This window comes from Natator depressus, chromosome 4 (assembly GCF_965152275.1).
Source record: "Natator depressus isolate rNatDep1 chromosome 4, rNatDep2.hap1, whole genome shotgun sequence".
NCBI lineage: Eukaryota > Metazoa > Chordata > Testudines > Cheloniidae > Natator > Natator depressus.
Window position 1 is genome coordinate 98,956,177 of NC_134237.1, and position 72,089 is coordinate 99,028,265.

Consider the following 72,089-nt stretch of genomic DNA (forward strand, 5'->3'; position numbering starts at 1 on the left):
CCAGAATTAGATTTCACCAAGCCAGTAACAACTATACACTCCTGAATCATTATGCCAGTATTACCATAATGTCACAAACAGTCCCCTTTAGGTTCTCCAGCACATCTTGCCTCCCAGACAAACTGGACTTTGGGGTCAGGAGTGATTGTTGGTTTTAATAACCTTTTATCACAAAGGCCCAGTCATTTACCCCAGGTCAATGGATACTCAGGATCTCACACCGAAGACAACACTATAGCCAATTTCTCTAGTAAACTAAATATTTATTAGCTAAGAAAAAGAAATGAGTTATTGAGAGGTTAAAGCAAGTAAGATACATTACAGGTGAGTCCAAGTTTTTAGTCCAAATGATAGCAGAGATGTGGTTTCCATACTTGCTAGATCTACATAAGTCTCTCAGGGTTATCCAAAATAGTGTTGGGCACCTCTGTCCAATCGCTCAGAATTTCCCTGTCAGAATCCATCAGTCCAGATATATAGGATCATTCCTTTAAGTCAGTGTGTATATATAGGTCCTGCTCACAGAAAACAAGTGGACAGGTGTCTTAAATCATGTGGGTCCTTTCTTTGATGAAGAATCAGCAATGCAGACAGTCTGGGAATTCCTTTTGTTGAATTCAACAGCCCATGCTTTGAAGTTTAGCATGCTTCTCATTTAGAGTTCTAAGGCTTCAATCCCAGTTAATGGGCAATCCAATTACAGAGACATACATAAAGTATTTAGTTATAGCCATCCAGACCATCTTTCATTAGTTTTTATGAATAAGGCTGTGAGTATTTCACACAGGTCACTGATTCCGTGACTTCTGCAGCTGGGGCGGCCCCAGGGACCAGCTGAATTGGCTGCTTCTCAGGTGGCCCCAGGCATCTGGTCCTGGGCACTGCCCTGGAGCAGTGGTCCAGTAGTACCAGCAGTGCCCTGGGCCACCTCTCTCTGCCCGCCCCGCATCGCCCCTCCCGGAGGGCCCCCACAGACCAGCAGTATCTGCTGGTACATCCTCCCTTCCCCAGCACCTAAGATTTAGTTACAGGTATTTTTTAGTAAAAGTCATGGACAGCTCCCTGGCCATGATTTTTGTTTATTGCCCATGGGCTCTCTGACTTTTACTAAAAATACCCATGACTAAATCATAGCCTTATTTATGAACAATGTGATAGCCAGAAACAGTCCTTCATTAGTTTTCATGCAGTTTTACACATTAAGTAAATTCTCATTTAAATGCTAATACCTTCTTTGATCTAGGGCTAAGTACAAAGATAGCATTCACATGAAAAACAATACTATAACATTCCTTTGAACTATTCTAACACAGAAATGAATTAGTACACTTAACGCTACTTTGAGATTCACATCCACATGAATTGTTCTAACTCTGACCTGAGCTGGTCTGTCAGCATCACAGGTGCTATCTCTTGTGTCAACAAATGGTGAGCAGATTTAACCAATTAGCAGACTCCTGAAGATGATGTCTGGAATCACTATGGCTGCATTACTGCAGCCAAGACTTGAATGGGGACCTCCTGGTGCACTGACAACAACTTTGTCAAGTGAACCAGAACTGTAATAGTTGCTAGGATCAGTTTCTCTTGGCTGTAAATTAAAACTTTATAATTTTTAACATTTTCCTCTCTGTCTGCGGGCTGCATGTTGAAGTTAATCCTATCCTTGTTGCTTGTCAGCTGGTGGCTGGATATGGCAGCTATCTTCATGAATTAATAGTCTCCTGGCAAGTGACTGGATTAAACTTGTATGGCACCTGCACATTCCCAAAGATGAGATTCAAGCTGCTTCCAGGGACTCTGTAGGCAGTGTGTAGCTGGGTATTTTTAAAAAGGTGGTAAGTTTTTTTTTTTAAGATTTTTTTTTCCCCACATTTTTCACAAATGGAGAGAATTTTTCAAAAATCTCTAAGAGGTAACCCAAATACATGATCGAAAATGGAATCTTTTCAAGACCAATTGAGTAGATGTGCTAAGTTTTATCAGGTGAAAGTCACTCTCTTTGCATTCCTTACAGTACTTTTAACTAGAGGCTTACCACAATTGTTTACTATGGTCACGTGCCATGATCTAAAACAGGATGTGTGTTTGAACAGACATGCTGAGTGGATGACATTGAACTTGGGTCAAAAATTCAGCATGCGCTTCTTTAGGACACCTGTTTTGAATGCTATCCAAAATTACCATTTTGATGAGAGTTATCTATTTTTGCCAAAATATAACAATGCCATCCTGTGAGGAGGAAAAGGAGCTGTTTAAGGGTAGTAGACAGAGCCAATTCTCCCAGTTAATGTATAGTGGTATATATTTTTGTGGATCAGATTTTTTTTTTTAATTTAAGGCATTAAGTACATTCACATGCGATCATATTCTACATCACATGTAACCAAAATGCATTTTTCAACAGTTTTGACTTATTCATGGATCTCTATCTTTAGTGACTGATTGTAATATAATCAATAAAATGGGAACCATTTGTTATTAAACACCTTCATTATCAAGCACCTGTCTTATATAAGAGGAGCTGCTGCCCTAATTAATTCAGGTATACAGCTACTTTCCCTTAGTGTCTGGGCAGAAACTTGCAATAACAACCTCTCATTAAGTGACAGCACTATTGTTCTTCCTTCTTCAGAGTAAAATAAAATGCTTATGCTTTTGTGGGAAACAATGTCCTAATTTCAAATGAAAACATTCTTACATGTTATGTTCTTTCTGATAAGTACAAAAAAAGTCATTCCAAAATTCTGTTAATTGTCTGAATGAGTCATCACAATAATCCCTTGAGATAGATTCCTCTTCATCCCTAAAGGCATTTGGCAGACAGGTTTATAAGCATGATGGACAAGTCTGCCACAGCAACTGCACCTAGCAATTTCCACTCTGTGGCCCAAAAAGGGGATCCACTCTCCAGTCCAGGCTCTTCCGCCATCACTTCTCTTGGTGGAGACCTACATCTCTCTCTATCCCTCCTGACTGGGATATTTCCAGGCTGGAATCACTATGGCTGCATTACTGCAGAGTCAGAGTCAAACCAATGGTCAGAGCTGGAATTGGAAACCAGGGGTAGGGACCAAGAGCAAGGAAGGAGAGCAAGGCTCAGGGGTTGTGCAAGAAGGCAGGGTCCAAATGTAGCAGCCAGATAGGAATTTATCCAATTCATGGACAACTTCCTGTGCCACCTTCTGACTTAAGTAGCACAGCTGGGCCAATTGGTGGGGCTGGATGGTCCTCAAATCAGGACACCCATGAGCAGTACCACTGGTAGGGTCAGGGTTCTGTTAGCTACTCAACTCACTAGTTACTAGCAAGCCTCAGAAGGGCTGCCAGGACGTGAGAGTTGCCTAGGACCCATGGATCAGGTAAAAGACCCATGGATAGTCTCTGAGGGCACTCCCTACCCAGGGGACTTTAAGGGAGTCACTGGACTGGGTTTTTAGGCTGTCTCTTATCACAGAATCATTGTATTAGAAGGGAACGCAAGGGTCATCTCGTCTAACTCCCTGAAGGATTTGTTGTGTCTAAACCAGCCAAAAAAGATAGCTATCCAGCCTCCTTTTTCCTTCAACATTCTCTGTGTAAAGTTGAAGTACTTATTCCCACAGCATCTAGTTGTCAGCTGTGTAATTTGGGCCCCTGTCACCACCTGGTTGTCCACCTGAAAGCAGGATACCCATTCTGGTGATTCCTGCACCCCTTGGAGAACGGGAGCTCTGCTGGTCCCATCTTTCCCCATGTATTCCACCCCGAAGGCAGTCATCTGTAGTGGTTGGAGCAGGAGTTAGAGTCAGGAATCGGCCAAGGATCAGAGCTGGTATCAGTCAGAGTCAAGGCAAGGGTTGGTGCCAGACTTGGAGACCAGGGGCAGGAACCAGGTGCAAAGCTGGGGAGTGGGGCTCAGGAGTCAGGCAAAAAGGCAGGGTCCAACATAGCAGCCAACCACAAACTCACCCAGGTGCACAGATGACTTCCTGTGCTGCCTTCTGGGTTAAATAGCACAGCTGAACCAGTTAGGGGGTACTCCTCCAATCAAGACACCTGTTAGCTGTGCCTGTGGAGGAAGCGGCAGTTCCATCAGCCACTCAGCCTACCTGTTACTAGCAAGACAGGATACAAAGGTTGCCTGTGGACCTGGGTTCAAGACCTGTGAATCCTCACTGTGGTCTGTAACATTTTGGTCAGTTTCCGCAGTTGGATTTAGTGTGTGGGTGCTGAGTGATGTTGGTGGTCTTAAACTCTATGGCTATGTGAGCACTGCACATCAGAGGCGGCAGTGTGTAGTGAATGTGTAGTTATGAACAGCAGGCTACAACACTAGGGAGGCGGTGGGGCACTACCTGGCTAGTAGCAGTGTAGAGGGGGAGGCTCAGTTGGGTGAGTAGAGAGTCATGTAAGTAGGGTATACACAGGTACACACCCACAGGTTTCTGGCATGACTTTACTCATCTATGCTGCTATTTATACCCATGCTTTGGGGCTCCCCATGCATGTACTCTGGATGCCGCTGAAATAAGTATGCAGTGTAGACATGCCGCCTTATTTCATTTCTCTGTACCTCATTTATTTATATTTTTATGAGGACAGTGCTTTCCTATATTAAAGGCCTCTTTTGAGGATCAAATCATTTGTTTTTGTGCATTTGGCTTGTGGATGATGATTGATTGCCATCTAAAAAGCCTATAAATAAATTTCAAAACCCCATATCCTTTATTAAATGGCTCACTGACACATTTTATGAGGCAAAGGGAAAGGTGTATGACAACAATGTGTATTTAAAATGTCCTCTATGTCAGAATAGTAAACAAAATTGTAGTGTTCTGTAACTGCCCCCCCCCCCCAAAAAAAAATTATACAAACCCATTTGTGGAAGTTCTAAATACAATCAGTAACTCTTTCTGTAAAAAGTCAGTGTTTGGGCATTTCTCTCAGTCTGTCTTGTATACTTAGTTGTTTAGTACTAAGTAACTAGCTTCTGCCCTAGCTCAGTCAAATTTCACTTTGGTATGGCCGTTCCCTCACAGTTACATTCCTCTGTCTTGACAAACTTGCAGCAACTCCGCTTTGTTTAGGGATAGGATTTTAATTTATTTCTGCTACTCAGAAAAACTCAGATTCTGCTCTCAGTTAAATGTATGCTACCCCACTGCAGGCAACGGGGTTACGTACATATATACAACAGAGCAGAATTTAGCCCTAGGTAGACTCTGTACCCCTCAATGCCCACCTATTTTCAGTTCAGTGAGTCTAAGCTCAGTGTGCACTCCTACTCAAGAGCTAATATTTGATTTGATTAGATGATGGTAAATCAATATCTGGAGGTCAGTATGAGGAATGTTTATTACTAGGGAAGCCCAATGTCATAGCAACCAGGGCCGGCTTCAGCGTTTTTCCTGCCCCAAGCAGCAAAAAAAACAAAACTAAAAACCTTGCCGCTGAACACGGGTTGCCACCCCAGAGCCCGACGTCCTGCCATCCCTTTACATTTGCCACCCCAGGCACCTGCTTGGTTTGCTGGTGCCTGGAGCAGGCCCTGATAGCAACCTACGGGTGACACTTCTTAAATACGAGTTTGAGTAGTTGGTTATTGCTCTTTCCTATAAAGATCCGAGCACTGTGGCGGTCACGTTTTCCTCCATATGGTCAATTTTGATTCGACTGTGGTTTGAATCTAATCATCCATGGCTATACATTGCTAAAGCACGGTTTTGAATGCTGCTGATGGAGAAAAGCTCACCTCATCCTTCTGGTGTAGGCTATGCTTTGACCTGAAATTTGTTTACTTGTTTATGTTCTTACATCACATGGACATGAAGTGTAGGTGAGAGAGGAAACTTTTGATACCTCCCTGCTCCAAAATCTGGAATTGAGCTGGGGAAAAAAATCACATCTTAGCCTCATGGAGGGCTACATTTTTGTGTGTGCGTTTTCCTGAAACAGAAAGGAAGAACCATGGGATGATGGGAATATGTACAGAATTTTGCATATATAGAGCCATGGAAGGAATGAGTCCTATGGTGTGTTTTGCTCTAGAGTAGAGTTATATTCATATTCCTGTCATAGAAACAATATGAATTTGAGTGTTCAAAGGGGAAGTTAAATGGAAAGTATCGTTCCAATATGGACCTTCAGCGGAAGCTAGCTGTTTGTTTGTTGTCCCATCTCATAGTCCGGCAGCACACTTCTGGGAAATACAACAGGAGTGAACTGCATGGGCTAAGGAAGATGTGGAGAGAAATCTTGGCCAATGCCACTGTGTGAGACTTTCTCCTATTTTGGCTAAACTGTTGAACAATCTAAAGGAGGCTCAGTCAGTACAAAGTGAGGTTTGGAAGATCTCTGTACAGAAAGGAGAGCCTTGCCCGGGCAAGTTAAGGAACAGCTTCAGTCTGATTGCAATAATGTTCTGCGTGCTAATCTTAAGGGAGTGTTTCTGTATCAGACAAATTTTCCATCCATTCAGAGTCCAATATATTATTGGACTGTTACACCCCATCACATGGCATATGGTAATTGCTATTCTGTTATACAGTGATAGCTGACGTTTTAGCATTTGAACTGCATTAGTCCTCCTAGTTTACTGAAAGTGATTGAACAGAAACACTAAGCATTGGCAATTGATGTGTGGCAATTTTGTCATTGCTGGATAAGGTTTGGCTTGTATCCTTTTGTTGCAGAACTGTAGGCAAAGTCAGTGAGTTAATAACAGTAAATCAGGAAGAAGAAGGACGTGAACTTTGCTTCACACTGATTCAATTAATTCTGTCCTATTGATCTTCATAAATGTAAGCAATGGCTCTTCTGTCTGAGCCCTCATGTTGGTATCCTTCCCTCTCTAAGTATCTGAATGTGGGTCTAATTTGTATTTTGTTCAGTTGTTTGATATTTATACACCTCTGAACTTAACTTGAATGAAACCCCTAACAACAGAAGGGGAGACGCTGAAAAGAAAAGAAGTATTGCTGGTCAGGAATTTTTTGACAAAGTGGTGGTGGTGGTGGTGGTGGTTGGGAAATACTGAATCATCAAAAATGAAACATCATGGGAAAGGGCCAGTTTTGACAAATTTATTGTTTCAAATATTGCCTGGAAAAAGTTTTGAAAATGTCAGAATGTCCCATTTTGACTTTCAAAATGCAAAATTCCATTTTTTGATGTGAAACTATTTTTCTGTTTAGAAATTTAAGCTAATTACAGTAATAAAATTTTACTGTCAAAACTGAAAGGAAACAGAAATAATTAAACAAAATATTTCAGCTGACCTGAACCTAAATTTTTATTTTTGTTTGGATGGTCACTTTGCAAAAACTTTCAAAATTTCAAGCTTTCCAGACAAGGAAAAACTTTCCAGGAACATTTTTGAGATTTGGAATGGGAAAACAATTTCCTGCCCAGCTCTAGAAATACATTCTTTGTTCTCCTATTTCTCAGTTTGTTTCATATAGATTTCTCTCAGCTTCCATTCAGATAGAGCTCATATGTATTTTTCATGTATATATCTAGTCTTTACTTTCATTTCTCATGCTCAAGACTTTTGGAGTGCCCCAATTATAGGATATGAACTTTATTAGTGATGCAATGCTGTTACAGCAGAAAGCTAGAGAGACTTAATGACAGCCACTTCACCTGTGTCTATTGCATGTACTTCTTTAGCCCTCAAGCAATTCTCACTTTTGTCATAATAGCTCCTAAATCTTCTGACCTGGGACACAGAAAGAACACAGCCACCTAGTGAACTTGCTAACAGGAAGTTCTCCGGGAAAAATTTTGTTTAGAATCCTCACTAGTATGTAGGGGAAAAAGGAAGTTCCTTATCTTATCATTCTGACGTATGGAGATGGATTATCTTGTAAAATTCTCAGTCCTGGGTATTCTGCTCCTTGGCATTAAATAGGTGAAACTCCCCGATCACTAACGGGTTAAAGCATGAAGCTTGGAGAATTCTGCCTGTCTTACCCTAGGGAACACAAGATTCAAGGAGTGATAATCCTGCCCAGCTGGTATCTTTAGAAAATCTTTCTTCCTTCTCTGTGTACCACAAACAGTGTGGAGTTGTTTGATTTTGCTGTTGAAAGTAAACCTTTTGCTCTCCAAGTAACAATTGGGTCCATATTTATACCTTTGAATAGCTAGTCTTGCAGAAAATCCAAACACATTATAGTCGGATATTTTTCTGAAATTTCCCACTCTCTCCTTAGGTTTGTCTACTAATGTATTAGACAGTGGATAAAGAATAATGTCGGAGCTGATCCTGAGTCCACTGTTTATTGGTAATGCTCATCTCAGCTATTAGGTATTAATACTGTGTGGGACTTTAGGATTTGTTCCAAGTACTAGAAGCTGTCAAAGTGTAAGGAGCTCAGAGATGACACTGCAAAAGCAACATTTATTGGTTCTAATTACTGAGACTTCTTTCTTTCCCTTGGAAATAAAATTAAAAGTAAACCCATCCAACATTACAGTAAGTTTTAAAACAACATAAAATGTTTGGCTTTATGCAATACACAGAATAAAAGTTGAGGCAAGCTTCACCATATCTGAAATTTTTGATAGGCTAGTGCACCTATTGCATTGTTGTCTAAAGTGGATTTTTTTTTTTACAGTAGAAGTTAAAATAACTATAGCTAGCACTGCGAGTGGCTTTTCATTCATAGATCTGAAAGGGATTAAAAAAGCAAGTTAAGCATTATTATCGAAATGTTAGAGAAGCCCTAAAAACTGGCATAGCATTATCTTGTTTGTAAATGGTTTGAAGACCTACTCTAAGTCCAAAAGTCAGAATTTTATCCATAAACGCAATTTAGGTTAGAAATGACACATTGTGAATTTATCATTGGTAAATTTCCCAATTGATTACAATGTGCAGATGGTTTATACAACGTAATTAAACTATACATTACAAGTTTGTAATGGGCCTGACTCGCCATTGCTTTGCACCTTCACTAGTCATACTTGTGAAGTGCACACAAACCAGAACCACAGCATTTTTTTACATCAACTTTCTATCCATCTATCCTCAGTTCTGATATGATGCCCATTGCTGTACTGTCTGAGCATCTGAGGATGTAGTTATTCTCACAACACCCCACTTAAATAATTACCACTTTTTTACAGCAGGAGAACTACGTGACTTGTCTAAGGTCAAGGACGAGAAAGGTGGCCAGGAATTAGGGCCCTAGCCTAGGATTTGGGAGACTCCATTTCAATTGTGTGCTCCACTTCAGACTTACTGTGCGACCTTGGGCAAGACAGTTAAACTCTGTGTCTCAGTTCTCCAGCCTTAAAATGGGGATAATAGTACTTCCATAGATAACAGGGGTGTTGTGAGTATAAATACACTGTGAGGAACTCAGATACTAAGGCAATGATGCACATGTAAGTACCTATGATAGATTACAGAGGGAACCTGTGGAGGAGCAGGAAATTGAAACCAACCTTATCACTTCTTTGCATAGATGTAAATGACTGCACAAGGTGCAGAGCACTGGAGAATCAAAGTTCTTACAGAGAAATTGCATGTTATCCTTTATTACTGTATTTTTCTGCAACTGAAGCTTAGTTGAATAAGCTTTATGCTAGACACAGAGGCCATCTTGTGGTAGAATGTAGGTGGTAGCACAGAATGCTTGTAATTTGGAAGTAAAGTTAAAGTTCTCTCACAATAGTTTCATGATTGTGATTACGATTTATATTTGTATTACTGTAGCACCTAGGAACCCTCATCATGGACCACTCCATTATGCTAGTTTCAGCTATGTATTTTTACGATATCTAGAGTTGCTGCAGAATAAGTAACTATAGAGAGAAAGTACTCAAAATAATTGCTTTTAATGGACGACTAATGTGTTAGCACAGTAAGTGACCAAAATACAAGATAGCTAGATTCAATTGCTATTGACAAAATGATTGGCACCACTTAAATGTAATCTGGTCTTAGTGGGCTTTTTTCTTTTTAAGAAAAAAAAAAGAGTGCATATTTTTGCACTTATGTCTCACTGAATGGACCAAAGTAATTCTTTTGCTGTTTCTAAATTGCTTAAAAAAAGTGGTGGTTGACAGATTCAACCTGAAGAATTAATAAATTGTTTCTCTTACTCCTATTGTAAAGCTGTAGTTTTCTTACATGTGATAGCTACTTCGGGATTGTCTAATAACATGAGCTCCAATAACTGGATATCCGGAACAAAGTTACACAAGTTTCCTAAGGTGAAAACATCTAGAAATCAGTCTTTCAGTTGTCCATCTCAAACCAGTGTTTTTGCCAAGTGAATGCTTTATTCTCCCACTTGAACCTGAGCTCTTCCGAAAGATCACTTCTGCCACTCTTACGAAGATAACGAGATAGGAGTCGCTGTTTATCAGCTGATCTTGGAAGATTCTTTTTCCAGAAGCAAAGAAGCTCATAGATCTGATGTGTTAGATTATCAGGGCACTTCAGTCTAACAAGCTGAAGAGTGCTCCGACGGATAGGCAGGTGCAGAGAGAGCAATGATGCATTATCTTCTGAGAGCTCCTCTGCAAGCCAGTACAGCAAGTTATCCCACAGGGCCTCTGTTAGTCAAAATGTAAATGCTTAAAAGGTGTTATTTAGACTTTTTAAAATAATCTTACAAATATATTTTAAAAGAGCTATAAAATCATTTATTCCTGATGCCTTCTCCTAGACAAATGTTTAATTTTTAAAAAGATCTCCAAAGCTGAACATACTGTAGACTATGGGTGAAATCCTGTTCCCATTGAGGTCAGTGGGAGTTTTGCCACTGACTTAAACAGAGTTAGAATTTACCCTGTCTATGCCTGTAATTTTGCACTCTGGCACAAACTTTGATTATTAACGTCCCTGACTCAGTAATGATCATTATACTTAAATTGTATAGAGGAATCAGCAATAAAATGCAGCAGCTCAAATATTTTCTACAACAGACCAGGGAAGAGAACACACCTTCAACCCTCAGCTCCCGAGGAAAGGGCTGAGGGAAGGCAGGAACTTCTTTGACAACCACTGCCTGAAGGTTCCTCCCAGAGGGCCACGTCACTGGATGATGCAGGCCACTGCAAAGGTGGAGCAACGAGCGGCAGCAGACCTCCGTGGCAAGAGGGCTGCCACACCATGTTGAGCCATGAGGAGGCACCAGTGATGAGCTGACCCCCTTCACAGGACTATATAAGCTATTTGTTTCCCTGGTAAAGTTTCTCAGTAACCATTTTTTTTTCATTTCCTTTAATATCATTTATTTACATTCTTGTGACCTGACTATGACAGGGTCAGTTTAATAAATGAAAATATTGGCACCAACTAGATTAGTGTAACTTAATAAAAATAACTTTAACCATCTAGTGCAAAAAGTAGCTCTTACCTGATGAATCAGTAGAAATTCTTTTTGTGCTTTGTGGCCGGTTGATTAATTTTTCATGCTACCAAAGAAAAAGTATTTAGGGAGGGAAAATGAACAAATCTGCTTGGGGAGGGGGATATGAGGGTGGAAAACAGTAAATCAACATTTCAAGCTGAGTGCTGCTTATGCCATTACCACATACTGGGCCAGATTCAAAGCTACTGTAAATCAGCATACTCCAAATGAAATAATTGAAGCTAGGTCTCTTGCAGCAGCTGACAATGGGCCCACTGTACTTGACAGTATGTCTACACTGCAATCATAAGGTGTGATTTGGAGCTTGTGTAGACATGCCCAATTTAGCTTTAATCTAGCTAGCTAATTCAGAGGTGAAGGTGTGGCAGCATGGGCTTCAGCACTGGCTAGCTACTCAAGTAATTTTCCAGGGTTCTTATGGGCCTCAGTGCCCTGGTACTCACGTTATCTAGATCAGCGATTCTCAAACTGTGGGTCGGGACCCCAGGGTAGGTCAGGATCCCATTTTAATGGGGTTTCCAGGGCTGGCTTTAGACTTTCTGGGGCCCAGGGCCAAAACCCAAGCCTCACTGCCTGGGGTCGAAGTGGAAGCTTGAGGGCTTCAGCCCTGGGTGGCAGGGCACAGGTTACAGGCCCTCTGCCTGGAGCTGAAGCCCTTGGGATTTAGCTTTGGACCCCCGCCACTGTTAGGGGGCTCAGGCTTTGCGTCCTCTTCCCCCCCCCCCTCCTGGGGCAGAGGGACTCAGAGGAGGGGGGGGAGCTTAAGCTTTGGCCTCCCTCTGGGAGTCATGTAGTAATTTTTGTTAGAACGGGGTCATGGTTCAATGAAGTTTGAGAACCCTGATCTAGATTAAAGGTATTATATATATATATATATATATAGCTTGGGGTATCCTTTATGAACAAGTTGCTGCATTTGTGCAGATGTGCACAGTAGCAGATGTTCTAAGATATGATTCACATTGCTATCTATGTGTCATATGACAAATCTATTGTGAAGGGGGGTGTGTGTGTGTATATATATATGTGTATATATAACATGAAGGAATGGAGTCTAATTTCAGATACTGAAAGAAACGTGCCTGTGCACCCATGTGCACTTGGTACAAGTTGAACTTCTCTAATCTGGCACTTTCTGGTCCAGCAACATCTGTGGTCCAGCATAGGTGCCGACTCTGTGGGTGCTCCAGAGCTGGAGCAGCCACGGGTTAAAAATAGTGGGTGCGGAACATCCACCGGCACCAAGCTCCTTGCGAGCCAGTGGCCCTGTGCTTACCAACTCCTCTGCCTCCCTCCCAGTGCTTCCATAAACAGCTGATTCACGGCGTTCCAGCTCTGGGAGGGAAGGAGAGGATCTGGGGCCAGCGGCCGGGCCCCCAGGGAGGGGGCCATTCTGGGCGCAAAGCCTGGGGGCTGCTGCAGTACTTCCTGCACGTATGGAGACCTGCTGGCACTCTGCATTGACCTCCCGTGGTTCAGCAAATTCTCTAGTTCCAAGGCTGCTGGACTAGAGGTTCAACCTATACATGCAAGTGTCACTGTTTACAAAGATGATGATACCTAGCACATACCTAGAAATTGTTGGCTTATTAATTTCATAGCACAAGCTTTAGGAAGGGCACACTCTAATAAACATGTTTTGTGGGTTTCACTGTAAATGAGGAAATGTGTGAAACTTCTCAGATGTATAGATTAATCAATAGTTCTACCATTGCAGCTACACTTACTCTTTTATTGTCTGCAATATGTAATTTTAACACATTAAAAAGATCATTATAAGCAATGGTCTGTATTCTCAATGATAAAGTGCAGTATTTTTTCCTACTGCCCTTGATTCACTGAGTTGGGGAACAGAGCCAAAGTATCGCCTGCTTTATTCCCCTTTCCCTGCTCCCTTCTACCTGCTTGGGATGGGGAAATTAGAGGTATGTAGCCCCTACTCTTACCTCCCTCTAACAGCAATATGGGGACTACTAACATGGCGCTGCGTGACTTGGCCTCCACCTGACCTTACGTTAACAACCTTTTGAAAAGAGAGACTTCAAATGTTTAAAAATTGGAAAGAAGGAACTGAAATCCATGGGTATTGAGTTATGTATTCTAAAAGCCACCACAACCATGAATTCCCTACTCACCTAAGGTTTAGCCTCAACTCTGAGGCTGATTGCTAGCAGTCCAGAAGGTAGGGATCCTAATGTGGATTTTTCGCATGGCAGTGCAAAACCCAATCAATCTTGTATGCATCTGAGGGCCTAATTTATCATTGTAATACACAAGTTTTACAGCAATGCAACTCCCTTGCAGTCAGTGGAGTTGTACCAATATAAAATGATCACAAAGTGCTAGAAAAATAAAGTATTAAATGAAATGGGATGAGAATCTCTTCCAGAGGGGGCACTGTTCTTCTTTCAAGATGACAGTGGTCTTTCTTTTTGTCTTGCTCAAATAGGCAGTTATATTTAAACATGGAGTTTAATTTGCTAATGGGGATTTAGAGCCTCAAACTTTCGAAAAAGGTTTCCACAGATAGTATTTGTAGATGAACTCAGTTGCCTATGGGTTGACTTTAATCTGAACCACTTTATACACCTCAGCTTTAAAAAAAAAAAAAAAAAAAAAGTGAAAATGATGCGTATTAATGTAATAATATGTATATCTAAAAATTTTAAATCTGCCTTAAAAGACTAAAATCTATGATGAAACATCAGCTTCACCCAGAGTGTAACTGCACTGACTTTTGGCTCCAAATATTCTAGTTGAGCGTGTAAGTACTAGAATAGTCATAAACGGTTTTCTAGCCTAGAAGGCCATTCAATTAGCAAAAGCAGCTGCTTTTCTGAAGCATAGGATTACATGCTGTTTGACTGTTATACAGTCATTAGGGATAAAACTGTAGCAGAATAGCAATTTGACAATGCTTGAAGATATTGCTACCATACTGTAGAGTACATGCAAATCACTCTGATAGCCGTTCCATTCATTCAGTAATATAAAATTACAAAAGGCTCAGTGAGTTGGACCCCTTACACACAACCAGACTGTACTAGCATCTAAAGCAGTAGAACCAGAACGGGGGGGGGGAGGGGGAAGGAGGGGAGGAGAAATCACCTCTTGGAATCACTTGATTGATTTCACCTCATATTTAGTCCACTTTTACACCCATGTAATTAGCAGACTGTACTAGCATCTAAAGCAGTAGAAGCAGAACAGGGGGGAGGAGGGGAAACACCTCTTGGAATCACTTGATTGTTTTCTCCTCATATTTACTCCACTTTTACACCCGTGCAATTAGTCCTGATTTATACCAGTAGACTTGAGTTCAGAAACAGGCCTATTGTTTTCTCTTTGAGTTAAAAGGAAAAAGTTGAGGTAGATGCGACGAGGTATATTTGGCCCTTTGAGGCTCCCCCCTGGAGGCCCCACAGTCCTACCACTCCCTGCCCCAGGAAAGGAGCAGTGAAGGTGGATCCTCCAGGCCTGCCTAGAAAGGCTGCACAGAATCAGCAAATCAGAGCCCAGCTGGCTCAGATAAAAGGAACTGCAAAGCCTGCCCAGGTCAGTTCCTGGGTTGGTGCGTGCTTGTCAGCTTGCTTGTTGCTGGTCACAAGAGCTCAAAAAGAGAACCAGTAGATGAATTCTGGTGATATTTGCATTCAGTGAGGAGGAAGAGGCTCTGAGAACTTCAGCACTGAGGTACGGGTGAAGACAAAGGGGCTACATGGGAAAAGGCCCAGAGAATAGTATCAGGTAACCGAAGGAAGCAGTATGTGGCTGCTGTGAGGAGGGTCCCTGGGCCCAGGTCACCCCACCGGCCACAGGGCAGTGGCCTAAGCCCTGAGAAGGGGACAAGTCTCCTTTAGAAGCCCAAGCAAAGAGCTGGAATTAAAGGGCCCAGAAACAGGGCTGAACATCCTGGTGAGGGCATTCAGGTTGTTGGACTTTCCCTACCCTGGAAGGGGTTCATCCATTTTAGACTCTGTGGCTTGTCTGGAGGGCAGAGCTACTGAAGACCTACCTAGTGAGGTCAACAACCTACAGAGGTGCCTGGGGCAGGAGAGCTTGCAGCATCACATCCAGCTGACAGGAGGTACCCACTAGAGGTGAGTGTCATGGTAGGCAACAAAATTCTTAAATGCAGTTAAAACAAGATAGCTCCATCACGGGGTAGTGCTGCTGAATACCAATGTGATATTCTGGCACATAAAAATATAAATGTGAGGAGAATGGTCGTGGTTTGGATGACACCATTATTTTTTTAGAAACTCATTTTTCAGGAGTTTTATGTTGAAAAATAAGAAAAAAATGCATACAACACTGGAAGGTCCAAAACGTAACTTAGTTTGCAAACTTCTGCTTAAGACTGGACTTATCAGCAACTTCTTTTGATAATATTTTAACTTATTAAGGCCTGGGATATGGCCAGTTCTCAGTGTCATTCTGACTAAAATTGAGAAAATAGCTAATGCTCAGAGCAGGCAGGGGTACATGGAGTATTTCATTTCCACCATTACTGGTTCTCCCCATAATGGAGGTGCCAAAGAGGTCTGCTGTCAGAAGAGAGAAATTAAGGCCAAGGTTAATTGTGGAGGAAGATACTATTCAATGTGAAGAAGGGGTTACAAGGTTTGGGTCCAACAATTTCTAGGAAGAATGATTTTGACATTTAGAATTCCAATGGTCAGTGTACGTATAAGGTGCCACAAGTACTCCTTTTCTTTTTTCTTTGTACGTATCAAAGTTATCAAAGAAATCTGCTGACGGTATGCTTCCTATAATAAGGAAGGCTGAAAAGGGGTCTCTGTAGGTTGCTGGCTGGCTGGGTTCCTGTTGAATTAACTATCTAATGCTACTGGAATTTCATTGTAATACATGTATTTTTAATGGTGTATTACGGTGCCTACAGCCTTGGATAAGCATCTCTTTATTATTTTGAATCTAAATAAAATAAGGCTGAGTAATATCTTTAAATAAAAAATACATTAGCTGGGTGTAAAAGAAAGAGCTCTCTCGGAAGTTATAATAATTGGTTTACAGTCCAACTTGGTGAAAATAATTTTGTCCTATGCAATTATTCTCAATGAGCATTAAGGTGAAATCCTGATCCCAGAGAAATCTCTGGGAAAACTACTGGCTTCAGTGAGGCCAGGATTTCACCACTAGCATCTAAAACACATAAGCTTTTGCATTTCGGGGTGTGTGTGTGTGTTTTTTTTTAATTGGGGGTGAGGGTTGGGGGACATAACTATTTTTCAAAAAGTTAGCTATGGTTAAAAGTCTCATAATTTAAAAATGACACGTAATATTAACCTCAGACTTTCAAAAAATATTCTTTTGGGCAGAGATTGCACAAGAAGCATTCTGGACAGTAAAGAGCTTGGTGGTTTTTTCCCAAAGTTTTACAGGGTGCAGATTGGGCTTATAGGGAAAACTAGCTCACCACATACTAACTCACTATCATATCACTGTAATTAAACACACTTAAGGGGGAGCTGAATACAGATAACTGAAAATATTGTCAGGTGGGTAAGTAGTGGGTCATTTTAAAAGAGATCCCGTTTGTTCATGTCACCAAACAACCAAACTGTCTGCTTAGGGGATATTGTTGACTGGTATAAAGTGTTGTGGGTCAAAATAATGGTGGCTTCTGTACTGAGATAATTGCTCAGTGTTTTCCTTTATTATTGCTATTGGTCTTTCACTTTCATGAGTATGAAGCTTAATCCACAAACAATATTTAAATTAAATCCAGAGTTTGTGAGAGCAAAGTGGTAATTATTTACAGTTCCAAATAGTGATTATAGAGAAAAATACATGAACTGAGAGGCCAGATTCTCATTTTATTTACACTACTGCAGTTCTGGGGTAACTACATTATAGTGGTGGATGTGAGATGTTTTAAGTGTTGTTAAATTTACATCCTGTAGATGCCAGTGTCATGTCTACATTTGCCTTATGTGAAACATGTTTTGAGAAGAAAAGGTCAAAAGCCTGTGGTTAAAGAATAAGCAGTTATGGTATAGAAGGAATGCTCATTATTGTAAACTGGATATTTTTTAGCTTAGATACACTGATCTAAGTGTAAGAAGAGTTATGGTCATTTTAACAAACTATATTTTGTTGTAGTAGATTGCAATGCATTTTATTTGTCTAACTGGAAGAAAATTGGCCCTTTATTATCCCATAAAGGCCAAAAGCCAGTGTTGTTAGGACTGATCCTGGATCTCAAAGAGGAAAATTTTAGCAGAATTTGGGGGATGGGTGCACGTGTGGATTTAAGAATATATAAGCCCCTTCATTTTCCGTTTAAACTGATTTTTACTGAAAAATTCTTGAGCTCTAAAGAAAGTATTCCATTTTTTGATTTTTTCACCCTACTTTAGTATCATTCAAATATATAAAAATATTTTTTTAGGAAAATGCAATACATTGTATAATGTATATATTACAATAATGCATTAGTCTGTGTATATGCAAAGCTGCTTGTTGAAGTAAGGCTATGTATTAGTCTAGAAGATACACACAGCAAACTGGTTTCAGAGTAGCAGCTGTGTTAGTCTGTATTCGCAAAAGGAAAAGGAGTACTTGTGGCACCTTAGAGACTAACAAATTTATTTGAGCATAAGCTTTCGTGAGCTACAGCTCACTTCATTGGATGCATTCAGTACTTGTGGCACCTTAGAGACTAACAAATTTATTTGAGCATAAGCTTTCATGAGCTACAGCTCATGAAAGCTTATGCTCAAATAAATTTGTTAGTCTCTAAGGTGCCACAAGTACACAACAAACAGGCATGCTCACAAGCTCTGAAGTATGTGTGCATCTGAATGTACTGGCAGTGGTGAGCTGGAGCCGGTTCGCAAGAACTGGTGGTTAAATTTAGAAGCCCTTTTAGAACTGGTTGTTCCACGAGGGACAACCGGTTCTAAAAGGGCTTCTAAATTTAACAGCCGGCCAAAAGTGGCAACTTAGGCGCCGACTCCATGGGTGCTCCAGGGCTGGAGAACCCAAGGGGAAAATTTGGTGGGTGCAGAGCACCCACCGGCAGCTCCCCACCCCGGCCCCAGCTCACCTCCACTCCATCTCTGCCTCCTCCCTGAATGCGCCACCTCGCTCTGCTTCTCAACCCCACCCCCCAGCCGGCTTCCTGCAAATCAGCTGTTCGCGTGGGAAGCCGGGGCGGGCTGAGAAGCAGGCGGCGGCTTTGCACTCAGGCCCAGGGAGAAGGAGGTGAGCTGGGGGGAGGGGGGTGCAAGGAGGGCCACCCACATCACAGCAGGTAATCCGGGGGGGCTGCGCGCAGGGGAACCACTTCCCGCCCCAGCTCACCTCTGCCACCCTTGGCCTGAGCAGGAAGCCGCCACCTGCTTCTCAGCCCTCCCAGGCTTCCTGCCGAACAGCTGATTTGCAGGAAGCTGGGAGGGGGCGTGGAGAAGCAGAGCAGGGCGGTGCGTTCAGGGGAGGAGGTGGAGCGGAGGTGAGGTGAGCTGGGGCCGGGTGCGGGGTGTGGAGCTGCTGGTGGGTGCTCTGCATCCACCAAATTTTCCCCATGGGTGCTCCAGCTCCGGAGCACCCACGGAGTCGGCGCCTAAGGCGCCACTCTTGATGTGATCAGTTGGGGGGAGTGGCCACTCCCCCTACTCCCCTCCCCCCCAGCTATGCTCCCCCGACCCTAGGAGCCAGAGGGACCTGCCAGATGCTTCCTGGGAGCTGCCCCAGGTAAGCACCTCCGGGACTTCCCACCTCACCCCCCGGCAGGTCCCTCTGGCTCTTAGGGGTGGGGTGGGCACCCACTATGGTGGCCCATGAGACTGTCCTGCCTGGTTCTGGGGGCAGTCAGGAGACAGGGGAGGGGGGTGGATGGGGCAGGGGCCCTGGGGGGGCCTCAAGGAACGCGGGGGGTTGGATGGGGAAGGAGTCCCGGGGGGCGGGGATGGGCAACGACCCCCTCGTGGGGTGAGGAGGGAATCGGTTGTTAAGATTTTGGCAGCTCATCGCTGCGTACTGGTGAATCTCACACCCACTATGTAAACATTTCAAGCTGTTAGCAGATAATGCTTTAAAGGTTTGACACACTAAAATTGGAAGAAAACAAAAATCTGTATTAGAATATGTTTCAGAACACAAGGAAGCATTTGAAAGTTTTAAAAACAAACAGGAGAAAAGGATTAAATTGAGTGTATGCACTGCAAATGGTGTGGCCCAATTATTAAATGCAAACATTTATAGGCTAATAGTTCTAAATCTACAACAGTAAACTGTTTGTTCAAATTAAGCTTTATTTTGAGATTCGAGACATATTTTCTTAAATTCAGAGGTGGCATTGTGTTTTGAGTTCTGTTTCAGTTCTGCAGCAAATCACACTGATGAATGGAATTCAAATAATTAATCTACTGAATACTTCCCTCTTCCCCCACATCTTTCCGTCCACCAAAATAAACCCTGATATTTACCCAGAAAAATTAAGTGTTTTGAACTGATTTCCCCCTGTTTTTGTTGTGGTTGTAATAAACACTGATACATTTTCAGGAAAAATTAAATAAAATAAAAATTGTCAATGAAGGGCCCTAAGAATACAGAAAAAAATGTAGAAAAGTTTTACTTTAACCCTCTGAAAGACTTATCCATGATAAGGGGGAAGGGATAGCTCAGTGGTTTGAGCATTCGCTTGCTAAACCCAGGGTTGTGAGCTCAATCCTTGAGGAGGCCATTTAGGGTTCTGTGGCACAAATTGGGGATTGGTCCTGCTTTGAGCAGGGGGTTGAACTAGGTGACCTCCTGAGGTCCCTTCCAACCCTGATATTCTATGATCTTAGGATGACTGACCACAACATGGTGTCAAGCTAATCCAAATATGACACAAACTTCAGGACTACCTTTTGGAAGATAGACTGGGACCTTTCATTACGTCCGAAAGTAAGAGATTCACAAAGACGAACTGTGGACAGCATTTGTATATTATATATGAGAGTCATATAACTTAAAAAATTTTTTTCCAAAGCTGCTCTGTCCTCTTCATAAAAAGCAAGATGTTAGAAGTCCTTAGCCGGACAACCATGAGGTGGTTTCTCTGAACAGAGTGTGATGGCATTTATCTAAGTCTTATACAATGTGAACTAGCCAAGGGAAACAAGAACCCCTCTGCCTTCAAAGAAAAGAATGAATTCCCTTCCTAAAGACAGCAAGCTGAGTGAACTCCAAATTAGATACAGCTGTGCCCAAGGGGTGAGGCTCTGATTCTGAAGTGGTGTTAAGTGATAGGATAAGTGACTTACTTTCCTGTCTGTCTTCTACAGATTGACTCTCCTTTTCACCATCTGAGAGGGAAGAGGTTTTTTTGTTTTTGGTACTGAGAAGCTTACTAATTTTAATTGCTTTGCAAAATTGAATTATTGTAAGATCAGGAACTATGGCTGGCGTAACTCTGCTCCCATTGAAGCTGGTGGGAACAGTATAGGGCTAATGCTGAATGCTTCTGAAAATCTCATCCTAAAGCAAAGGAAGTACAAAGTACGAATAGTTTAAAACAACATTCTGTATTGACTACTAGTGTGACTCTTGTTCCAAATCAACCAAAGAGGGAAGAAAGATGCATCTTGAAAGCAAAAATAAACTCCACGTATATAATAGTGCTAAGGGCTTTAATACTTAATGCATGTTAAAAGGACAGACCCTTTCAGAGGGGCTATGACAACCGGAATAGTAGTCTACAAATAGACTGGGCTGTATTGTTATCCCTATAACACCAATACCATGCACACACTCTGCGTTATCAATATGCCAGAGATGAACAGTACTGAGTAGAATGAGCATTGTGTTTACTGTGCCTGTGAGATACATGGTAGTATAACCGCTGTACAGGATTAACGTAAACCTCATAGAACTGGGTAGAGAAGAAACAATGCAGCTTCAGTGTATCTGATAAACAGAAGTGGGTTACATATTCTGAAGAAACAATGCTGTAGAAGTGTATTATATACTTACTGTAATATGGCAAGTGTGTAATATAGGCAGGAAGTTAATTTGTGCATAGGGGGAAGTAACTGATTAAATTTCTTGATGAAATGACATAATTTTATTCTCTGCACACTAATGTGATAAGGGTATTGTAACTGCTTCATTAAGTACATCAAACACTGTGTATTAACATCACATGGAATTTGAAATTGCCTGCAGTAAGTTATCAACATTGCTATTGTAATTGCATTTGTAAGCATATGAAATTGTATGGCGGGCCATGAATGCTCACACTATTGGGGTTGGGGTGCAGAAGGAAGTGAGGACTCTGGAGTGGGGCCAGAAATGAGGGGGCTGGGCGGGGATGGGAGGTGAGGGCTCTGGGTTGGGGCTGGGGGTGAGGGGTTTGGGGTGCAGGAGCATGCTCCGGGCTGGGACCAAGAGGTTTGGAGGGCAGGAGGGGAATCAGGGCTGGGGCAGGAGGTTGGGGGGCAGGAGGGTGGCTCAGGGGTGCAGGGTGCAGGCTCCAGGCAGCGCTTTCCTCAAGTAGCTCCTGGAAGCAGTGGCATGTCCCCACTCCGGCTCCTACGTGGAGGTGCAGCCAGGCGGCTCTTTTGTGTGCTGCCCCTTCCGCAGGCACCGCCCCTGCAGCTCCCATTAGCCATGGTTCCTGGCTAATGGGAGCTGCGGGGGCAGCACCTGGGGTGGGGGCAGTGGGCAGAGCAGAACCCCCTTGCTGCCCGTAGGTGTAGGAGCTGGAGGGGGGACATGCCACTGCTTCCAGGAGCTGTGCGGAGTGGCCCCCAACCCTACTCCTCAGCTGGAGCGCCAGAGCAGGGCAAGCCCCAGACCCTGCTCCCCAGTGGGAGCTCAAGAGCTGGATTAAAACAGCTGGTGGGCTGTAGTTTGTCCACCCCTGACTTATATGCATATACCTATCCTTGCTTGTCTAGTTTTTACTTGTTTTATTAAGATGCTTTTGTTCTTTAGAAGCCAAAATCAATGGGAAGGACCTACATATAATTAAAATTTGTGGATCGCACCACTGAGCTTAAAAATTAGGATGAACGTTTTATAACAACTTGGCCTACAGACCTTTTTGCCATGTTAGTAATTTTAGATCAGGTTATAAAGCACCTTAGCTAATCAAAATCTTCCTTTTTGCTACTAGAATATTAAACTGAGTAATCCATATTATCAGACTCATGGAACCCTTGTCCTCTGCTATGCCATTCTGTTTTTGACTCTGTCGCCCTCACTTCCAATGGCATGAGTCAAACTGTGCACTCTCGACCTGTGCCCACTGACTTCCCTGTAAGCTCTTCTGGGCAGGGGCTGAATCTTTTTTTTATGTATTTTGTTAAATGCCTACCAGAATTTTTGGTGCTATAAAATAATAACAAATCATCCTAGCTTTGCTATGCTATCCCAAATCACATATAAAGATCAAAGAATTATGACACAAATTGATAAAAATACAAAAATGATTGGCTTTCATTGTAAGCCAGATTTTGACTCAGTCAAAACAAAGTGGAAGGAAAGGCCTGGTGCTTACTCACATTCAGCATTGCACAAACTATTGCAAGAGTGTTTCTTTCTTTGGCTCATATCTCTTTGTAGCAGACTCTTGGATGGGTTGTTAGCAGGGACTGAATCCAGAATCAAACAATCAAAATATAAATCCTGTACTGTTTGAACTAAACCTATTAGCTGGAAATAGCAGCAGCCTCAAACTTCACATTGACAAGCCAGTAAAGGAGGACAAAAACACTTTGGATTATACTTCCCCCATGCTTGGGACTATGAATCCCAAATGTCTACAGTTCATAGCAGTGGAATTCCCCATATGGAACATAAACTCATAAACCACTCACATTAACCAGCCAAAAAGAAAGGACAAAGGCCTGGTTTACACTACAAAGTTAGATCAACGTAAGCTGCCTTGTGTTGACCTACTTGTGCATGTGTCTACACTTACATTTGTTTCCCACCAATGTAAGTACCCAGTTATGGCAACCTACTAACCCTGAGCAGCACTGATGATCGATGTACTGAGGTTGACGCAGCACAAGTGTACACACTGTTAACTATGTTGACCCTAACAGTCCTCCAGCAGCTGTCCCACAGTACCCAACACTGATCGCTCTGGTCTCTATTGTAAACTCCTCTGCCCAGGGATTACATAGACTGGAAGGCCCCCTCCCATTTAAAGCCCCGCACATTTTTTAAATGCCTTTTCCTAAGTGCCCAGCTTGGTGAGCACACCTAACAACTCTCCATTGTTTTATGTAATTTCCCAACCCTCCGTGTTGGCTACATGACCCAGCTTGGAGTAGACAGGAGATATTGGATCTTTTGTGCCTTTGGGGAGAAGAGACTGAGCAAGCACAGCTCTGGACCAGCCATAATAATACTGACATCTATAAGCAGATCTCCTGGGGGATGCAGAAGAAGGGATATGACAGGGACCAGTAGCAGTGCTGTGTGTAAGTGAAGGAACTGAGGCAGGCATACCAGAAGGCCAAGGAGGCCTTCTGTCAATGCTGTGCCAAGCTGCAGACCTGCCACTTTTATAAAGATGTATGTCAGACTTGGCGGAGACCCTACCACCACCCTGCATGCCACTCTGGATTGTTTCACTAAGCTTATTACCGAATAAAATTCTATTATTTGGAACATAATTAATCTTTATTAGTTCACAACATATGTTGCAGAGTGCCTACCAATTCTGAAAGCACCCACTTGTTGCTGTACAGTGTGACACACCTCATGGGATCAGTGACAAACACACTGTAATAACCATAAATCAAGCATCACACAATTCCTAACAGGCTCCCAAACAGCCAGGCCAGATACAGCACAGTACACCACAACACAATATTGTGGTTCACTGTTAAAGTAAGAGCTCCTTCAATGCTTCCCTAAGCTGCATAGTTCTGCGTTGAATTCTTCTAATATCCTTTGTGTCTGGCTGTTCAAACTTAGCAGATAGCCACTTTCCCCCTTTGCTTCACACATATTATGCAGGACACAGCAGGTATCTATAACCATTGGGATATTTTTCTCACTCGGATCAAATCTTGTGAGTAAACGATGCCAGCAGCCTTTCAATCTACCAAAAGCACATTCAACTCTCATTCTGCACCTCCTAAGTTTGTAGCTGAATCTTTTCTTGCTGCTTTCAAGGTGGCCTGTGTACAACTTCATGAGTCAGGGGAGCAAGAGGTAGACTGGGTCTCCCAAAATCACTATTGATTGACATTTCAACATTTGCTAATAATCATCTGGTAGTTGGAGGGGGGGTGGGGAAGTCCCTGCTTGTAGCTTTCTGTGTTCTTAAAGATACAAGTGTCATGCACTTTCTGTGACCACTTCACTCTGATGTTGGTGATGCATCCCTGGTGATCCACCAATGTTTGCATAACCATAGAAAAGTAGCCCTTTCTGTTGATGTACTCTGTAGCAAGGTGGTCTGGTGCCAAAATATAGGGATATGCGTGCCATCTGTCACTCCACCACAGTTTGTTGAAAATCCATCCAGTATCCGTCCAAGGTTTTTTGCCTTCCTCTGTAGCATGGGGTACGGGTCACTTGCTGGAGGATTCTCTGCTCCTTGGAGTCTTTAAACTACGATTTGAGGACTTCAATAGCATAGATATAGGTGTGAGGTTTTTTGCAGGAGTGGTGGGTGAAATTCTGTGGCCTGCGTTGTGCAGGAGGTCAGACTAGATGATCATAATGGTCCCTTCTGACCTAAATATCTATGAATCTCCTGCATGTTGCTGAGAGTCAGTCCTGCCTAGTAGAGTTGATTTAACGGCCCTGCATACTTTCATGACAAGAGCCCCACAGTGTTTTTTCCAACTCCAAACTGATTGCTATCAGTCAATGGGTAATCGGGCATTACAAGTTTCCACAGTGCTATCACCACCATTGATCCACTATTAGTGAAGCTCTCATTCTGGTGTCCCTACACTGGAGGGTTGGGATGAGCGTGGCACACAGATCCAGGCATGTGGCCTTTTTCAGCTGGAAGTTCTGCAGCCATTGCTCATCATCCCAAGCCTGCATTACAGTGCAATCACACCAGTCAGTGCTCGTTTCTCAGGCCCAGAAATGGCACTCCACCATATGCAGCTGCACTGTGAAGGCCATCAATGACCTTGAATTGGTTCTCCAAGAAATCATCATGTTCCCTGCTGATTCATTCTTGCAGCTCAGCAAATACCGGAGGATCATGGATCCTGTGCTTGCAATGTTTATGACAATAGTGCAGAGCTGTGCAGGCTCCATGCTTCTGTCAAAGATGGTGGATAGTGAGGAGGGCTATACAGGTTTTTGAAATTTTGAAAAAGTTTTGACAATTATGAGATGGAGACTGTTAAACACTGAGAAGTTGACACCTTGGTTCCAGGCACCCCTGCATGACTTGTTTCAACCCCACCATGCATTGCCAAAACTTCCTAAAAGACTATATGCTGGACACTGGCAAGTTGCACATTGGGATACCTATCCATGGTAAACTGCTCTGTGCATCGATATAAGCACTCGTTGTGTGGATGTGCAGTGCTGACGCAAGGAGACAAGTATGCCCATGCATGCGTGATATGCTAATTGCGGTGGCTTAATGACACTGTAACTTGCATCAACCACAGTTTGTAGTGTAGACATGGCCAAAGTCTAACCCTGTATTCATGAGGGTTTCATTACCACTAAAATGCATATGACATTCCCATTGCCCTTTTGCACGTAAACCAGGGGTAGGCAACCTATGGCACGTGTGCCAAAGGCGACACACGAGCTCATTTTCAGTGGCACTCACGCTGCTGGCCACTGGTCCGAGGGGCTCTGCATTTTAATTTAATTTTAAATGAAACTTCTTAAACATTTTTAAAAATTAAAAAAACCAGTAGTTGAGTTATATATTATAGACTTATAGAAAGAGACCTTCTAACAACATTAAAATGTATTACTAGCACGCAAAACCTTAAATTACTTGGCACACCACTTCTGAAAGGTCGCTGACCCCTGACGTAAACCAATGTCTTTTAAGAGACCGAAGTTGAATTAACTTAAGTACTTCCCGTATTTGTTCTTTTTCTTGCTAAGGTTAAAAAGAAGGACAGAAGGCAATTTAAAATGGCAATTCTTGCCAACTGTTTCTAAACAGATGTTGGTTCTGTACACAGAAAATATTTGCAAGAGAGAGAGAGATCTGATTATGATGCTATTTTTTCTACTCAGTCTTTTGTAGAGAAGCATTTCATTTTTTAGGGGGGAAATGACGTGCAAATCTTGCCATATTTGAGCATTTCTAAGAACTTACTTTTTTTTAATATTTTCATTCAGGGTAGAATCTGATCCCTTTCAGTCTCTCCTAAGTAAACTCATCACTACAAACTAGAGGAAGTTTCTTTGGAAACCCAAGGCTTGCACTGATCCCCTGAAGTTATGTATTACATATGTCTGTTATCTATTTCCTATCAAGAAACACATTTTGAGAGTAATAAGGCCTATCTTGCTCAAGGGAATTTTGAAATTGCTATATTCAATATAGAAACTGCATAGTAGAAAAAAGGTTAACTTATTCTAGATCCACAGAAGAACTACAACTCTGACATTTCATCAATGCTTACAAATAAGCAAGGAAGGACCAGACTTATTCCTGGTCTATTCCATTCTAATCTGTAGAATAAATGCGCATACTGCAGTTTCAGAGTTATTTAAAGCAGCCTGATTACGCACTTTGAATTCTCAAGATGCAGGTATAGAATTAGGACACTTTGAGCCATATGGTGGCTGGCCCTGTGCAGACTTTCCCATCACTTGTGCCCATTTGCAAAAGGCAAGCCCCAGTGAGGCTAGTGAATATGGTACCTGTTAAATGACTTGTGCTGCTAGCACCCTAAAAGGGAGATGGCTCCACTCCCCACACAAGCCAGCTCTGCTGGCCACGTAGGAAGGGGGAACGCATGCTGCACCTTTTCTGAGGATGGCAGACGTTCTGCTACTGCATGTGTTTATCTGGGAACTCGAGGAGAAATTGTTTGCTGCTTCAGCCAGAATTCCCCATGATGGCCTCTAAGAATGGCGTGTAAGGAAACCACTCTAAGCAGACTGTTTTTCTATACCTCGATTCAGGCCCCTCTATTGAAATTATTCAGATTGAGTGGGCTCATTTTTAAATATTGAACCCACAAAATTTTCTTCCAGGGATGTGTTTTGGGGGGGGGGGGTCTCTCCAATAATAGCAGTTTTCCAGTCACTACAGATCAACTACCAAATTACCAGTGTTCCTGTGCTTGCTTCTTCCATAACCATTGGTATCAGTTCAGCCTTAACTTCCTCACCACACTGGGATTGGAAGGTTGTATTGATAGCAAAGATGACCATACATTTAAATGGGAGGGGAGGAGCAGGGGCACATGTAATTACTGCAAATTGATAGAATGTCCCATCAGGACATTTAAGGGCTCATGTTCTTTGCAATAGAATACAGAAAGCAATAAAAGGCCTTGGCAGGTGATTAAGTACCAAAGCAAAGCTGAAGCACTTGATAGCTGCAAAAATGTGGTTTGTTTCAAGTACCATCCAATGTCATACATAACATGATTCTTATGCACCAAGATGAAAGAAGATGGAATAAACCACAGAACTGGGGTGGGAGGAGGGAAGGAAACAAAGTGAAGCCTGGGTCCAAATAAATAGATTTTCTTTAAGCATCCCCTTTGACTCTCCAGGGAAGTGCCACATATAACTGTTGTAGATCACTTCTGAAGGAAGGCTAACTTTCTGCTGAAAAATTAAAATAAATAAAAAAAAAAAGGCAAAGGAGTATATTGTCTTTTATAACAGAATTTTGTATTATATTTCACTTAAATAAAACCTATCCTTGTGCAAAAATGTACACAACTTAATTCAGTTTCAACCTTTAGATAGCAAAAAATAGCAGAGGGAGAGAGAAATAAAGAGTATGGTAATGGGGAAACAACATCAAGGAAGGCTGTTTCAGATCTGCAGAAAAGGGACTCATAGCAAGAGTGGTGAAACTACGTAAAGGGACAATGGTGGGAGACTTGTGCTATAAACGTGGGAGGAATACAATGGGAAATGGAGACATTGACAGTTGATGTAAATTGGCCTTGACTTTGATGGAGCTATGGCAGTTTACAACATGGTTCACAAGGTCTTGCAGCAAATCTGGAGAGGATTTTAAAAACAAACAGAAGAGTTCTGTAATAAATTGGGAGATGGAATAGAGATGTTTGAGGCTGAAGGTGACACAATTGGTATTGGAGGTCAATTGGCATTTCTTTATCTGGAGATCTGGGTCTTGAGGAGACAACACAGTGACATTACAATGGTCAAAGTGAGAGAAGATTGTTGAAAATCTTATGCATGTCTTAGAGATGGAGACAAGCCAATAATGCACATGACAAAGTTACAGAGACTCACCGGGCATGCAAGGGGATGGAGTATTCAGGTTCAAAGATGACCATATATCTATGGATACTTAAGGAAAATGGATAGTCTAAATTCTTCCCTGAGCTCCCCGTGAAATTGTGGCTCTGCACCTTCCCAAACACTGGTCTCTGCCTTAAAGGCATGGTCTAGCCCCCATATATTTAATAATAACTTCCGATACTGACCACTTGTAGCCATTCCATGGTATGTTTTGGAGAGCAGGGGGCGAATTGCAGTGTCCTGGATAAACTTTAACTGGGGAATTCTCCCCACAGTTTCAGCTGAATGAGATTCTTTATTTCCAGTCCTAAATTAATACCCGGTGGAGCTGTGCAAGGTGAAAAAGCTACTATGTTTCACCCCCGCCCCCAGTAGTGACATTTTATAGATGGGTTATTTCTGTGTCTGCCTGTAGATTGTAAAGCAAATTAGGATCCTTACTGATAAAGGATATATCAATCTCACAAAAATGTCTGGAAGAGAGAGACTTCAAATAGTAAGGAGTTGTGGAACTTACCTTTGGTAAGGTTAGTGCTAACTTACATAAAGGTGACTGGTCCTGATAGTCATCAGGCAGAAGGGGTTGATCCCAGTTCTTGGCTATTGTTTCTCTGCTCATTTTGTAAAATACTGCAGTTCCCTTGTAATGAGGTGAGCTGTAGTTACCAAATTCATCCACTTCTTTGAGTTGGAGCTCCAGTCTGGGCTTTCTTTGTGAATGAAAAGTAAGCCTGTAGGCTTTTCCAAAATTCTTCCCATCATCTGTATTCATTATAAAAAGATGTATTTCTTAGACTGAGTTTTAATGTCTGATTCTACGGTATATAAACACAAAATCTTTTGCGGAGCAAGATAAGTCAATAGGACTTATACAAATAAAATCATACAAAACAAATTGTATTCAGGCCTGGGACCTAAGTATGAAACACAGAGCAAGAGCTACACTTTCTTGGCCACTTAAATTAACGGTTACATTATCTTTGCAGTTAGCTGCCTCAAAGTGCCTCTAAGGAGAGATGTGTTGCTGCTTGAAAAGCAATGCACATGGAGATGATAAAATTAATGAAATACAAACCATGCAGAGACAAGAAATGAAAGTCCATGTTGACAATGAAATTAGTACGAGCAGAAGAAAATATTGCATCTAAAGCTCTAGGAAACAATGTGTACTATTTTGTTAAATGTTACACTTTTTGAGGTGAGCAGCTGGTCAAACTTCAGGACCCTTGAGGATGTTCCAGTTGGGACGGAAAATTGATGATGGAATCAGGTACCTTTGATGCAATCTTGTTTATTTACAAAGAATGGACAAAGTCCTGTTTCCCTGAACACAGGAGAAACCAAAAAACAGGAGACACTCTCCTTGCACACTGGTGCAAACTCCTTCAGCCTGCACTCCCTCCATCCCTCCCTTACCACTCCACCCCCCCCCCCAAATGTTTTCTCAGTATGCTTTTTCCAGGGTTGTCTTACCAGCTGCTTGTTCAGGCTATGTTTGACTCTCTCTGCTCCTTCCATGTCACTCTCCTGCTTCTGGCTCTCTCAGACCTATTCTTGCCCAAACAATATTCAGCAGAGTTCTCCACCTACATAGCTCAAATTTCTGAGTAGCCTTGGATGCCCCTCTTTGAGACTGCTCTTGTTTCTTACATTTAACCTGAATGAAGGGAGGCTGCTATATTCATCAGTTTAAGGGACTTTAACCCAACTGAGAACATGACTATTTGAGATGTGTATTGTCATGTAAGTAAACCTTGTATTATAATGACTACAGAAAGGGGGAAGAGTTGCATGTACATCCATAAGTTTTGCATTTCTCTGTTTTTTGAGTACTTAACTCTGCAACCGTGACATTTTCTTCACATATTTTGTATAACTATGCAATATACTTGCGAAGCTAATACTATTTTTTTTTCACACTGATTTTCTTTGGATGGGTTTCCCCTGGGAAGAATTTATGTAATGTGTACAATGTGACCTCTGAAGGTGGTAAGCTACACCCTCATAATTAATTTTAAAACCTGGCAAAGAAGAGCATAAATATTTTGGGTAGGCTTTTCAAAAGTGCTTAGTGTAGTGAATAGTTTTTACCATGGCAATAGTGAATGACAGTAGTTAGACCAACTGTGAGCACTTGTGAAATTTCTAAACAATAGGCTATCATCACATGAATTAATTCAGAGGGCCACCAGCAACAGCATTAATATGCCCTAGATGCCACTATCCATTAAAGTCAATTGAGTTACTCCAGATTTACACTGATGTAAATGAACAGAATCTGTCCTTTTTTATTTAAAATCCATTTAACCCCAATGAGATGTTCTTAAAATGACCATAAAAGAAGATTAGTGGAAAAGGGAGGGCTATGGGTAAAATATTGACCCTATTGAAGTAATTGACAAAATACCAATTAATGTCAAGTGGGCTAGGATTTCACCCTATGAACTTCTTTTCATGTAATCAGAGTGGAGTGGTTGCCTATCGAATTACAAGTTTACAAAAAATAAGGACTGAATGACAACAGTGAAGTGTGCCGTTTCAAAGAATTACCTAAATGCAAGCTCATTATTTGCAACAGGTGGAAGCAAGACAAAGTTCTATATTATATGAGATTCGTTCACTTGATAGGTTGTATTTACGTACAAGAAATGGCCAGTTTACCTGAGGCAAATATGTTGCCACTAAATCTAAAATGAATCTGCTCTCCTTCTCTTAGTTGAAACTGTTGCGTTGGTTCTGGAGGACCAAAGTATCCCTCCTCACGCAGGTTTTGCAGCTCCCAGTTCAGTTCTTTGGACAGAACCAGTAAAACAACTATTTTATGAGGGTTTTCTTTTTTCCGATATAGTACGACATTAGCCATGGTGCTGCGAATGGCTTCCTCCAGAGCCTGCATAAACAGAACTAGATGCGTATTGTCCATGGCAAATGAGAGGCGAATGACAATAAAGCTGCATTAAGAAGAAAAGAAGAGAGAAGAAAATAAGTAGTCCCCGAGGTGACACTTAATTCTTTATTGAATTATAAATCGTTTTATTTACCTTTTGCAACTTATCAAGCAAGATAATATAGTGGTTCAGGTAACTGATGACCATTCTATAACATTTTTTCTCCTCAAGGTAGGAAACAAATGCTCAGATTAGTTTCCTGGGATATGACATCAGGCCAAAAGTCAAGCTGTTCAGGATTGAAAGCTTTATTGAAACATTCCCCTGTTGTACCTCATTTTTCTCCCACTAAAGGCCATAGGTAAAATTTTCAATTGTGAGTTTGGCACTTATCTTAAGTCCCACTGACTTTCAACAAAAATCCCATTGATTCCAACTGGGCCATTTAGTAGTAAATTTGAAAGGGAAACAAAACATCTTTTGTGCTGTGTACCTTTTGGATCTTGTTGCCAGAGGATATTATTGAGTTAAAACAAAATATGAAAGGCTAGATATGTATATGAATAACTCATGCTTCAGGGCATAAGATAACCACAACTTGGGGGCAGGAAAGAATTTTCTTGCTGTCTTACAATACACTATTGAATAACTAAATGATCTTGGTTGTAATGGGAAGGTTATACCTCCATCTGAAACATCCACCAGTGGCACTGACTACTGTTACACAGAATATTAGAATAAATTCTCAGTGATCAGTTCAAGTATGTTAATCCCTATGTTATTTCAGTTCTCATGAAGACTCAAAACCCAGCTGATGAATCAAAATATTGCAATTGGAATAAGAGGGTAACTGGTTTTGAGGGAAGTAGAATTAATGTGTATCAAAAATGTATAGAAATGATGACTAATATATAGTATGTAGGATCTTCAGCTGAAATATATATTCTCATATTTGATCAACTATATTGTAATTACAAAGTGTAGTATGTACATTACAGAGGATAAATACAAAAGCCGTCTCATTTCAGACCTTTATACCATACTAAATTAAAGATTTAGTATGGTAATAAGTATTTAAAACAACATGAATTTATATATTTGTTTCATTTTATATTTTTAAGATATGATGAAACTGAGGCAATTTTGTTACATATTTTAATAGCAATATATTTATGATTCAGTATGTAGGGAACTGGTTTTTTTCCATGTTTCTTCCTGATGTGTTTACAGAGCTTTTCACTTCTAGAGCCATTTAGATTATTTAGCTGGGTGGAACAACAATGCAAGATACGATAAGCCTCTCTAACAACAGACTCAGATGTAAATCTGGATATTTGACATGAGTAAGATACACAACTTGCTGCTACTTGTATGAAACTTAAGTGTTAGGTGTTCAGTGTTAGGGCATATCAAAATATCCGCTATTTTGCTTTCAAAATGATACAGTAATAAACTACAGTGAATGACAGAGGTAATTGCTGCACATGTACATAGTAATCTGCACTTTCACCAAACTCCCAAATACTTCCTAGTTCAACACAATAAGGTCTTTATTCTAATGTTCATGGTTTTGAGAACACAGTCCTTATTTTTGCAGAACTCCCATAGACATCAATAGGGATTTATCCTGCATAAACATAGCAGCACTAAACCCAATATGTATGAAATCATGTGCATAAATTCTGGGGAAAACAAATCACAAATTGATTTTCAAAGGTTTAAATGCATTTGAGTCAACTGTGGTTAGACTCAGGTTGTTTTGGTTCCCAGGCATGATCTATCATACAAAGTTTGTTGGCAGAATCTTTACATAAACAGAGAATTTTAAGTGAATACTGGAGAATATATGTCAACGTGAAATCTTAAAACTGAGAGTTATGCTCATCCAACCAGGGAGCAGAAATACTGTCCAATCAAAATTAATTACTATAACCTAAATTTCAAATGTCAAGAGCATTCTGTGTTATGTTTGTGCACAATATGCAGATGAAAAATTATTTACCAAAATAATTTTTGGCATAATTATTCATAACATACAAATCTAAGAAAGTCATCCGTATCTCATGAAACATTTACAGACTGGAAGAGCCAAACTTTGGCAAGTAAAATAATTCTTAGTGAATGATTTCTCAACTCTAGTAAGTTCCCATTCATTAATTTCTTTGGATATGAATCTTTTACCTAAATAATTGAATGAAATTATTTATATGTTACCTTTCTAAATACTCATCTACTTCAAATGATACAAGTCCGTTTCGTGCATTCCGCACAATAACATCATCAAGCACAACCCACTCTTCTTCTTTGCTTCTGTAACCCAATACTTTCAAGGATTCACCAAGATTCTCTCCATGTTTTCTCACAGAGGCACTCATTGCCCTGGACAACCACAAGACAGGAGAAATCATTACAAAGGTTAAAATAAAGCTCTGTGGATATTAAATACTTGTGTTGTAGCAGTGTCTTTTCCCTTCTCTTTAATCTGCTTAGCTGCAGACCATCTGGGATGGTTTGTCTCTTACTGAAAAACTGCATCTAGAAAATGGCATGTATGGACTGGTTTGCGGGTATACTCAGGCTCTGTAGTTTGGAAAGGTTCATGTCCAAATGAATGTAGTTAACCTCTGGTCTAATATTGAGCAAAACTTATATCAAGGTTTGCTTTTGACAGGATCATCTGATTTGCACTGATTCACCAGAAGTGGAAATACACGTTAGCCCTATGTAAAACCAAAAGTCTGATCTTGGGGAAAATAAAAATAGCCTTCCAAAACTAGTTATAGTTGTTATGTGAACCAAAATATAAACTCATAATAAGACAGTTAACAACAACTGGGGAAATTACAGACAATAACACACTAAGATGCTGTCTATCGGAGCCAGAGAAACACAGCAGCTAGGAGACATGGTTTATTTCTGACTTCTTCAGCTAGATCAGAGACCTCAGCAAAAAGGCCACTTATCAAGGAAGAACAAAATTAAAATAGTTTCTGCTGAACTGGAGTGAACAGTCTGATTACATGGGACAGACTCAATCAGGGTCACAAAAAAACCACAATGTGACTTCCTCCACCCAGCTTATCCCTATAAACAAAGCTTGAATTTTAAGGGCCCGATTTGCAAAAAAGCTGAGCTCCTTCACGTCCTATGGTCTTCAACTAGAGCTGTGGGAAATCAGGTGTTCTGAAGAAAGCCTAAATACACTCTAAAAAATGGCCTGAGAAATTTTGCAGATATCCAAAGAAAGCAAAAGAGTTTGCATCAAGATTATATGGACGCTGCACAGTATTTCATGAACATGTATGTTCAGTGGTTGCGCTTTTTGAACAAACTACCTCCCTCCCTCCCCCCCATACCTGTGTCCTTCAGACGTTTTGTTTTAGTTTGAGCCCTGTTTTGTATAGATCCTGAGTCTCTTTCTGCTCTACATTACATGTATGTGGTATAAGATTATGCTTTAAAGAGTTCTAGGACATTTATTGGTTAAATATAAAATGGTTCAAAGTACTAGGAATATGTGAAAATAAGTTGCAGTTTGTTGTTTTATTTTGTGTTAATCCAGGCCTTGAACACTATGTAATGTATAGGAGCAGAAAAGCTTAAAACTATGTGGCTCACTATTCTTAGGCCATTGAATCAAGTTATTCAGCCACATTAAATTGTGTTTTGAGACATTTTAGTTTGACCCCTGTTTTATACAGAGCACTCTCTTTCTCCTCTGCATTACAGGTATATTTGTACTAACTGAAGTAATGAAGTATCCTGGGTCTTCAAGGAACAGAATCCATGTTACAGGCACACTTCAAATTAGAACCTAGCATAAATTCAGGTACATCTGAAGTTCAAGTCATGTACTTTACACAGCTCTAGGCTGACAGCATTGCTAAGTGTGGGCAGGTGAGATGCAAGGATTTGTGCACTATCGAACACCCCTGGTACAGGATATCAGTTTAGAACTTTCTACAAGCAGTGATGACCAATCTTGCCAAATCATAGGGTGCATCTATGATGAGGATGAGGGTCTACAAGGGATTAGAATGAAACTTAATCCTTTTTAAAAAGTGATCTAAGGAGGTTTCCAGAAGTGAAAAATTGGAACAGTTATTCCCTTTATCACCTAAACCCCTGCTTGTGCGGAAGCCTATTTGATTTTACATGATGGAATATATATTATAATTTTCAAAGGATCAGTAGGATTGGTTAAACCATCTCTTTGGGGTTTAGGGGAGCAACATTTCTAGGCTGACAGCGACCTGCTCCAACTGGCCCCTAAAAAGAAATCCCACTACCTCTGTTCCTACTACAGGGTTTTATCCAGACTTTCACCTAGGGAAGCAGACAAGTGGGTTTCGTTGTCAGGAGCACTTCATTAACCTGCCAGTTAAGAACTACTATTAGGAATTGTCACCAAGATTACCAAAAGTGACTAGTGATTATAGCTGTCTCTATTTTCTAAGGGGGAGGGGCTGATTTTCAGAAAGAACTGTGGTGCTGTATGTCCACCCTCTGATCAAGCTGAGCATAGGCGGCGAGTTATATGGGCCTGTGGTGCCTATACTCCACCAATATTTAGGAACATGGGCCCGGCTCCACCAATGTTTGGGCTTAGCGCACTTTGGGGGGCCCTGCGCTTCAGCAAGATGCTGGGTCCAGGGTGGCCTGAAGGGCTAGCGGGGAGCCTGGTGCTGGCAGCAGCAAGTGACGTGACCCAGCCCCAGCACGGCCCTGCTCCACCCCCTCCCCATTCCACTCTTTTCCCCCAAACCCCCACTCCACCTCTTTCTGGCTTCCACCCCGTCCCCCAAGCAACACCAGGGGCTGGGCAGAGCAGGCTTGGGCCAGGTCGCATCGCTTACTGCTACCAGCACCAGGCCCCCCACTAATCCTCCAGGTCACCCTGGACCTCGTGTCCCCCTGAAGTGTGGGGGCCCCCCAAATCACAGGGACCGGGGTGGTTGTCCCAGTCTGTCCTATGGACGGGACAGCTCTGCTTGGATCCATTCTGGGCATCACCAAAAAGTATATAAACCTGGCACCCATAAAGCTGAGCAGTGCTGGGCACCGTGAAATTAAGGCACTCAAAAAATCACTAGGTTTTGGAACTCTTGACCCATATAACCTTCTGATCTTTTAGAGTAGAGCCCAGAGACCAGGCTGGCCACCTGCCCATTATAAGGTTGTTGTCCTTGGCAACTGGAAATATTGATCCTTCTGTGCTTTGAACTATTTGTTTCACATTATACTTGATGTCATTAGTGGCCATGAAGAAGCATTGAGTAGGAAACAGGACTTAGAGTGAGTGGTTTTTTTGGTTTGTTCAGCTAGGAAATAAACTCAGCCATCTACAGCAATGAAGGGTGAATCCTGGACATGACTGTAGCTACACATGAAGAATCAAATTTTGCCACCCTGACTAACATTGAGTTGTATTCTGGACTACTCATGGAATAAAATACTACTCAATGTGAGTCAAGGTGGAAAAATCTGGAGTTAAATAAAATGAAAACAGCAAAATTCTTCTTTACTACATATGTCTCAGTTTTTCCCGATCTTCTGTTAAAAACACTGAGTGAGATCCCCAGCTGGTGTAGGTCAGGGTGGTTTCATTGAAGTCAATGGAGGTATGTTGTTTTACATCAGTTGAAAATCTGGCCAATTATATTTTTTGAAGAGGACACTTTCAGAACGCTTTAAGGTGAAGAATATATTTTAATATAAAAATGGTTTGGTCAGGGCTATTTGCAATTCCGTTGACGCCTTGATCTTGCTGGATTTGTAGGTAGAAGTTCTCACTTACCGAAGATGATATGCAGTTGTAACCCTGGTTACAGTGGCACTAGATGCTCTTCCATTTTCTGTTGCATCTCCCGATCTCTTTTTTTCTGGATTTGGAGGACAGGGTAGAATAACACTGACTGACTTGTTAAATGGCTGGGATGAAGGATGCTGGATATGAACCAGTGGGCTAGTAGACACTACTGCATGGTACATGTCATATTTTGCCTTTAATATGGAAACCAGTGATGGCTCAATTGGCTGGACCTATGTATAGCAAGTAACAGAATAATTAATGTACAAGTACTTAAATGTTGCCTTTTTAAAAATCATTTTAGTTTAACTTCAGGAACTGGAGGAGAGTTGCATTTCACAAAATCTCTTGCCATTTTTTAATTGAGACCGTCTAGATTTTTTTCTTTAACTCTGTTGATGAGCTCTAAGGTTCTTCCTTTCCCAGTCATTTTACCATATGCACAACCAAGTGCTTTGTAACAGTGTCACCAGAAACTGCTGCCATTGTTAATTAAATAATTTGGACTCCTGTTAGTGTGTGTGATTGTTTTAAAAGGTAGAATTTATATACTACCTTTTTGTCTGTACTCTTATATTCATTTTTATGACTCTTTTAATACACATTCTACTTGCCAAGGATTTTAAATTCATGCTCTGATTTAACTTGTTGTTTTCATTTACATATTACAGCTAGGTCAAATGTTGAGGTTCTTAGTCAGAGTAAACTCTCACTGACTACACTGGGAGTTTTGCTTGAGAAAGGATGGAGGTGAGGACAAGAGTATTCATATCATTATTAGTAAAAGTAATTATTTACACATATTTGCAAAAATAGGGTCAGATTTTCTGGATGCACCAGATCAGGGAAGCTATAAGGTAGCCAGTTTTCTCTCCCAGATTCTCGGTCCCTAGCACAACAGCCTTCCAGTTCTTTAACTTTGGACCAGCTGGTTATAATCCCCTAGGATCAATATATTATCTAGGAATAGCTGAAGCATATCATAGTCCAGCCATTCCTGACCTCCCAACTCTAGGAACACCCTCTGTGCTTGCGACTCTAAGGAGGAAGGAATAGGAACAGGTTTTATTGGCTCTATGCCTGCTGGGGACATCCACACAATGAGGTATTCCCAGCATCGGACTTATAGCAGTGGTGCCCAAACTTTTCCTGTCATGCCCCCTCTTACCAGTAATGGAATCTGTCTGCAACCCCCCTCTATTACTGCACAGCTGGGGGCAGAACTGGGTTTGGGGGAGTAGCTGGGGCTAGAGGCAGAGCTGGCTTTGGGGCAGAGAGCGAATGAGGGCAGAGCTGGGCTGGGGGTGGAGCTGAGCTGGGGATGGAGCTGGGCTGGAGTGGAGCAGGGGATGGAGTGGAACTGTGGCTGCGAGAAGAGCAGGGGGGCGGAGCTGGGCCAGGCCTGGAGCTGGGCTGTGAGTGGAACGGAGCTGGGATCAGAGCTGGGACGTTGGAAGAGCAAAGGGTGAAGTGGAGCTGGGGCTGAGAGTGGAGCAGCGGGGAGAGTGGAACTGCAGCTGGGATCAGAGCTGGGCTGGGGTTGGAACAGGGGTGAGAGTGGAGCTGCGTCTGGGGACAGCATGGAGCTGCAGGTGGGGTCGAAGCTGGTCTGAGGGCACAGCAGGACTAGGCAGCTTTCAACCTGCCCCCCGAGGGCTGGCCAGGGCTCCACCAGATGCCCCGCCCTGCAAAAAAATGTTTCTCTGCACCCCCCAGGCGAGCATGCCCCTCAGTTTGAGGACCACTGACTTATAGGGAGACGATGACTCTTTTGCACTTCCAGATTAGCTCAAAGGGAATGGATCAGGGCGGAGAAAATTTGCCTACAGAATACACCACTGCCTGACCCAAAGACTTCATGTACTGTGTAGATTTTTTAATTATAATTATTAATATTGTTGGAAACAGTCTTGTTTCCCAGAACATAGCAAGCATACAAATAGCTACTGCTTCATTTATATCTGCTGTGACAGGGCCAGGCTAGATGGCTATAGGAGAGTAATAGAAGGCAGATATATTAGCCCCAGGCTAAGTAGGTCCCTTTTCCCTGGGTAAGGTAACAGGGAATGTTCCAGAACAATCAGGAACCTTCTGGAGACAATTGAGACAGGCTGATTAGAACACCTGCAGCCAATCAAGAAGGTGCTAGAATCAATTAAGGCAGGCTAATCAGGGCACCTGGGTTTTAAAAAGGAGTTGACATGAAGCCCAGGTCTGTTATGCATAAAGGTTGCAGAGTCCCTCTTAATGTCCACTCCATATCCACCTAGCTGTCTATGCAGTGGAACCATAGTAATAACACTGTTTGGAGGTCTTCATCATTATGATGGATTTCTCTTTGGAACTACTCATGTGACATAGACATGATGCAAAGAAAAATATGAATATTTCACACTTACCTTTAACTGCATGGTCAGTGGAGAACTGAACGTTTCTGGAGGGTAGTAGAAAGAGATTCTAGAATCCATGCTTAGCTTTTGTGAGAGCCCTTTCTTTGGAATGGTGAATGTTTCTTTTTTTAAGCATGAAACCACAGAAAAAATACCAAGCTGGCAAATTTTCACCTCTGCAAAGGTCCCCTTTGTGGGAGAAAAAGGATGCTACAATTGTTAGTAGATTATCATTTCCGGTGGATGAACTAACTGTATTCTGAGACGCAAAATGAAAATAACTTAAATGTTATTACCATTTTGACAGCCTGGTTCTCTACTGTGTCAGTAACTTTCAGTGGTGAATAAGGCTCAGTGTCATTAACAAGGTTGCATCCTATGTTTAGTCGGTGGGAGGGTGGGTGTATGCAGATATAATTGTTACTCTTCTTTAGGTTAAATGCAAAATAATCTCTCCTCTGTTTCATTTACCAAAGAATTGTCAACTTCACACACATGCTCACATTTAAAACAAAACAAAACTGTAGAGTCATCTGTATTCTGGGGCAAAGTACTTCTCCAATTAATGTTTCTGAAGAGAAAATGTTAATTGGGGAGTTTTGTGTCCAATCAATCATGGGGAATCTTGGAGAGAGAAATACAATTTAGTCTAGAAAAAAATCAGGCTAGATCCACACTGAACCAAATTATGCTCTGAGCCACCTGTGGGAGGAAGGGAGGATAGGCAGCTTTAGGTCACCTTTATGCCTCCCTATCTTGGGGGTTGTTCTGGGGGCGTGAATTAGCACCTGAAGCTTGAGGCACCCAAAACTAATGGTCACCTTAGAAAATGTGGGTCTTTGTATTTAGGTAACCTTGGCAATATATGAAATTCATGATGGAAAGCATGGCTTATTAATCACTGCTTTAATTGCAAAATTTAACTCAACCTTAACTGTTCAGCCACAATAGACCCTTTCATAATACTCAAATAAGAATTCACCAACCTTCTGGTTTCCCTGGTACCCATCAAAGGAAATGGGAGTTAAGTAACTTGATTGAAAGTTCATATTGATCACCTTCACCATGATGTCTCGATAATTTCCTCTGTAGCGTGCAGTGAATGGGATTGCAATGTTGATAGGAAAGGGGATTAGTTTCCCCTGGTCTAAGCACGCAACACTGATGACATTGCTGACCAGCTCCTCAGAATCTTCCACCACCAAGGAACTCATGTCATTGATGATCCTGCATACTAAATTTTCGAGAGTGATGGAAGGTGCTGTAATATAACAGGCAACTTCAGGTTCAATATTACCACTCACTTCTGCTAGAAATCTGCAGAAAAATACACAGTATTATTCTCTGGGCTTTTTTTTGTCCTATATTATGTAAGCAATAAACCAATTAATATATGCATTTAATATATTTAAATAATAAATATATCCAAATTATCCACCTATCTTTTCAGTTTTCATAAAGCACAGGGAACTCATCAGTAATACCTTGCATTAACTAACAAGTGCATAGGACCTAGAAAAATATAAGTAACACTGATTAAAAATGTATGTTACAAATTATTGGAAAGCTGCCTAATTTTGGGACCTGATCCAAAGCTCATTGACATCAATCAATGAAATCTTTCTACTGATTTCAATAAGTTTCGAATCGGACCTTTTATGTGCTCAAGATTTCAGGAAGCTACATTAAAATCTTCAGTGCAGGGTTACATTTTTATTTAGTGTCCATACTAAAGGGTGAACTGCCCTTTATGCATGTCCAATGGTTGGAGTGCACGCAGATGTGTGTTTACAAATAGTCAACTTTTTCATACTTACTCTTTGTTCATCCAGGGACTTGATCTTTCCACTTCTTCTGAATCATTTGTTGAAAGATGCATAGCAGGTGTATTGCATATATTCTCCGACCTTGCAGACTCAATTGCATTGTTTCTGTTGTTCCCATTAATCTCATAAATTTCCTCCTTTTTCTCGTCATCTTTTTCTTCTTCACATGAATTCTCTGTTGGTTTGTGATCTTCATATTCCATCTGAGTTGGGGGTTCTTCACTTACTGCCTGTTCTTGATCAGAAAGATTGATTACAGATCTATCACAGATATCTTCGGACTTTCCAAATACAATTATATCATCTCCATTGCTCCCGGGAACTTCTTGAAAAGCTCTGTTTGGGCATTTCTTATTATAAGTCCTTGCTCCATGACTTTCCTCCTTTCTGTTGCAATCTTTTTGCTCTGTATGTGAACTCTGTAGGAGCTTGTGATCTTCATTTTCCATTAGCTTTGGGAGGTCTCTGCTTACTGCCTGTTCTTGATCAGGATTTTTTTCACTAAATGATATAGCAGTTTCTTTTTCCACTGTTTTGTTTTCACTTGACTGGACTTGGTGAATGTTCGGACTTTTCCTTTCATTCATGGGAGAAGTTACCTGGAGTCGTTGACTTACACCAGCAGATACTTTCCCAGAATGTGTCTTTTCTCTTTCACACACAACTATTTCATTGGAAACATCTTGAACAATCTGGGACTGAGATTTATCATCATGTCTGCATCTAATATCATAAAATTTGTTTTTTGCCTCTTGAAGATGTGTAACTGTATCCAGAAAGAGTTCATTTATTTTCCGAAGACAACCCACAAGAGTGATGATCTCTAGAAAAAAATGTAATTAATTGAGTGTCACTGAAATATTAGTGATAGTATGCAAAAAAAGTCAATACACACGAGAGACAACACGGGTAAAGTAATACATTTTACTGAATCAACTTCTGTTGGTGAGAGAGACAAGCTTTTGAGCCCCACAGGGATCTTCTTAGCCCTGGTCTACACTAGGACTTTAGGTCGAATTTAGCAGCATTAAATCGATGTAAACCTGTACCCGTCCACACGATGAAGCCCTTTATTTCGACTTAAAGGGCTCTTAAAATCGATTTCCTTACTCCACCCCTGACAAGCGGATTAGCGCTTAAATCGGCCTTGCCGGGTCGAATTTGGGGTACTGTGGACACAATTCGACGGTATTGGCCTCCGGGAGCTATCCCAGAGTGCTCCATTTTGACCGCTCTGGACAGCACTCTCAACTCAGATGCACTGGCCAGGTAGACAGGAAAAGAACCGCGAACTTTTGAATCTCATTTCCTGTTTGGCCAGCGTGGCAAGCTGCAGGTGACCATGCAGAGCTCATCAGCAGAGGTGACCATGATGGAGTCTCAGAATCGCAAAAGAGCTCCAGCATGGACCGAACGGGAGGTACGGGATCTGATCGCTGTATGGGGAGAGGAATCCGTGCTATCAGAACTCCGTTCCAGTTTTCGAAATGCCAAAACCTTTGTCAAGATCTCCCAGGGCATGAAGGACAGAGGCCATAACAGGGACCCGAAGCAGTGCCGCGTGAAACTGAAGGAGCTAAGGCAAGCCTACCAGAAAACCAGAGAGGCGAACGGCCGCTCCGGGTCAGAGCCCCAAACATGCCGCTTCTATGATGAGCTGCATGCCATTTTAGGGGGTTCAGCCACCACTACCCCAGCCATGTTGTTTGACTCCTTCAATGGAGATGGAGGCAATACGGAAGCAGGTTTTGGGGACGAAGAAGATGATGATGATGATGATGAGGTTGTAGATAGCTCACAGCAAGCAAGCGGAGAAACCGGTTTTCCCGACAGCCAGGAACTGTTTCTCACCCTGGACCTGGAGCCAGTACCCCCTGAACCCACCCAAGGCTGCCTCCTGGACCCAGCAGGCGGAGAAGGGACCTCCGGTGAGTGTACCTTTTAAAATACTATACATGGTTTAAAAGCAAGCATGTGAAAGGATTACTCTGCCCTGGCATTCGCGGCTCTCCTGGATATACTCCCAAAGCCTTTGCAAAAGGTTTCTGGGGAGGGCAGACTTATTGCGTCCTTCATGGTAGGCCACTATACCACTCCAGGCCAGTAACACGTACTCGGGAATCATTGTACAACAAAGCATTGCAGTGTATGTTTGCTGGCGTTCAAGCAACATCCGTTCATGTGTTATCCTCAGGAGAGTGAGATATAATCCATGGTCACCTGGTTGAAATAGGGTGCTTTTCTTCAGGGGACACTCAGAGAAGCCCATTCCTGCTGGGCTGTTTGCCTGCGGCTGAACAGAAATGTTCCCCGCTGTTAGCCACAGGGAGGGGGGAGGGTTGAGGGGGTAGCCACGCGGTGGGGGGAGGCAAAATGCGACCTTGTAACGAAAGCACATGTGCTATGTATGTAATGTTAACAGCAAGGTTTACCCTGAAAGAGTGTAGCCAGTGTTTTATAAAATGTGTCTTTTTAAATACCGCTGTCCCTTTTCTTTTCTCCACCAGCTGCATGTGTTTCAATGATCACAGGATCTTCTCCTTCCCAGAGGCTAGTGAAGATTAGAAAGAAAAAAAAACGCACTCGAGATGAAATGTTCTCCGAGCTCATGCTGTCCTCCCACACTGACAGAGCACAGACGAATGCGTGGAGGCAAATAATGTCAGACTGCAGGAAAGCACAAAATGACCAGGAGGAGAGGTGGCGGGCTGAAGAGAGTAAGTGGCGGGCTGAAGAGAGTAAGTGGCGGGCTGAAGAGAGGGCTGAAGCTCGAATGTGGCGACAGCGTGATGAGAGGAGGCAGGATTCAATGCTGAGGCTGCTGGAGGACCAAACCAGTATGCTCCAGTGTATGGTTGAGCTGCAGCAAAGGCAGCTGGAGCACAGACTGCCACTACAGCCCCTGTGTAACCAACCGCCCTCCTCCCCAAGTTCCATAGCCTCCACACCCAGACGCCCAAGAACGCGGTGGGGTGGCCACCGGCCAACCAGCCACTCCACCACAGAGGATTGCCCCAAAAAAAGAAGGCTGTCATTCAATAAATTTTAAAGTTGTAAACTTTTAAAGTGCTGTGTGGCATTTTCCTTCCCTCCTCCACCACCCCTCCTGGGCTACCTTGGTAGTCATCCCCCTATTTGTGTGATGAATGAATAAAGAATGCATGAATGTGAAGCAACAATGACTTTATTGCCTCTGCAAGAGGTGATCAAAGGGAGGAGGGGAGGGTGGTTAGCTTACAAGGAAGTAGAGTGAACCAAGGGGCGGGGGGTTTCATCAAGGAGAAACAAACAGAACTTTCACACCGTAGCCTGGCCAGTCATGAAACTGGTTTTCAAAGCCTCTCTGATGCGTACCGCACCCTCCTGTGCTCTTCTAACCGCCCTGGTGTCTGGCTGCGCATAACCAGCAGCCAGGCGATTTGCCTCAACCTCCCACCCCGCCATAAACGTCTCCCCCTTACTCTCACAGATATTGTGGAGCACACAGCAAGCAGTAATAACAGTGGGAATATTGGTTTCGCTGAGGTCTAACCGAGTCAGTAAACTGCGCCAGCGCGCCTTTAAACGTCCAAATGCACATTCTACCACCATTCTGCACTTGCTCAGCCTGTAGTTGAACAGCTCCTGACTGCTGTCCAGGCTGCCTGTGTACGGCTTCATGAGCCATGGCATTAAGGGGTAGGCTGGGTCCCCAAGGATACATATAGGCATTTCAACATCACCAACAGTTATTTTCTGGTCTGGGAATAAAGTCCCTTCTTGAAGCTTTTGAAACAGACCAGAGTTCCTGAAGATGCGAGCGTCATGTACCTTTCCCGGCCATCCCACGTTGATGTTGGTGAAACGTCCCTTGTGATCCACCAGAGCTTGCAGCACTATTGAAAAGTACCCCTTGCGGTTTATGTACTCGCCGGCTTGGTGCTCCGGTGCCAAGATAGGGATATGGGTTCCGTCTATGGCCCCACCACAGTTAGGGAATCCCATTGCAGCAAAGCCATCCACTATGACCTGCACATTTCCCAAGGTCACTACCCTTGATATCAGCAGATCTTTGATTGCGTGGGCTACTTGCATCACAGCAGCCCCCACAGTAGATTTGCCCACTCCAAATTGATTCCCAACTGACCGGTAGCTGTCTGGCGTTGCAAGCTTCCACAGGGCTATCGCCACTCGTTTCTCAACTGTGAGGGCTGCTCTCATCTTGGTATTCATGCGCTTCAGGGCAGGGGAAAGCAAGTCACAAAGTTCCATGAAAGTGCCCTTACGCATGCGAAAGTTTCGCAGCCACTGGGAATCGTCCCAGACCTGCAACACTATGCGGTCCCACCAGTCTGTGCTTGTTTCCCGAGCCCAGAATCGGCATTCCACAGCATGAACCTGCCCCATTAGCACCATTATGCATGCATTGGCAGGGCCCATGCTTTCAGAGAAATCTGTGTCCATGTCCTGATCACTCACGTGACCGCGCTGACGTCGCCTCCTCGCCCGGTAGCGCTTTGCCAGGTTCTGGTGCTGCATATACTGCTGGATAATGCGTGTGGTGTTTAATGTGCTCCTAATTGCCAAAGTGAGCTGAGCGGACTCCATGCTTGCCTTGGTATGGCGTCCGCACAGAAAAAAGGCGCGGAATGATTGTCTGCCGTTGCTCTGACGGAGGGAGGGGCGACTGACGACACGGCTTACAGGGTTGGCTTCAGGAGGCTAAAATCCACAAAGGGGGTGGCTTTACATCAAGGAGTAGTTCAGGCAGGACTTCACGGAGGGTTCCAATAAGAAATGGTGCACCTAAGTTATTGTTCTTATTGGAACAAGGAGGTTAGCCTGGCCTCTGATTGATACATGGCTAGATCTACCTCGCAGCACCTTCTCTGTGAGTGACTGCAGTGTGACCTAGAGGAATGAGTCCCCTAGACAGGGCAGGAGGCAAATGAGTACAAAACAAATCTGGTCTATTTCTTGTTTTGATCCACTCCATCTATCTTTTACATCTTTGGCTGGCAGCAGACGGTGCAGAAGGACTGCAAGCCATCCACATCTCATGGCTGCTCGGCAGAAGATGGCACAGTACGACTGCTAGCCATCCTCATCTCTTGCCTGCCTGGCAGAAGATGGCACAGTACGATTGCTAGCCATCGTCATCTCTTGCCTGCCCGGCAGAAGATGGTACAATACGATTGCTAGCCATCGTCATCTCTTGCCTGCCCGGCAGAAGATGGTACAACACGATTGCTAGCCATCGTCATCTCTTGCCTGCCCGGCAGAAGATGGTACAATACGACTGCTAGCAATCCGTATTGCCTGCCTGCTCACCATTAGACGGTTCAATACGACTGACTGCAGGACTAAAGAGAATGACCTGGTCAAGTCACCAAAAATTTAGTCCCTGCGCCCATGTCTGCCCAGGCGCTCCCAGCCGACGTGGCCAGGAGCACCTCGGACATGACGAGGACGGCTACCAGTCATACTGCACCATCTGCTGCCAGAAGGCAATGGGTTGCTGCTACTGTGTAGCAATGCCGTACCGCATCTGCCAGCACCCAGGAGACATACGGTGACGGTTACCTGAGCGGGCTCCATGCTTGCGGTGGTATGGCGTCCGCACAGGTAACTCAGGAAAAAAGGCGCAAAACAATTGTCTGCCCTTGCCTTCACGGAGGGAGGGAGGGAACGGGGGCCGGACGATATGTACCCAGAACCACCCGCGACAATGTTTTAGCCCAATCAGAGTGCTCCATTGGGCTGCTCTGGACAGCACTCTCAACTCAGATGCACGATTGTTTGCCGTTGCTCTGACGCAGGGAGGGGCGACTGAGGACACAGCTTACAAGGGTAGAGTTCACGGAGGGTTCCAATAAGAAATGGTGCACCTAAGTTATTGTTCTTATTGGAACAAGGAGGTTAGCCTGGCCTCTGATTGATACATGGCTAGATCTACCTCGCTGCACCTTCTCTGTGCGTGACTGCAGTGTGACCTAGAGGAATGAGTCCCCTAGACAGGGGAGAAGGCAAATGAGTACAAAACAAATCTGGTCTATTTCTTGTTTTGATCCACTCCATCTATCTTTTACATCTTTGGCTAGCAGCAGACGGTGCAGAAGGACTGCATGCCATCCACATCTCATGGCTGCTCGGCAGAAGACGGTGCAATAGGACTGCTAGCAATCCATATTGCCTGCCTGCTCACCATAAGACGGTTCAATAGGACTGACTGCCGGACTAAAAAAAATGACCTGGTCAAGTCACTAAAAATTTAGTCCCTGCGCCCATGTCTGCCCAGGCGCTCCTGATCGACCTCACACAGGCGACCAGGAGTACCTCGGACATGACGAGGACGGCTACCAGTCGTATTGTACCGTCTGCTGCCACAAGGCAATGGGTTGCTGCTACTGTGTAGCAATGCCGTGCCGCGTCTGCCAGCACCCAGGAGACATACGGTGACGGTTACCTGAGCGGGCTCCATGCTTGCGGTGGTATGGCGTCCGCACAGGTAACTCAGGAAAAAAGGCGCGAAACAATTGTCTGCCCTTGCTTTCACGGAGGGAGGGAGGGAAGGGGGGGACTGACGATATGTACCCAGAACCACCCGCGACAATGTTTCAGCCCCATCAGGCATTGGGATCTCAACCCAGAATTCCAATGGGCAGCGGAGACTGCAGGAACTGTGGGATAGCTACCCACAGTGCAACGCTCCAGAAGTCGACTCTAGCCTCGGTACTGTGGAAGCACTCCGCCGAGTTAATGCACTTAATGCACTTCTGTGGGGACACACACACTCGAATATATAAAACCGATTTCTAAAAAACCGACTTCTATAAATTCGACCTTATTCCGTAGTGTAGACATACCCTTAGGTCTGAAAAAGGTACTCTGAGACCTGAAAAAGAGCTCTGTGTGGCTCAAAAGCTTCTATGTCTCTCACCAACAGAAGCTAGTCCAATAAAAGATATTACCTCAACCACCTTGTCTCTTTAATATCCTGGGACCGACATGGCTATCACTATATTACCTAATACATACACAAGGAACTCTGCACAGCTATGCAAATGGCTTATGTATATGCATATTGGATAATATATTCTGTTTCTTTTCTCTCATTTTTTATTTAATACACAATAAAATATTTATTTCAAAAGCAAAGTGAATTTGAGTGATTTAGTTTATGAAGAACTGGATAATGACTTATAAAACCATAGTCTCAGCTCTCCCAGAACTTCTAATTAATACTAGTTTAATGATCAGACAGTAGCTAAATTCTTGAAGACAACCAATTCAAATCAGAAAACTGCTACATAATAGCTGTATTTCGCTCAGGAGCAGTCCAATATTCAATCTTAATTATTTTTCTGTCCAGAAGGCCTCATTCTGCAAGGCGCTGACCACTCTGACCCTGATCCAGCAAAGCAATTAAGTATCTGAGTAGTGACAGAGACTTCCCACATGGTTAAAGTTAAGTGCCTTGTCGGATCAAACCCTAGAGATGGTGGAGATTTCTTCTGATGAAAGCTGAGAACACTCCTGTGCGGAAACACAGGAATTAGTTGTTGTTCCTATAACAACTGTGAGACAGGTATGGCAATTTCTTGCCATATCCTTGGGAGACCTTACTGAATTAAGTTTAAGAATCTTTGAGGTCCTTTGTATTACATTAATTGTTTATGTAACTTCTGAAAGAGGGAGAAGTGAAAAATGTGAGACTTGGGGGTTCAAAGGACTATATTCAATGATGTGCCAGACAAGAATGGATTTATGGAACAAAAAGTGTTAAGTGGTTTTACTGGGGAATACCTAATGGGAGTTAAATGCAAATCCCCTACCTCCAGTTATGCCAAAAAACCCAACAAACCAAAACCCAGCCTTTTGAAATTATGCCCTGAGGAGTGGGCCGTTGTCTGCTGATCACCTCATACATGAAGCCAGAAAGGCCCAAGCTATGTAAAAGAAAGACTGAACTATTCATAGCTGTACTCATTCTGAAGCTGAAATAGTTATGAACTTGTAACCACAAGGAAAACCCAGTTTCAGGTGTTGAAGGACTGACACCTACCAGAGATCGAGGTTGGAGTTGGGGTGACCTTTTAAAGCAGGTTTGTAGGTTCTTTTATTGTTTTGAATATGTTCTCTATAATTCTTTCACCTTAAGAATAAATGTGCTTACTTACAGAGAGCTGTATGGTAACTTGTAACTGAGGGCAATTATGCTGTTCATAGCCTCTAGAGAGAAAATAAAGCATTGGTGCTGGTCTGTTTAGGCAGTCTGGCTTGCTGGGAATATCACAGTGTTGGCAAGGAACTTTGCAGCCTGGAAAAGCCCCTCTCAGGAGGGGGAGAGATGTGCATCTCTATTCAAGAGAGGTGTGACAGCTGAGGAGCTGGGATCCCGGTGTGGTGCACTTAGTGGACTATGAGGGAGGAAGGCAGGTGTAGTTGTCCTGAAACTGTCATATATGATGGCAGTGTATGAGGGATCTATGACAGGGTGAATTGCCAGAAGTGCCAACAGCAGTGAAAGCAAATACTGCGGAAGGAAATAGCACAGAGGAAAAAGTCTCATGGTGTTTTAGGGAAAGGAATAGTGAGAAGAGAGACTGGGTGAGGGGGGAAATGGTTTAAGAACAGCTGAAGAAAAGTCAGCAGCTTGAGTTATGTAGCAAAAGGCAGTGCAACCCTAAGGAGTGGACAAAGGTGCACCTTGTTGACTTGCTGTTTTCTGATGACGGGAAGAGAAATGATGGCTCAGGTTTGCAGGGAACATCCAGCCCATTGAAAGAGGGTCCAACAGGTGGGGAAAATCTTGGAGCCAACTCCCTGGAGATAAGCAAGGAAGAGGCTGCCAGAGGCAGCAACTATGTCTCATGGGGATTGAACGCCTCACTGCAACAGAAATTGTGGACAGACTGACAGAGTACAAGAAGCTGGAGAGGGACAGAGTGGGACTGGAACTCCAGCTGTTAACAGACCAGGAGTGGCAGTGCCAGGATGAGAAAGAAGAGAAGAAGAACCAGAGCCAACAGGAGGAGCAGCATGAGGAAAGAGGACAGGGAACATATCAGCTCGAGATGGAGAGACTGTGCCAGGAAAACTAAGCTGGTAGATGAAACCAAACCCCCTGTACCTGTCTCTGTAAGTGGCATACACTTCAAATTATTTCCTCATTTCAGGGAGGGGGATGACAATGTTTTTGAAGTGGAGTGTGAATTGAACAAGGTGGGAGAAAAGAACATGATGTGGTGGGTTGCTTCACTACTGTCAGGGACAAAGGACTTGGACATTTTCACCCTTATGGACAGAGAGGACTACAAAGACCAAAGGCACTCACACTAGGCTACCGGCTCCTCAATCAACATCTCTCGGATGGAGACCCTCTTCTCTCTTCCTTCTATCTGGGGTTTTTCCAAGCTGCACAGTTCTCTGCCCACACTGTGATATTCCCATGAAGCCAGACTGCCTAAATAGGACATTGTCTGCATTTTGCTTTCTCTCCAGAGGCTATGAACAGTGTTTCCCTCAGTTACAAGTTACCACACAGCTCTTTCTAAGCAAGCACATTTATTCTGAAGGTGAAAGATTTACAGATAAAACAAATTTAAAACAATAAAAGAACCTACATGCATGCTAAAAAGCTTATCATACCAGCTGAAGTCTCGAGTTCTGGTGTCAATCCTTCAAAACTCATAACTGGGTATGCCCTGTGATTAGAAGTTCATAACTTTCTCAGATTCAGAATCAGAACAACCATGAATAGTTCAGTCTTTCCTTTACACAGTTGGGGCCTTTCTGGCTTCATGTATGAGGTGATCAGCAGACAATGGCCCATTCCTCAGGGCATAGTTTCAAAAGGCTGGGTTTTGGTTTATTGGATTTTTTTTGGCATAACTGGGATAAGGGATATGCATTCAACTCCTATTAGGTATTCCTCAGTTAAACCTTGGGACCTAGATCTTGGCCTCATATACAAGACAGTCAGTAGACAATGGCCCACTCCTCAGGACATAGCTTCAAAGGGCTGGGTATTTTTGAATAACCAGAGGTGAGGAATTTGCATTCACCTCCCATTAGGAATTCACCAGGAAAACCACTTAACACTTTTTGTCCCAAAAGTACATTCTCAGGCACATTGAACAATATAGTCTTTTGAACCCTCGGGTCTCACATCTGTCACAGCTCCATCCCTCGAGAGATTACATACTATCCCAGCCCACAATAATACAAAAACCATGCATGTAACACAATGGATTCCAAAGATACATAAACTTAATTCAGTAAGGCCTCCCAAGCATATGACAGGAAATTGCCATATCTGTCACAATGTGACCTTATAAGAAAAATGGATTATTTTATTTTCCTGATTTGTCTTGTCTTATGCCCTTTCCTGGAAATTCTTGCAAAGACAAATGTTCAAGGATTTTAGATGTATTACTTTTACAGCAACCCTCAAGCCTTTTGCTGTCAACTCTGTAGCAATTGGAGAGTTTTGGAACTGTCTCTCTTCATTTATTAGATGCATTACAAATCTCTGGGAGCATTTCTCAGCATATTTCTGTTCAGTACTGTGTGATACTCACAGGCTTGTTTTTGAGGTTAAATCCAGTGCAAGTCAAAACAAATAAAAAAGTGATAGAGATGAAACACCATATGCAACACTTACCACTTGCAAAAGATTGAGAGAGAGAGGGGGAAAGGACACCAAATAGGGTGATTCTCTTCTGAATAGAATCCAATGACTCACCTTCACTGCTCCTTCTTTCACACCTAATGAGGAAGCTGTCTAGATTAATCAATACCTTATTGTTTTCTACATGAAAAATAATTGTACTATATGATAATGTTATTGGTGTGATGCGATAGATTAGATGGGCCTTTTCTTTCAGTCCTAGTTTTCAGAGGCTTATATAAATCTGTCTCCAAAAATTACATTTTCAAGAAAGTTTTTTATATTTGTCCTCAGCCAAGGAATTAACATTTGAAAGATCCAAAGAAAATATATTTAATGGTTGTTCAATTACCAGAGTATGAAAAGTATATATTTTTTTATTTCTGAAGTTGGAAAAAAATTGTGCAGATGCATTTTTAAACTGCCTTGGATCTGAGATTTCAAACTTCAAAAAAAATGTAGATTTCAATACAGAATGAATGATTTCATAATGTGAAAAAAATGGTTGAGGAATAAAGAAATGAAGAGAGTGGATATAGCATGATCTGCATGCACCCTTACTGGCTTAAGTATGTGCCATTATGGGGCTAAATTGTTCATGTTGTTTACTAATGTAAATCTGAGCAATTCCACTGTCTTCATTAGAAATGCTTTGCATTTACAGATTTACTAGAAGAATTTGGTGCGTGGTTTGTACAGTAAATATAATTGATTCAAGATATCTCACCTTATGGACCAGCTAGCATATACTTGGTAAGGTAACAAAGGGAATCCCAAAATGTCCCTATACCATTCTGGCCTTACAAAGGGCTTCATTTAGAATAAAGTCCTATTCTCCTGTACCTGTCCCTACTTCATTATCTACACCAGCTATTTCCAGCCCACCACCACACTAGCAGTCAGAGGCGCAACTGATTCCTAACCCAATGCTCTTCCAATATCTGCAACTCAGCCAATATGTAAAGGTCATGTATTCTGTCCATTTACAACAAAAAAAGTGGTTTTATTTATATGTATTTTGATTTGTAATGTGTCTCGTCTTAGAGCTCTAAGCACTTCTACCGGATGTAAAAAAATCAGTTCATACCATAACTCACAACAATTAAAAATTAATACCGAGAAAAGGATCCTCCACTAACTTAATTATCAGTTTGGGGGCAATCATTCTGAGAATATCCCAGTGGTCATCTCAGGAACATGATATGGGAGTAGCTCAAGTGTGGTTTCAAGATGCCCGACTAGGGTAAAAATTCCTATTGTTTTACCAATCCTTTGAGGTAAAACCGAATAAGAAAGGCAGAGGGGGATGTGCTCCATTCCTTCCACTATTTGTCCAATACTTTCTCAACCCTCAGAGTAGACTTCAAAAAAAGCACCTGAACTGCTAAGGTTTAGTGGGTGTATTCCTCTCCCCCACCCACTTGTGAAAATTGCTGCCAACGTGTAATTAAATTATGGGATTTTTTAAAATTTAAATTCATCATAATCTCTCCCACATCAGATATGTGTATATGGATGCACCTAGTGCCATCTGTGGGGGAGTCTACATTTTGGATCCTAACTGTATGGAGAGAGGGATTCCAGAATGGATGGATGGACTAAGGGGCTATGAGGAAGATCAGTTTCCAGTTGCATCTGAGGTCCACTTGGTGTAATAGAAAAGGGGAGCAGTAGCTGGACACAAACTGGCTTCAGGGGTTTAAGCAAACAGTTAATACTGCTTATATCACCTGACAAGGCTTGCAAAACCTTTTGAGCAATCTTAAAACTATTTAAGTGACCAAACTGTTACCTAATACTATAAGTAGGATCCAGAGCATAAGACTATTACAAAAACATCACCATGGTTGCCCACTACAGCAGAAACTATTTGCCTGCATCTAGGTGGTTTCAATTTGTGTGTTATTTACTAAAATAAAGTTCAGCCATTAAGCCATTTCACCTTAAATTTGTCTCATATTTTCCTTACAGCCTACACACCAATTTATGTACAGCGAACATGCATATTAAGGCTTTAAAGCTGACACTAGATACAGTAATACAAAATATTGCTATAGATGCTATGGATATTACATGTAAACTCCAGTTATGCAAACCCCCATTACCTGAAATTTGGAAATAAAAATGTAGGTTTTTATTTGAAATTTTCAGTTTTCCCCAGTTCCATTTTTTTCATATATTCTTGAGCCATTCTGAAAACTGAGGTTTGCCTATCCTATGTACCTTTGAATTTCGTGACCTGTATGTGTTTAAAAGCTGAACCATATCACTGCATAGTAATTTTAGACTATTCACCAACATTGTGTTAAAAGAGCCTTTCCACATGTTGTTACAATGTTAACCTTGAAATTTCCTTCTGTGCATTTTTTAAAAGCATGTGATCACTTTAAGGACTGTGCTTTCCTTGTTTTTCTGACCTGAGATAACCCAGTTTCAGAATACGGTGGCAGTCTATGTTTAAGTGTCTCCTAACTTCTTTACTAACTCGTTGTTTTATATGAAAGAGAGAGACTATGGAAAAGAATCTTTTTGGAAAAAGAGAATCAGAGAGTTCTGAATGAATGAAAAGTAGCTAATACAGATCACATATACATAGTTGGGAAAACCAAATTGCAAGCAGGTCTTTTCTCACTAGAAAGCTCTTGTATGATCTTGGATATCTTATGAAAACCATAGAGCTAAGACTCATAAGTACGGGCATAGCTGAAGATCTGAGTCAGGAAATTGTATCTCTCAGTCTCTTAATCCTGGTGTGCTAAACTAAAATATTATTAAATGCAGAGATTGTATTTTTCTGCTATATTTTACTAAATATTCTTGATGTGATGGGATTTTTGGGAAATTTTTGGTTTGCAAAAGCATGCTATCCTTTGTTCAGGATACTATTTTTAATGTGAATCCCACATGAAAGCACATAATTGACCCATTAAATGTAAATTTATGTAATTAAATACTATTAGCAGACCAGTTTAACAGTACATTAAGAAGGGGAAAATCTAGAGTAATTTAGTTTCCTCAGGAAAGATTGGAGGAAGACTTTCTGGTTTGCTTGAGCTATGCAGGATCAGAGGGCAGAAGAGCCAAGAATTGGCCCTTACTTGTTTTTCTTTATACAAATAATAATGCAAAACAATATAGATAAGGAAACTTTATATTAATTCAGTTTAATTCATTATTCTACATGGAAACCTTTTTTAAATCACTCTCTCTTCAGAAAAATACATGGAGAGAATAAAAAGTAAAATATAGTCTACTGAAAGAACAAATATTGAAGTTCCAATTAATGTAAAATGTGACTTCACATGAGCATCAGAGGGCAAAATTTGGCTTACTATATATTAAATAAATTCTCTTTATGGTTAAACTCATCTTTACTTGCCTTGACTTGAAACCAATTGCTTGTGTTTGTTTTGAAGAGTATTCAATAGCTGGCAGGTGTCTTGTAGGATCTCTGTATTGTGTTGTAGCTGTTGGCTGAGGGAACTGCTGAGTTCTTGCATGAGAAAGATCAATCTAGGCATATACTCCGCTGTATCTTCATTATCTTGAAGGTCACCCTTTAGAAGTGTTTCTCTTGTCATTAGGTTTAGATGCCAAATCTGTTCCAGTACTTGACTTGGTTTATCTGTACCAGGCATTATCTTACATTCAGCTACTTCCATTTTTAAATATAGAAAATATTATTGTAACTTCTCACATTCAGAACACTTCCAAAATATTGTAGCTTCAGTTTGTAACTTAATTAGGGCATAAGAAAAATGTTGCATCGTAGTCCTACTGAAAAATCAAGTACCTAGCTCTGAAACTCTGAGCTTGATGTTGACTATTAAAAAGTTACTAGGTGACAAAAAGGAGTGGCTTTCCAGGAACTAAAAGGACTACTGTACAAAGAGATGTCGGTGTGTACCAAACTGATTTCAGAACATAAATGTGGCAAGATTACATTACTGGAATATACAGCAGTGCTGTGATTTTCAAGGGATCTGAGCACCTGCACTTCAATAAAACTAGTTCAGTAAAATAAATAAAAAATAGTTCAATAAAAATGGTCAACCCCTCTGAAAGTTAGACCATAAATTTCTGTTTGTGATTTTTGCAGTGTAGAATGTGGATAGCATATCTCGATGAATGACCCGAAGCTCTTGAGAACAAACTGGCATTAACAATTACAAAGAGTCCTTAGGCATGCCAGTTCATAAATTTCAGGTGAATCCATTTAATTTATAACTGTGTTTTATCAGTTGGTGGGATGAAGTATACGCCACCCAGGCCCCGAATGCAGACCTGTGAGGTCAATTATGTTATTTACTGCACCTGCAGGGAGAGCCAGGCTTAGCTGAACATGAAGCCTAGCTGGGCAGGGGCAGGCGCAGGCTGGGTTATTATAAAGATAGGAAGTTTGTAGTAAAAGAGGGGTGTAGATAGATAGGGAGTCTGCAGTTACTCTCTGGGAACAGAGAGGAAGAAACAGAAATGGAAACCTGAGGATTCTGAGCCTGAAAGAAGGGTCATCTCAGAGAAGCTGTGGGGAAGAAAGGGTGGGTAGGAAGAAGCCCAGGGAAACAGTAGCAAGTGTGCAGGCCTTGGCTGGTTATAGGTTGCTGGGCTTGGACCAGTGTAGAGACACTCAAAGCCCTGAGCCAAGAGGGTAAACAGACAGCGGGGCTCAGAGTTGGGGCTGAAGACCTGTTTTAAGGGCTTTAGACTGTGATGTATGGAACTCTGTTATGCTGGAAGAGGAGGTCTACCTACATAGTGACCTAGCTAGAGGGATGACTCATGAAGAAAGAGTGAGGGATCATGTGTTAGTAACTGACAGAAGGGGGTGCCAGATGGGGCAATAGCTAATCCCACACCCAGACGTGAGCAGGTGCTCCTGCAGGAAGTGAACTTTTTAAAGTTGGCGATATTGTAAAGATGTTCTGGGGTCTAAATAGCCACACATCTGGTAACAGTACTGAGTTTGAAATATATACTTAATGGCTAAAAAGATCTGCAAACACACTTTTCTAATGGCAGTGAACATGTAAGAAAATGTGGCTTTGTATCTATCATGCAGTGAAATGCTTTATTTTAGTTGAAAAGATAAAGAAAAAGCACTAGAAATTCAAGTAACTGAATTACTAACATCTAAAGCTTCAAGTAAAACTGTAAAACCTGAGTAACAGTAGTGTGAAACCTAGGTAGACCTTTTATTTTAACTAATACCAAGCCATGAAGAGTCAACTATGTCTCTTCCACAGGGGAAAACTGTCCTTATGAGAACTTATGCACAGATGGTAGGAGAGCTGAGCAGTGCTGGTGATACTTGAGTCCTCCTGCTGAAGCAGAGCAGGACGGCTGACAGTAGGTAATTCCGCTGGGGGGTGGGGGTGTATGCTGCTGCTCCTTCAAAGAAAAAGGCAGGCTAGGCCTCTACTAATGTGTGCTGCAGAAAACCGGTCCAGGTGGGTATGTTTTTAGGTGGTTAGCCTGAGCCTCTGCCCATGCCATCCTAGGTACAGTGCTGTTTTTAGCATGCTAGCTCAAGGAGAGTTAGTGCAGGTAGTCTACCAGAGCTGGAAGTCATGCCTCCCAAATGTAGATGTACCCTAGAGGTTCTAATCCAAAGCGTACTGAAGTCAATGAAAAGATTCCTGTTGACTTTGGTGGCTGAAATCCTGGCCTCCCTGAAATCAATGGCAAAACTTCTATTGACTTTAATGGGGTCAGGACTTCACCCAATGAGATTTAGATCCAGACCTACCTGAATGGTAGTGGACAATACCCCTAAAATAGCAGATTACTCTTTTTCAAAATCATGGAGTTGGCCACCACTGTAATCCTTGGTTCTCCCTTAACAGTAGATTAGAATCCTGCTATGATGTTGAAGGGGAAAGAGGGGCTTTAATCCCCATTAGCACAGCATACGATAGTGCTGGGTTTGACCCAAAATGTATACTAAAGACTTATCAAGTATGTCTTATTCAGTCATTCTGTATAGTTTTCCTTGTAGGGCCTGCTATTAATACTATTAACATAGCTCCAATTGTGTTGGTTTTTTTTAAATACTATTTCAGTATAAAAGTGAAGGGAAATTTCACATAGGGGTATTGTGGGGATTAATTCGGTAATATCAGCTCAGTAGTTTGAAGATGTCAATCACCATGTGAATGCTAAGAATTACTATTAAATGTGAAGTTGTCTTAATCAAATTGAAAGGATTGGCTATAATGTAAAACTGAAAACAGCAGTGATACTACATTGAAAAGGAAAGCTAAAGAAATCATAATTTGCTTGATTAGGCTGACAAATGTAACACTAACATTCAGAAAGATGTAAGGAAGTCATTAATCCATTAGAAATTCGGATTATCCTGGGCTAGTTAATAGCTGTACTTTCAGTGGGAGGGGTTTGGTTGGGAGAGCAAGGAACAGTTTCTATGAGAGTCATACAATGTTATGTAGATCAGTCATATTTTGTTAGACTAGAAGTGAATGATTTCCTCTTCCAAGACAAAATTTTAGGAGGTATAAGGAACAGAATGAGAAATCATACCACTGATCTACATAATAGCATTGCATTCTGTCATCCATGCTACTGGGCCAGATTCTCAAGGGTGGAAATCGATGTAGCTTCCTAGACTTCAATTGAGTAATACCAGGTTACATCAGGTAAGGATCTGGGTCCATTGTGTTAACTTCACCAAAATATGTTGCTTAATTAGTGGGTGTTCAAATATGACTGAAGAGAATAGCCATTACTTTTTTATGTAAAAAGAATCAGGGGTGCTGGAACAAATTTTATAGAGGGGGTGCTGATGATAAAAACCATGTATTTGGTGTCTGTTATTACTACTTTAAGCCAGGGGTGCAGCAGCACCCCTATTTCTAGCATTGCTGAAAAGAGTAGATGAATTTAAACTCAAATTTTCTTTCAAAACTTGTATAATGAAGCATAGTTAATTAACCTGATACTAAAATAAACTATGCTGAATGTAGGAGATCTTATTAGAATCCTGTGATCTATCATATCCCTCAGAAAGGACAGTGTTATACATACAAGTTCTTCCAGAAGGTGGAGGCTCTGAGATACCTAATGTCTATTTTCCTGATTTGTCAAAGAATTATACACCCAACTTCTATTTGCATTAATGCATGCTACCTTCATGAATTCCCTATGCATATTTGGGAGAATACATTAGTTAACTTAGAAAACACATTTACCTAAACCCATTCAATAATGCAAGGTGAAACAATTTGTTTTTCCAATATGTGGTTGAATGAATAAATAATATTATACCTTGGAATTGAAAGTTATATTGGCTCTCTCTGTAATCTTGAATACAATATGGAAATAAGGAGACCTTTGTGAAAATGTGACTTCATGGTCGAAAGGTCCATAATCGGAAAGTTCTCTCTAGAAATTTATCATTATATATTATAGGAACAGTTAAGGAAGTTACATTCTTATTACTATGCTTTTTGTCCCTTAGAGCACAAGGAAATTACAACTTTCTTGTTGGACATCTGAATTCGAACACTTGATTGCTGTTGAAAAATATCTCCTGCATGAAGATGAAGGAGCAATGTATTCAAATGTAAGTCAGCTTTCACAGCTTGTTTACAATGCAACAGTAGTTGCTATGCTACAGCAAGATATATACAGGCTGTACGATGGGCAGTTTTAAAGAATTTGTTGTATTTAGGTATTTATGTAACACAAGCACAGTTTCCTTTTAAACTAAAATAGCCTCATGCCCAATTAATTTCAGCGGATGAATTATATTTGTGGCAGATTGTTCCTTGTGATACTGTACTTGTGCCAGAATAATTCCTTGTTTGAAGAGATACAAATAATGAAGAATGACACGTTTAAGACTTACAGGATGTTCTTATGGAGGGGAGAGATTTAAGATTTGTAAAATAATCCTGTACTATACTAGCAAGGTTTGGACTAGATGACTACACACTTTGGGGCATGAACTTATTTAAATTTTTATACAGTGCCTGTTATACATATACAAACTGTTTTTGGACTTTAGGTGCTACCACAATATAAATAATACATGAATGTGTCGTAGGGCCAGACTCAGCCCTCTTATTCTTGCCAAGTATTATCTTACTGCAACAGTAGTAGTCTGACTTCTATATGTGGATTGTTCCTTACTCCTGAGCTACTCCATGTGAGTAACAGTAGCAAGATCTTACCCTTAATAAGTCTTTTTCCCTTGCAAGGAAGAGTGATAAAACTTAAATTCTCCCTCAGATTAACAGCAGTGAGAAGGAGAAATGTAAGATTACAAAAAGGAATTCACTTTAAATGGTTATTTCCTTCAAAACTATAGGAAGAAAAAGCTGGTTTCTGCATTGCTTAACCCCCTGAAATGTTTTGCAGAGATCCAAAAACCATAGACATAGCAAACAGACACCTTAACATGGTGCCTCTATGTTATGTTGAAGAAATGACTTCATCACAGCAATATAAGGGACTAGCAAGGCCATATTTGAAATGTTCTGAGCAATTGTAGTCCAGTATTAAAATAAATATCACTGAAATGAATAAAACTGTAAAACTGAAACAGGAGGATAAAGTAGAGCATCTTAGTTACTCAAATATTACAGAAACTAGGTCTGTGATCTCTGGAGAAGTGGAGTTTAAGGGGAACTTTGAGATACAACATTCTGAAGGAAATAACATTGAATAGACTATTTGAGATTTTCAGATACAAGAAAGGGGAAATTGTATCAATTTAATTTTAAAAACAGCCTTTTACTAAAGGAATGTAAAGAACTTCATGCACAGAGCCTGCTCCTCAAATCGGAGAAATGTAAGTCTGGAAAGGATCTTGAGAGGTCAAGTCCAGCACACTGTGCTGAGGCAGAACCAAGTAAATCTAGACCAGGGGTCTCAAACTCAAATGACCAAGAGGGCCACATGAGGACTAGTACATTAGCCCATGGGCCACACCATTGACCCCGCCCCAGGGGGAGCAGGGGGCTCGGTGCAGGGGGCTCGGTGCAGGGGGTCGGGGTGCGGCAGGGGGCTCAGGGCTGGGGGTCGGGGTGCAGGAGGGGTGTGGGGTGCGGCAGGGGGCTCGGGGCTGGGGGTCGGGGTGCAGGAGGGGTGTGGGGTGCGGCAGGGGGCTCGGGGCTGGGGGTCGGGGTGCAGGAGGGGTGTGGGGTGCGGCAGGGGGCTCGGGGCTGGGGGTCGGGGTGCAGGAGGGGTGTGGGGTGCGGCAGGGGGCTCGGGGCTGGGGGTCAGGGTGCAGGAGGGATTCGGGGGGTGGGTCTGGCCCAGCGTGCACCGGAGACAGGGCATATTGGCTATATATGTGCATCTCAAATGTTTGTTCCTTAGATAACACCCACAAGGTAGCTTACATCCAGTCTAGCCTGCCTATTGTGAATGGACCATTCAAGCTGGATGGCCTATTAGAGACACTTAGCTCTCACAATGGGCCACTGAAGAGACCCAGATGGCTCTTCCTGAGGATGCTTAAGCCTCCAAAGGGCCAGCGGCTACCTCCTGTGGGAGTCATCAAGCCATGTAAGAACATGTGATATGCTCATGTGACCCTGGATTCCATCTTGTGCCAGTAACTTTCCACAAAATGGGTTGTGAGCTTGTTTTGAAACAGAAAATTTCCAGGCACATGGCAAAGGATATAAAAGACCCTGAAATGGCTTAATGTTGCCTTTTTCCTGCCCTGATTCTCTGGATTGTGGATTTACAACTAAGAGGAGTATATTGGACTGAGGACCTTCCGATCCCTTGGAAATTACCAGAGAGACTTTACAAACCAGCAGTCTATAACATCACTGTTACAAACCTGATTAAGAAACATTGCCATTATTGTATTATATGATTTATTAACAACTTAAACATTTTTTATTAATAAACCTTTAGATTTTGCTTACTAAAGGATTGGCAGCAGTGTGATTATTGGGTAAGAGCTGAGCTATATATTGGCCTGGCTGTGTGGCTGATCTCTTGAGATTAGAAGGCCCCTAAATGTAGTGAAATAAATTTTCAGTAATGACTCATCATACAGTCCAATGTCTGAGTGGTGAGATAAGGGCTGGAATGCCTAAGGAGACTGCATCTCTGACTTCTTGTTAACCAGTTTTGTTACTGGCTTGGTATATCTAATGATAGAATAACCACCAGTATGTGGTAAGTCTACCCTATTTCTCAACAGTTTGTCATGAATCTGGTATTCTCATCTGTGACCCACTGAGGCATGGTGAGAGCTGCCTTCTCCCTCTCTCTCCTCTGCCACCCACCCCCTGTTAGGCCCTGGAGTTCTTATAGTGTGTTGAGGGGGCATCAAAGAAAAAGGTTGAAAACCCCTGATCTAGACCATCCCTGACAGGTGACCGTATAAACTGCTCTTAAAAGTCTCCAATGACAGAAATTCCACAACATCTCTGAGCAATTTATTCCATTGCTTAACCACCCTGACAGGAAGTTTTTCCAAATGTCCAACCTAAATGCCCTTACTGCAATTTAAGCCTATTGCTGCTTGTCCTATCCTCAGAGCTTAAGAAGAACAAATTTTCTCCCTCCTTCTTATAACAACTTTTTATATACTTGAAAATTATCATGCCTTCCACTCCCCAATCTTCTCTTCTCCAGACTAAATGAATCAATTTTTTTTTTCAATTTTCCTTCATAGGTAATGTTTTCTAGACCTTTAATCATGTTTATTGATCTTCTCTGGACTTTCTCCTATTTGTCCACATTTCCTGAAATGTAGCACCCAGAACTGGACACAATACTCCAGTTGAGGTCTAATCAGCATAGAGTAGAAGAATTACTACTTGTGTCTTGCTTACAACACTCTGCTAATACATCCCAGAATATCTGTTTGGTTGTTTTTTTTTTTTTTGGCAACAGTGTTACGCTTTTGACTCATGTTTAGCTTGTGATCCTCTGTGACCCCCGTATCCCTTTCCACACTACTCCTTCCAAGGCAGTCATTTCCCATTTTGTATGTTGCAACTGATTGTTCTTTCCTAAGTAGAGTACTTTGCATTTGTCCTTATTTAATTTAATCCTATTTACTTCAGACCATTTGTCCAGATCATTTTGAATTTTAATCCTTCCCCCAAAGCACTTGCAACCCCTCTCAGCTTTATAAGTGTACTCTCTATGCTATTCTCTAAATCATTGACGAAGATATGGAACAAAACTAGACCCAGAACTGATCCTTGTGGGACCCCACTCGATATGCTCTTCCAGCTTGACTGTGAATCACTGATAATTAGTCTCTAGGAACAGTTTTCCAACCAGTTATTCACCAGCCTTATAGTAGCTCTATCTAGGTTGTATTTGTCTAGTTTATGAGAAGGTCACGCAAGACAGTATCAAAAGCCTTACTAATGTCAAGATATACCACATCTACCACATTTCCTTCCCTCCCCCACAGGCTTGGTAACCTGTCAAAGAAAGCTATTTCGTTGGTTTGACATGATTTGCTATTGACAAATCCATGCTGACTGTTAATAAGGTAACAAGTATCTTTTAGGTGTTTGCAAATTGACTGCTTAATTATTTGCTCCATTATCTTTCTGGGTACTGAAGTTAAGATGACTGGTCTATAATTCCCCAGGTTTTCTTTATTCCCCTTTTTATAGATTGACATTATAGTTGCCCTTTTCCTCTCCCATCTTCCATGACTTTTAGAAGATAATCTCCAATGGCTCAGATATCTCCTCAGTCAGCTCGTTGAGTATTCTACAATGTAGAATACTCTTAGATAGTATACACCAACTGAGGCCTCACTAATGCCAAGTAAAGCAGGATGATTGACTTTCTTGTTAATACACCCCAGAATATGAGCCTTTCACAGCTGCATCACACTGACTCATGTTCAGTTTGTGAATCATCATAACCCCCAGATCTTTTTCAGCAATACTATTACCTAGTGAATTACTCCTCTTCTTGTAGTTGTGTATTTGGTTTTTCCTTCCTCCGTGTAGTATTTGGCACTTGTCTCTATTGAGTTTAATTGTGTTAATTTCAGACCAGTCCTGAAAGATCCTGAGTAACATTTCAGGGTGGATTGCACAAGAGGAAACTTATTCAGGGACATTGCCTAGTGTGGGCAGCCCTGAAGTAGATGCAGAGGGGAGTTCTGCACCCTCTGCATGTGACAGTGGGGATTGGGGAGTGGGACAAGGATATGCCCATGTTGTCTTTACATGAATATAGTGGGCACTAACTAGTAATAATCATTAAAAGGGCTGTACAATAATGGGCAAGATGCCTGAGGTCCAGTTGCTAAAATAGCAGCCTCAGAAGAACAGAACTGGCCTATTCCTTACATCTGATTTGGTGGGAGGTTTTCGTCCTGAGAGACTAGTTGTTAAAAATAATGATAAATGCTGAACAGGTACTCAGAAAATATTTTTAGTTTTAGTTATAAAATCTACTGATTTGAAAAATGTAGTCATAGGCAAGTATGGAACTGATTGTATGGTGTTTTAAATTGTAGATGGCCTCTCAGTTTTACTACAGACATCAAACACTGCTGACTCAAGCATCACCATGATACCCAGCGATGCTGTTCGATTTGAAAAATCAAAGCAGTGCAAGAATGAACACTGAAGTGGATAGGGAGTTGCTCTTTAAAATGGTAATTTTTTGTTGGTATATTTCTCTATAATTCATTAATTGACTTCAATGGGGCCAGGGTTTCACCCGTAGAACTTAGTTCTCCATTCCATTTTGGCAGTTTTACAGTATTGCAACTCTGATTTCTATGAATCTACACCAGTGCCAAATTGGTGCAACAGAATAGGCAATCAGCTCCTCTGTGTCTTTGTTTTCCTTTTGAAATAACGTGTTTTATCTGGATATTTCTTATTCTGAATTCACCCCAAACTTAATTTTCATAAACTGTATGAGGTTTAAAGAGACCAAATATTCATCAGAGTGAATAGCAGTGTATATTCATGTGAATATGTAAACAAACATTCATGTCAACTTGTGTCTGAGGAATTAAAAATAAATTACACCATTTTTTTAAAATGTAGGGATCAAAATACATAGCTAGATTAAGGTACTAACATTTAGAAGATAGATAATCCTGTCAGAATACCTTAACATTAAAGCATTGCTGATCATAAAGGAAGTGGACTTTGTGCTGGTTGGATGGTAGATTACAGCATGCTAGGGAGAGACAAGATTTATGTTTATACTACATCTTTTAAATGCAAAGTTCAGTGCTTGGTTGTAAACAAAAGCATTCTGCTGAGTTCATAGATCAATTTGTGTCTGAGTATATTTGTAAGGACTTTTCTGTCTCTGGTGTTAAAATGCTCTATGCTAGTTTCTTTCAGGCGTCAAAAGTGAGTTTTAAGGAGGGATCAGTGGTGCAAGTGGAATCAATTTCTTACTGGTACAGGGTGGGGCAGCAGCTAATGGGGGGGCACGTAATCTCCTCACATGTCCTTCCATGTAACTCCTCCCCAACCTGCCTCCAGCCTGGGGCCCCCACGCTCTCCCCGTCCCCTTCCCATGATCCACCCCCCTTACTTGGGGAGGGGAGGGCTCTGTCCTCCTCCACCGTGTCGGGGACTTTGGAATTGCAGCGGTGAAAGGAGCAGAACGTGGGGCTGCTGGGTGGCCACATGCCGGCAGCTCCTCTGGTGCAGCTCTACCACCCCAGCCCTTCCTCGCAGGGTCTCCTCTGTCTGTACAGCAGCAGCCCCAGCGGAGGACAGGGCTGGGGGTGGTGCTGGGGGCAGTATAGCCATGCCAGAGGAGCTGCTGGCGTGGGCTGCCTGGTGGCCCCACATTCTGTTCCTTTCCCCACTGTGATTCCCAGGAGAGCCATGTGGAAAGGAGCAGAATGTGGAGCCACTGGGCGGCCCCATGCCGGCAGCTCCTCCAGTGCAGCTGTGCTGCCCCCAGCCCGTCCTCCAGCAGGGCTGCTGTACAGATGGAGGAGACCCTGCATGGAAGGGCTGGGGGCAGTACAGCTGCACTGGAGGAGCTACTGGTGGGGGGCTGCCCACCAACCCCACGTTCTGCTCCTCCTGTGTCTTTCCAGTATGCCATGCCAGCTATAAAGATCTTGCTGGTAGGTGTACTGTACCGTACCACCCTCCTTTGCACTGCTGGGAGGGATTAAAAGTAGGCGAGGGTAGTGGCTGATCTCTAATTATGCATAGAAATGTGCAATCCTTTTAACTGCTATTAAGATCTTTGCTGTACTGTGTGGTGGCAGTGAGTTCAGTGGGTAATTATACTTGTTTAGAAAAGGTTATTTCTAAATTTTACCTTTTTAATTCAACCAGGAATCCTATTTGTTTTGATTATGAAAAAAGAATAAATAGGAATTGTAAGAGGGTCAAACTACTTTTGAACCTCACAAGTTCTTCTCCTCTCTCTTTTTAAAATTTATTTATTTATTTAATTTTTTTAAAGCCAGAAAAGCTGTGAAGACATCCAAGTAGGGCTGTCACAGATATGAGGGCTCCTGATTTTGTGCTGTAGTGGTTTAACTGAATGAGTGAGTGATTTGAACTGCCATGTCAATGCCCATAAAGCAAAGGTAAGTCCAGGTTTTTGCTCAAGTGTAAGGAATGGAGAGGTTCAACCCATGCCTTTATCTATAAAAATGATTTTTGCTGAATTAGGACAGAGTTTGACAAGTCAGATCAGATCTCCCGTTCTCACTTAAAGAAAGGCGGATAGCACCACAGTGAAACAGTCAAGCTTCTTACTTTCCTATCTATTTAACTGGAGAGGATTGTTATTCCCATTTAGGAATGAGCTTTCTTTGTTCATGTTAGGTTCTCTTAGAGTAGGTACAATATTATGTTCTTTTGGAATAAACTTATTCCTGATGGATCACGATTTGCCTTTTTGATGAAGGCATTGGTAATATTTTCTAGTTAAGCATAGCTGATGTTAGTGTTACATCATTTGATTATGTAAGAGAAACGTTGGCCTTTTCTATCCAGTTATTAGTGTAGTGCTTTATTTAATTATGTCTTTAATTAAATTTTGCAATGGGATAGGGTGTGGAAGCCTGCTATAAAAGTTTTCAACTTGTCAGCACCCTTTTTTCTAAGTGCAATGTCTAAAGGCCAAATTCTGCTTGCAGCAATGCTATTGTCATCAAAAATGGAATTTAGCCCTTATTGTTGCTATCTGATATCTTTAGCAGGATACAATGTGGGAGGAAAACTTGACTCCTCTTAATCTGTGTGGAGAGGTAGAAGAAGAGATGAGAGGCTAGATCCTGAACTTGTCAATTGGTGTAGCTCAGCTAAATTTTGGTGGAGCTTTAGTGACTTCTGCCAGCTGAGTATCTGGTCCTAATAAGTTTGAAACTCCTCACCTGAGGATAATCAGGATTTCTTAAATGTTAGCAGAACTCAACTGCAATTGGAAGCAAAAAAATTACAGTTGCTCTTTGACTAAAATGGCTTCCTTTAGTCTGTTCCAAATACACAAGACTGAAAATGGCTTACCCTCCCATCAGCAGAACAGACTTCAAACTCAACATGATTGCCTGTCCCCTGCTGTGGCATCGGCCTCTCATGCTTGCCTCCAGCTCTGCTTCCCGGTTGGTCTGGGCTCTTCTCACTTAGTTCCTTTTTAGAATCTCACAGTCTTAAAGACCAGCTGCTTTAAACCCAGCCACTGCCTCTCCAGCAGCTATTCATGGGCAGAGAGTTTGTTTTAAATATGAATCTTCTAATAAAGGATAACTGGGGTATATAGCAAACTTCCTATCTATCCCTTTGAATAGGAACATCCTCTGCATTCCTGAGGTTCTTCTGTGCAGGTGAAAGGGATGGGAGGGGAGGTGATGTATAATGGATTCGACCAAATACAGTCTCTCAAGAAAAAGGTCTATTATAAGGCTAATTATAAGTATTATACTTTGTAAAGTATTTCTATAAAACTGGCATTACAAGTTTCTATGTTTACTGTGTGTCTACTGTGTCTTTCTATACAAAGTTTGCTCAGTCAACAAATAGGTAGAGACAAAGCCCCATCTTGCCAGCCTTGCAGCCTCTTTGCGACCTGGAGGTCAATCTGGATTCTTACTGGCTCATGCATCATCAGCAGTCTGTGGTTTAAAAAAAAAAAAAAAATAAAAATTAGTAAGTCAACTGTTGCTCCTCAGTTATATCTATGCAACCCTTTATCCTCAGGGTAGGTACTTGGTCACATTTAAGTAACCCTATTGCCTTCAGAGGGGTAACTCTGAGTGTAATTTAGAGACAAGGTGGGTGAGGTAATATCTTGTATTGGACCAGCTTCTGTTGGTGAGAGAGACAAGCTTTCGAGTTCATACAGAGCTCTTCTAATAAAAGATATTATCTCATCCACCTTGTGTCTGATACCCTGGCACTAACATGACGACGACGACGACAACACTGTGCAATTTAAAGACAGTTTCTTCAGTTGGTACTTGGTTAACAATTCTGCTAATGTATAAGCCAGAAGATAACCCAGGTCTTAGGTTTTAGGTCTCCAGGACCACAAGGAGAAAAAAAAAAACAGAAAATACCTATCCTGGTTCTCTACTCAGCCAATTTTGTCATTGATTTCAACAATTACATAGGTATAAAGATGGTGTAATGGGGTGGTAGTATTAGTTCTGAATACACCCAGGAAGAGATATAGCAAGTTAGAGTCCAGTCATGGGATGGTTTGCACATCTAAGCAATGTTGGAAGGGGGTAAAACAGCTGCTATGTCATCCTACCCTAGAGAGATGATAATGAAGTGATAATTTTTCCCTAAACATGTTCACTTTTATAATGGGAACCATGTTATGATATCTAGAAATCAGCTTGAACATTGTACAGTTAAAAAATCTGAGCCAAGTAGGGGTGATGGAACATTCTCCATAATCGTAACTTAAAAAATAAAATAAAACCCTGTGGTTCACTAAGAGCTCGTTGCCCAGAGGATGTTCTTTTAGGTAGAAGTCATACTATAGCTTTTATAGTGCAGGGAGCTAAATTATTCACTACCTCCTTATCAGTCTTTTACAGCAAAGTGTCAACAAATGAGTTTGAAACCCCTCCAGGCGAAGGCTGATCAGTCCCTTCTGCTCTGCCATAGATACCACATATTGCTCCTCATTTGCTTAATCTCCTTATAAAAAATGATGAGAAGCCATCGAACTAAATAACTGATGAATCCACTATAGGTTGCAGACAAGCTGATTCACGAGTGCCCACAATCTGGAGTAAATCCACTAGGGTTTTTTTTGTTTGTTTTTTGTTTTTTTTTTTGCTTAAAGTAGCTTATGGCTCTTCTGAAGCACTCTTGACAGGCTCCTTTTTTGTCCAGTTGTATGAGCATTAGAATCACACACCATGTACAAACTTTTCGCAACAATCTGGAACACCATAGAGACTTCTAATTCACAGCCCTTCCCTTAGTGCATGCTGGCTTTGAAGCACTAACAGATTGCAGTTTCCATGTGATGAAAAAGTGTGCACTCATTATCAAATGCTCTGTGCAATTGCACTGATCTGCTTACCATATGGATGGGACAGGAAAAAACAAGCCCAACACGGGAAAAGAAAAGTTACTTTTCAAAACTGTAGCGTATTCATGAACATCCTCCATGTCAATGAAGGCTTCTATTTTGTTCCCTGGCAGGATGTTTTGGATCTTGTCAGAGCATGTTTTTCAGTCTGCCATGGCTCAATGTGTGACAAAGACCAAAAAGGAGAAAACAGATATAATACCTTGGGATTCATTTTTTTTAAGTGTCAGGATCTCTCTATAACCTCCGCTGCATGACTCTGTTACTGAAAAATAATAATATTCACCAGTAAAAGAAATGGAACTCCAAATTAGTGTGAAACACAGATAACATGGGGGATTAAAATGAGGATGCTTCCAAATTGAGGGACCTGTGAGAGCAGAGCCTCAGACTGGAGCGGATAGATGCTTACTAAAGGAGGAATTTTTACAAAGGATAGTGTCAACAAGCTAAAGACAGTTGTATTCCATTCCTGCAGAATCAGTTGTCTAGCAAAGGAAAGACAGGTTGATAACAAAAGCTTCATAGATTGTAAGGCCACAGGGGACCATTGTGATAATCTATTATGGCCTCCTGCATAACACAGGCCATGGAACTTCCCCAAAATAATTCCTAGAGCAGATCTTTTAGAAAAACATCCACTCCTGATTTTAAAAATTCAGTGAAGGAGAATTTACTATGACCCTTGGTAAATTGTTCCACTGTATTATTATTTATTTATTAATATTACATAGCACTTTGAGGCCCCAGCTGAGATCAGGACCTATTGTGGTGTTGCACAAATACATTAAAAAGAGACAGTTTGTGTCCTTAAGAGCTTACATAGACAAGACAAAGGTGTATGTGGGGGAAAGGAAGAATTATTAGCCCCATTTTGCAGGTAGGAAACGGAGGCATAGTAGATAAGGGGGCAGATTTTTGAAGGTATTTAGGCACAAAGATGCACCTAGGCACCTAGTGGGATTTACAAAAGCAACCCAGGAGAGTTTGGCAACTAACCAGTTTAGGCACTGTCAAGGTTCCTTCCCCACTCTGAACTCTAGGGTATAGATGTGGGGACCTGCATGAAAACCCCCTAAGCTTATTTTTACCAGTTTAGGTTAAAACTTCCCCAAGGTACAAACTATTTTCCTTTTTCCCTTGGACTTTATTGCTGCCACCATCAAGCGTCTAACAGATATATAACCGGAAAAGAGCCTGCTTGGAAACGTCTTTTCCCCCCAAAATCCTCCCCAAACCCTACACCCCCTTTCCTGGGGAAGGCTTGATAAAAATCCTCACCAATTTGCATAGGTGAACACAGACCCAAACCCTTGGGTCTTAAGAACAAGGAAAAAGCAATCAGGTTCTTAAAAGAAGAATTTTAATTGAAGAAAAAGTAAAAGAATCACCTCTGTAAAATCAGGATGGTAAATACCTTACAGGGTAATCAGATTCAAAACATAGAGAATCCCTCTAGGCAAAACCTTAAGTTACAAAAAGACACAAAAACAGGAATATACATTCCATTCAGCACAGCTTATTTTCTCAGCCATTTAAACAAAACAGAATCTAACGCATATCTAGCTAGATTACTTACTAAGTTCTAAGACTCCATTCCTTTTCTGTTCCCGGCAAAAAGCATCACACAGACAGAGAGAACCTTTGTTTCTCCCCGCCCCCTCCAGCTTTGAAAGTATCTTGTCTCCTCATTGATCATTTTGGTCAGGTGCCAGCGAGGTTATCCTAGCTTCTTAACCCTTTACAGGTGAAAGGGTTTTTCTTCTGGCCAGGAGGGATTTTAAAGGTGTTTATCCTTCCCTTTATATTTATGACAGACACTTTTGAAAATACCACTAGACACCTACCTGGACTTTTAGGTGTTCAAAGGAAAGGACAAAGGAAACGCAGTGGATCTAATTTGCCTCGATTTCAGTAAGGCATTTGATACAGTTCCACATGGGGAATTATTAGCTAAATTGGAAAAGATGGGGATCAATTTGAAAATTGAAAGGTGGATAAGAAACTGGTTAAAGGGGAGACTACAACGGGTCACACTGAAAGGTGGACTGTCAGGCTGGAAGGAGGTTACATGTTGAGTTCCTCAGGGATCGGTTTTGGTACCACTCTTTTATTTAATCTTTTTATTACTGACCTCGGCACAAAAAGTGGGAATGTACTAATAAAGTTTGAGGATGACATGAAGCTGGGAGGTATTGCCAATTCAGAAAAGGACCGGGATATCATACAG

The 72,089-nt window shown here is 41.9% G+C and overlaps 1 protein-coding gene across 1 annotated transcript; it reads right to left on the minus strand.

Moving 5' to 3' along the window:
* Positions 1 to 10,228: 10,228 nt before the first annotated feature.
* Positions 10,229 to 56,013, minus strand: DTHD1 (death domain containing 1). Its single transcript, XM_074950124.1, has 10 exons — positions 55,731 to 56,013; positions 41,692 to 42,523; positions 40,861 to 41,191; positions 39,884 to 40,063; positions 37,473 to 37,717; positions 33,890 to 34,054; positions 31,449 to 31,738; positions 29,305 to 29,549; positions 11,355 to 11,412; positions 10,229 to 10,548 (listed from the first exon to the last, which is right to left on the minus strand). The coding sequence occupies exons 1-10, from the start codon at positions 56,011 to 56,013 to the stop codon at positions 10,229 to 10,231; spliced, it is 2,949 nt and encodes a 982-aa protein (XP_074806225.1).
* Positions 56,014 to 72,089: the final 16,076 nt, after the last annotated feature.

Coding starts and splice junctions, on each gene's coding strand:
- DTHD1 (XM_074950124.1), bottom strand. CDS start 56,013: ATGGAAGTAGCTGAATGTAAGATAATGCCTGGTACAGATAAACCAAGT. Junction 42,524..55,730: donor GCAATTGGTTTCAAGTCAAG/GCAAGTAAAGAT, acceptor ATTTTTTTCTAG/AGATCATCACTCTTGTGGGT. Junction 41,192..41,691: donor AGTCCCTGGATGAACAAAGA/GTAAGTATGAAA, acceptor ATTTTTCTGCAG/ATTTCTAGCAGAAGTGAGTG.